This window comes from Alnus glutinosa, chromosome 13 (assembly GCF_958979055.1).
Source record: "Alnus glutinosa chromosome 13, dhAlnGlut1.1, whole genome shotgun sequence".
Taxonomy (NCBI): domain Eukaryota; kingdom Viridiplantae; phylum Streptophyta; class Magnoliopsida; order Fagales; family Betulaceae; genus Alnus; species Alnus glutinosa.
The window spans coordinates 435,701-504,377 of NC_084898.1; the positions used below are offsets into that span (position 1 = coordinate 435,701).

General features: G+C 37.1%; 9 protein-coding genes and 1 pseudogene across 16 annotated transcripts; 7 read left to right on the plus strand and 3 right to left on the minus strand.

Annotated features, from left to right (window-relative positions):
• Positions 1-231: 231 nt before the first annotated feature.
• On the plus strand, positions 232-857 carry LOC133854686 (uncharacterized). Its single transcript, XM_062290938.1, has 2 exons — positions 232-498; positions 628-857. The coding sequence occupies exons 1-2, from the start codon at positions 385-387 to the stop codon at positions 760-762; spliced, it is 249 nt and encodes an 82-aa protein (XP_062146922.1). The 5' UTR covers positions 232-384; the 3' UTR covers positions 763-857.
• A 4,443-nt stretch (positions 858-5,300) lies between these two features.
• LOC133854027 (granule-bound starch synthase 1, chloroplastic/amyloplastic) lies at positions 5,301-10,294 on the plus strand. Of its 3 annotated transcripts, none has more exons than XM_062290047.1 (14): positions 5,301-5,459; positions 6,235-6,642; positions 6,791-6,871; positions 6,988-7,086; positions 7,183-7,272; positions 7,808-7,871; positions 7,960-8,060; positions 8,157-8,266; positions 8,436-8,679; positions 8,761-8,937; positions 9,032-9,223; positions 9,337-9,423; positions 9,534-9,662; positions 9,846-10,294. In XM_062290047.1, exons 2-14 carry the CDS (start codon positions 6,286-6,288, stop codon positions 9,960-9,962), a joined length of 1,848 nt encoding a protein of 615 aa, XP_062146031.1. In that variant the 5' UTR covers positions 5,301-5,459; positions 6,235-6,285; the 3' UTR covers positions 9,963-10,294. The 3 variants fall into 3 exon arrangements, with proteins under 3 accessions (XP_062146031.1, XP_062146034.1, XP_062146032.1); XM_062290050.1 differs by having other exon boundaries at positions 6,270-6,642; XM_062290048.1 differs by lacking the exon at positions 5,301-5,459 and adding an exon at positions 5,551-5,679.
• A 1,106-nt stretch (positions 10,295-11,400) lies between these two features.
• LOC133854028 (glucan endo-1,3-beta-glucosidase 11) lies at positions 11,401-15,193 on the plus strand. The gene is made up of 4 exons (XM_062290051.1): positions 11,401-11,806; positions 12,018-12,613; positions 12,990-13,520; positions 14,468-15,193. The coding sequence occupies exons 1-4, from the start codon at positions 11,758-11,760 to the stop codon at positions 14,540-14,542; spliced, it is 1,251 nt and encodes a 416-aa protein (XP_062146035.1). The 5' UTR covers positions 11,401-11,757; the 3' UTR covers positions 14,543-15,193.
• Positions 15,194-15,389: 196 nt separating this feature from the next.
• On the minus strand, positions 15,390-24,432 carry LOC133854026 (ubiquitin carboxyl-terminal hydrolase 9-like). The gene is made up of 14 exons (XM_062290046.1): positions 24,218-24,432; positions 23,881-24,047; positions 22,283-22,537; positions 21,947-22,094; positions 20,863-20,922; positions 20,670-20,765; positions 19,526-19,924; positions 19,297-19,437; positions 18,832-19,002; positions 17,966-18,223; positions 17,712-17,860; positions 16,611-17,171; positions 16,224-16,494; positions 15,390-16,068 (listed from the first exon to the last, which is right to left on the minus strand). Exons 2-14 carry the CDS (start codon positions 24,030-24,032, stop codon positions 15,904-15,906), a joined length of 2,826 nt encoding a protein of 941 aa, XP_062146030.1. The 5' UTR covers positions 24,033-24,047; positions 24,218-24,432; the 3' UTR covers positions 15,390-15,903.
• Positions 24,433-27,045: 2,613 nt separating this feature from the next.
• On the minus strand, positions 27,046-35,123 carry LOC133853825 (uncharacterized). Its single transcript, XM_062289851.1, has 8 exons — positions 33,848-35,123; positions 33,265-33,626; positions 29,787-30,947; positions 29,537-29,695; positions 29,066-29,387; positions 28,842-28,912; positions 28,616-28,738; positions 27,046-27,904 (listed from the first exon to the last, which is right to left on the minus strand). The coding sequence occupies exons 1-8, from the start codon at positions 34,782-34,784 to the stop codon at positions 27,551-27,553; spliced, it is 3,489 nt and encodes a 1,162-aa protein (XP_062145835.1). The 5' UTR covers positions 34,785-35,123; the 3' UTR covers positions 27,046-27,550.
• Positions 35,124-41,990: 6,867 nt separating this feature from the next.
• Positions 41,991-48,562, plus strand: LOC133854992 (polyadenylate-binding protein-interacting protein 11). Of its 2 annotated transcripts, none has more exons than XM_062291286.1 (11): positions 41,991-42,289; positions 42,403-42,847; positions 43,065-43,172; positions 43,285-43,329; positions 43,415-43,487; positions 43,583-43,695; positions 43,786-43,845; positions 43,975-44,022; positions 44,113-44,181; positions 47,934-47,995; positions 48,111-48,562. In XM_062291286.1, the coding sequence occupies exons 2-11, from the start codon at positions 42,425-42,427 to the stop codon at positions 48,166-48,168; spliced, it is 1,059 nt and encodes a 352-aa protein (XP_062147270.1). In that variant the 5' UTR covers positions 41,991-42,289; positions 42,403-42,424; the 3' UTR covers positions 48,169-48,562. The 2 variants fall into 2 exon arrangements, with proteins under 2 accessions (XP_062147270.1, XP_062147269.1); XM_062291285.1 differs by having other exon boundaries at positions 41,995-42,289; positions 42,398-42,847.
• A 248-nt stretch (positions 48,563-48,810) lies between these two features.
• LOC133854991 (alcohol dehydrogenase-like 4) lies at positions 48,811-52,072 on the minus strand. Its single transcript, XM_062291284.1, has 9 exons — positions 51,817-52,072; positions 51,571-51,707; positions 50,762-51,140; positions 50,139-50,221; positions 49,952-50,027; positions 49,777-49,838; positions 49,506-49,601; positions 49,238-49,399; positions 48,811-49,103 (listed from the first exon to the last, which is right to left on the minus strand). The coding sequence occupies exons 1-9, from the start codon at positions 51,893-51,895 to the stop codon at positions 48,993-48,995; spliced, it is 1,185 nt and encodes a 394-aa protein (XP_062147268.1). The 5' UTR covers positions 51,896-52,072; the 3' UTR covers positions 48,811-48,992.
• A 6,488-nt stretch (positions 52,073-58,560) lies between these two features.
• LOC133854579 (uncharacterized) lies at positions 58,561-60,684 on the plus strand. 5 transcript variants are annotated; one of them, XM_062290814.1, is made up of 2 exons: positions 58,561-59,137; positions 60,555-60,684. In XM_062290814.1, exons 1-2 carry the CDS (start codon positions 58,681-58,683, stop codon positions 60,647-60,649), a joined length of 552 nt encoding a protein of 183 aa, XP_062146798.1. In that variant the 5' UTR covers positions 58,561-58,680; the 3' UTR covers positions 60,650-60,684. The 5 variants fall into 5 exon arrangements, with proteins under 5 accessions (XP_062146798.1, XP_062146799.1, XP_062146801.1 ...); XM_062290815.1 differs by having other exon boundaries at positions 60,539-60,667; XM_062290817.1 differs by having other exon boundaries at positions 58,565-59,137; positions 60,571-60,682.
• A 921-nt stretch (positions 60,685-61,605) lies between these two features.
• LOC133854410 (uncharacterized) lies at positions 61,606-62,558 on the plus strand. The gene has a single exon (XM_062290607.1). It carries the CDS (start codon positions 61,814-61,816, stop codon positions 62,435-62,437), a length of 624 nt encoding a protein of 207 aa, XP_062146591.1. The 5' UTR covers positions 61,606-61,813; the 3' UTR covers positions 62,438-62,558.
• Positions 62,559-65,738: 3,180 nt separating this feature from the next.
• LOC133854861 (acyl-CoA--sterol O-acyltransferase 1-like) lies at positions 65,739-67,347 on the plus strand (annotated as a pseudogene).
• Positions 67,348-68,677: the final 1,330 nt, after the last annotated feature.

Below are 68,677 nucleotides of genomic sequence, written 5' to 3' on the forward strand. Positions count from 1 at the left end.
AAAATATATAAATATTGAGAATTTGGGAAATTTTAGAAAATAGGAAGTAATGATTCTAAAATTAGGGTGGTTTGATTTTAAGAGAATTAAATTAATTATAATTAACATGATAATTCTAAGTGAGGTCCGGATGTAAAACTAAAATTAAACTCCGTTAAATGAGGGGCGAGGCGTCAGGCGTGGAAAGCAACTAAGCAAGCCCTGGTTTCTTGATATAAAAACGACCCCCACAGCCCGAAACGGCCAGAGCACCATAACGAAGCGTGGTCGAGATCCGGATTGGCACTTCGGGTTTCGCCCAGTAGAAAAGTTGGAGCCCCGAACCGTACTGTTGTTCTTCTGGTTCTCGTCGTCTCGAAGCTTGGCAAAGAAATAAGAGCAGGAATGAAGGGGTCATGTACTCTCGTGGCGTCGGTGCTAGCCGCGTCCACCGTCGCTCTCGGCTCCTCTTCCTCCGCGGGAGATCCTGACCCTTCGCCTCATCCCCGGTCCACCGAGGTATTTTGAACCTCAATACAAGCCACAATCTTTGAAATACCATGATTGATTTTTCCACAATGTTTTTTCTGAGGTCGTTTGTTGTCGAAAAGTGTTTAAATTTGATGATTTTTTCAAATTTTTTTCTAGGGATTTTCTTCCAGTTCTTCTTCTTCGGTGAAAAACTGCGCACCCCATTCGCATGGCTCGTCAAATAAGGAGAAATTCGCGCCGAGATTCGACGGCCTCAGGTTCATCGAGACCTTGGTCACGGCTCACAGATGACCGCATAAAACCGTGCTTTTTTGTCTGCGTCTTTACTCTTTAGATGCTAACTGAGGGTTCGCATGAGGATTTATTCCCATTGATCGCTTCGGCCATTTTTGTTTTTTTTGTGTTATTTTTTTTTTCTTTTTACTTTTTGGGGTTTTTTTTTTTTTTTTTTTTTTTTTTTTTTTTTTTTTAATTTTCACTTTCTCGTTTAATTGATGGTGTAATATCATTGAACCCAAAAGCGTGAAGGTCAGTTTTTTTTTTTTTTTTTTTTCTCTTTCTTTTTTTTTTGTGAAATTTATCTGGCCTTCTCGTATGTTGCTATGCTCATGGCATACTATATTATATTAACATTATATGACTAAATTGTTTACGTGTGAGTATCTATGGATCCAGCTTTTCTGGCAACGAGTTGTCAATGGGTAATTGATTGCCTGTCAATGGATGAATCTTGGTGCCATGAACCTGAAGTGAATTCTAAATGAGGTTAGCTGTTAGCTGTTAGCTGTTTGATTAAATGTTTAACTGGATGCAGCTGGTGTTAGTTGGCCGCCGGATGCATTGATTGACCTTTTGCCAGCTTCTGAATTGTTTGTGTTACGCCAACTACTCTTTTTGGACCAACTGGCATCTCTTTTTTCTTTTTTTTTTTTTTTTTTTTTTTTTTTTTTTTCGACAGAAGCCATATTAGCGGATTAAAATTAAGAAATTTGACATATTAAATTACATAGACCGTCTTAAGATTGATAGTCTTTTACCTCTTTTTCGATACGATTTGAACTCGACAAGCAACATTTAGAATTGACAATTTTTTACACGATCCATTATCGATAAACTCAATATGAAATTAGAGAGTTTTGATTGAAGGGTTGGGTTGAGATTAACTTGTACAGTTTTATATCAATTTTTTGACAAGTTTTTCACTTGACACAGTGAACAAGAATTGCCATTCTTATTCATGTTCTTTGTGTGTGTTGTTATGGGACATGTGTTTTAATCGTGTGATGAATCTAATTTTAAAATAAACAAGTGTCACAATCCCAAGAATCGAATTTCAACTTGAATTGAACTCGATCTTGATTGGCTTTTGGGTGCGGTCAGCACTTGCCTTAAAATATGATTGTCGATCCTGAAGTTCGTCCTCCAACCCAATAATTAAAGAAAGAAATTGTAATTACATGCAATAGAAGTCTGAAATGGAAATAGAGATATTTACATGCCTCCTGTGTATGCTTTTTTATTTGTATTATTAATTAATAATTAATGGTATCGCAATTCATAAAGCAAAAAAGATCCAATTAAGTGTGAAGCGAAAAAGACGGAGGAATATACGAGGACATGAAAAAGAATATACCGGTTGGTGCGGGGTGCAGGTGTAGCGTTAGATGATCGGTGTCACAGAGGAATTCATTTATACGGTCTAGATTTTGTTTTGTTGTAATTAGTAGTTTTCATGATACCATGTTATTTATAAATTTTAAATGACACAATAAGATATACATATGTAAGCTCATAGTTGTTCATGCAAAGAACATCTACAGTGATTTCAAGCCACTTTTAGAGAGGAGCTCGTGCAAAATAAGGAAGGGGTCCGTATAAGGTTACCGGTCTGGAGACCGGAGGCACTCAGTCGCCTAAATTAATAAAGTATTTGCTTAGAGATAGCAAAACTAGTAAAAAAATGAAAAAAAGAGTCTTTCTCGGTGTGTTAGCGCATGAGAAATATATAATGAAGTGCTTGAAACCTTACGCTAGCATGAGAGCCTAATTGGGCTTAGTCTTAGCATGGCCTTGAGTTTTCTTAGCCTTTGGGTTTTAGAGGCGTATTAGTATGTGATATGGTCTTCTAGTCAGGGTCAACTCAATATATTTTAGAGTCTAGGGCAAGAATTTTAAACAAGGCCTCTAAGGATTTTTTTTATTATTATTTTTTATATTTTTCTATTCTATGTGGGAGTTCCAGAGTCTCATAATAGGAGAGAAAATGCATTGTATTTTTGTTGGTATTAATTGTTTTGTTCTTGGGTCTAACTATTTATTTTCTATCAAAATTAAAGAGTCTCCAAATAAGAGAATAGATCATACTTCTTTTATTTTTTCAAAACCGTTCCAAATTATGATGGCCCTTTTTTTTTTCTTTTTCAAACAAACTTATCATTGTGGCCTTATTCCATTGAGAAAAAACCGTTTTAACTTATGATTAGGCTTTTTTTTTTTTTTTTTTTTATCAAACAAATTTGTCTTTAAGACCTTATTCCACTAGAAAAAAAACTATTTTATATTATGATTAGGCTTCTTTTTTTTTCTTTTTTTCAAATAAACCTGTTTTTGGGGGGGGCCTTAGGCAACCGTCTAACTTGCCTAGTAGTTAACCCGACAGTGCCTTTAGTAGTCCCTCCCATATATATATATATATATATATCACGCACTACCACCTCAATGAGACTCTTTTCTCAATTAAGTCACTTTTTACTAACTTTACTAACTTTTTACTAACTTTCAGTCTCCGAATTTACAACCTTCTGACAACCTCTTCCTTATTTTGTAGGTAAAACTCCTTCCTAATGACAACTTGAAGTCATTGTAAATGTTCATTGCATCAACAATAGTCATCAGAGAATTTTAATGAATTATTCACTCATTTTGGAGTAGCATATGAGATGGACACTGACTTAAAGTCTTAAATCGATCGACTCCTGGTAGCCTTCAAAGCTCACGGTGGCCTGTAACCCATGATGACTATGACATTTTAAAATCTTTTAGCTGCCATTTTCTTCAAATCACCTCACAGCCACACACTACATTTGTGGTGGACAGACGCAAATGTTATTGGCCACAAGACTGCTTTTTGGACACAATAACCAGGGTCCTAGCTCCCGTTAAAAAAAGTAAACGGAAGTATTTTCATTCAAAAGGTATGTAAAAGGGGAATACAATAAATATTTCTCTAAATTACAATGGAATTCAAAATCCTCTATTTGTTTAATTACGTTTTACACAAATAAAAATTAAATCAGAATACTTTTAAATTTTTCTATTATAGTTAGAAACAGACAGAGACTTGTAATTTTTCAAATACAGAAGATCTTTTTATTAATAACTAGATTTCAGTTACTTTTGTATTTTGTTGATAACTGGAACCGTCCACAACTGCTTTAGTAATAGTCATAAACTGTTATTTTAACATACACTTAATTCTGACCATTAGATCGTTATTAATTAATCTCAACCGTTAGATCAAATGTGATTTAACCTTACAGTTTATTTTGGTGATGGTCCAGTAAACCCAACCACTGGATCTACCTAATAAGCATTTTATGGTTTAGATCAAACCACTAAATCGATCGATCATGACCATCCAAAATTAAAAGGTCATGATTAGATCGCTCCGATGCTTCGTGCCAAGTGCGCCACTAGCGCCTTACAGCCCACTGCCACATGCGCGCGCATGTGTGTTTGGTGCTTCGCACCGTATTAGAGTATACACGTACAAATATGCATCCAAACATTACTTTAAATGCTTAAAATGTGTTAAGCCTTATAAATGTCAACTACATTTTCTCTTTCTTTTTTTTTTTTCATGTGAGACTATTTTTATTAAATACTCTTTAACACATTTCTCTTAAAATACTCTCAAAACACAAAATATATATATATATATATATATATATATATATATTAATTTTGAAAATGGTTCAACAACTTCTCGGTAGAATGGCAGCACAGCCACGACTCCTGTAGGCAAAAACACACGTGAGCCACGGGTGCACTAGTCTTACCAAGTAGCTCTGTGAATGACTCAATTTCGGCCACATCACATATAAAAAATTGATGCCTAATCTATTGGGGAAGTTAGAGCCACTCATGCATTCATATTTTAATGATTAACGTAGTATTACGTAGACTCTCGCATTATTTTATAAACGTAATAATAAGTGTTACGGGTATTATCAAACGACTGTTAATATTTAAGTGATTAATGTATGAGTGTTAAGTAGACTATTAATCAATTTTTAAAAGATTTATTAAAAATAAAAAAAAATAAAAAAATGGTACGGTGATGATTCAATGGAGGAAAAAAAAAATCAATAAGTTAGGTAATTGGCACTTTTGGTAATTCTCAATTACTAATAAGAAGAAAAAAATCAGTTAGACGACAGAGATGTCACTATCTTACTAGTTACTCCCCTCTCCACCGTCCGTTTTATGATTTTCAATTTAATAAACGGCATTATATTTGTATTTAAAAACTATGACAAAACAAAAAAAATCTGAGAGAAAGCTACTTTGATCGTGACTTGATGGAACGCAGGTAGTTTGTCTGTTTGCTTAAACTGAGACCCGCTCCAGCCCCCACCTGGCCCACCAGTCAATCAATCTGAACCGCAACGTAAGGGACTAGGATGTCGTTTACTACCGCCACTTGTACCACAGTACCTCTTCTGTGTTGCGAAAAGAAATATCTACCTCGAGGTGGGTTCCCACATGAATGACCTCGAGTTGTTCAGCATATTTCTATGATCTTGAGCTGCCTGGGAAATGGGACACCATTCAACCGCCTAATGGTTGCCACGTGGAATGGTACGAGGGTCGAGGGTGGCAATACATATTCACGATCTTTGGTGGAACACTGGAACACTTCCATTGAGAGCTGACCTGACAAATATCAGCAACTAAGACTGAGGGACTCACTCTTGCCTTTCAACCTTGTAAGTAGCTGATCCTTTTTTTAATGATTTTGTTAACTGATTGACTGAATATCTGGGGGATCAGTTCCTATGTTTGCTCTTTGTTGACGATCACAAATCAAGTTGAGAGATTTTTCTGGATTTTTTGTTAATTAGTTTATAAATATAGCAAGTTCTGTTTTGGCTACCAATACCATTAACTGATCTTTGGTCTTTTGTTGTGTTCTTCACTGGTTTGTAGGTTTGTTACTACTGACTTGTGCTAATGCTTCTTTCTTATCATGGGTTTTTGTTTAAACTTGATTTCTTTATCATAAGTGTTTAAATTAGTTGACACATACTGTAAGCTAACAAGTTTGTTTGAGTTGGACAATCAGTCTTGGAGCATCATTTAGATAGAATAGGAGGCTTCTTTCTTTAAGTCCAAATATTGATTGTTAGTCGATGATCAAAACCTGGTAGATACCTGTGAAACTCTTGCTTCGTGAGCACAATGAAGCTTAAAACTCCAACTGACCCTTTGCTGTTATCATAATTTATGTATTTGTTACAAGCAATCTGTGATTATGTGAAAAAATAAATAAATAAATAAACCCTGGTTATTTAAAGGAATCCTGTTAATTAACAATCAGGAGAACATTTGGCATAAATTACTCAGGGGAATGATTAATAACCGAGTCTGGATGAGATGTGAGAATATGGTGGCTATAATGATTTAAGTAGCTCTAATTGTCTTCGTTAGTAAAGTTCATTTTATGGATTAGCAATTGTTATTGAAACTTCTTTCATTTTGCAGAACATTTTGTGAACTACTTTGGCTATTCGTGGCAGATCGAAGACATTATTGATGGCGACTGGGACCACCTCACACTTTGTATCAAGAACTTCACCTGTCAACTGTCATGGAACTTCAGGATCAGAAACTAAAGCAAACATGGCACAGATAGGCCTAAGGAACCAAGCAATGACCCATAATGGGTTAAGATCTTTGAACAAGTTGGATATGCTACAGATGAGAACCCAGGCAAAAGCGATTGCCAGGCAAGCAAGACACAGAGTCAAAAGCACTGAGAACGATAGGCCTGCTGGGAAAGTTATATGTGGACAAGGAATGAACTTGGTCTTTGTGGCAGCCGAGGTTGGTCCATGGAGCAAAACTGGTGGACTTGGTGATGTTCTTGGAGGATTGCCACCAGCTATGGCCGTAAGTGGACTTCTCTCTTTCACTTTTTGATTATTCTCATTGCTTGATTTGCAATTGTAATTGTTTCGGCTTGTAGTTTTTCTGGTACTAGTTGGGCTTTTTTGTTGGATAAGATATTAACTGACTATTATGCCTAATTAATGTCTAGGCTAAGGGGCACCGTGTTATGACAGTGTGTCCACGCTATGACCAGTACAAAGATGCATGGGACACTAAAGTTCAAGTTGAGGTAAATAGTCACAGCTATCTTGTGTTTTGGGAGAATCTTCCTTTGTTCATGGGGATCATGTCTCAATCAACTGTCTATGCATAGGAATTTCCCTCTGACTGTCTTTGCATATGCAGATAAAAGTTGGGGATAGAATTGAAACTGTTCGCTTCTTCCACTGCTACAGACGAGGAGTTGATCGTGTATTTGTGGACCACCCAATGTTCCTTGCGAAGGTTTAAAATTTTATTTAGCACCAAAATCTTGGGTTTAAACCGCAGTATCAAAATGGGGGAATATTCATCTGATGTTTAACTTCCTGAATTCTTAAGGTATGGGGCAAAACTGCATCCAAAATCTATGGTCCTACGGCTGGCATAGATTACGAGGACAACCAACTTCGTTTCAGCTTGTTGTGCCAGGTAACTTATCCTTTGTTCCTCTTAATTTATCTACTACTTTCAATCTTCAGCTACTGCTTTGGGAGAAAATTCGAATAAATCATTAGAATCGACTTTTCAAACAGCAAATTCATCATTGTATTCCATAGTAGAGTTCGTATATGACAGGGTCAAGTTAGATGCCAAGAGAAGTGAACTCAACACTTCTCTTAGGTTATAGGTGGATGGAAAAATGTTTGTTGCAGAAATTTGAACTGAATAAATTTTGTGTTCTTGTAATAAACTAGCAAAGAGCTGGCATACGCAATGTGTTATTGCCTGGATGTTATTACTTGATGGGTCAATTAGGGCAAATTTCAATTTAGCATGCTTATTGTCTGAGCTCTTTATAATGCCATTTTTAAACCAAGAAATGACTCAGACTACTCATTTTGGTTCCCTTCTCACCATGGGTTCAATGTGTCCTTGTAGCCTGATAGCTGATCAACCTCATGCTTCTTAACTTTGACGTTGGTATAGCTCAAATTCACCCTTTTTTCCCTTCTTATCTTTTCAGGCTGCTCTGGAGGCACCAAGAGTTCTGAACTTAAACACAAATCAATATTTCTCAGGACCTTATGGTGTGGACCCCTTCTTTCTTTCTCGAAACCGATAAGTTTCTGTCAATAAATAGCTTCATTAATGATACTCTTTTTCTGCCTCTTACAGGGGAGGAAGTTGTCTTCATTGCCAATGATTGGCACACTGCTCTTCTTCCATGCTACCTAAAATCTATGTACAAACCAAGGGGGATGTACAAAACTGCCAAAGTAAGGTTCCCTTGCTTTGAAGTGCATCATATGGAATTGTGGTTAACTTGAATTTTCATTCCTTGGGGGCTGACACAGCTTGATAAATGATGGCAGGTTGCTTTCTGCATCCACAACATAGCCTACCAGGGCAGATTTATCTTTTCAGACTTCTCACTTCTCAATTTGCCTGATCAATTCAAGGGTTCTTTTGACTTTATTGATGGGTACGTCTGTTAGATTGATTCTTGTTTCCATTAGAACAAGGAAACCACCATCCATGGTGGCCTTTTTTTTTTTGGTCTTCATGCTAAGAAGTTTTATCTTGCCTTAACTGAGAAGGATCTGTTGAATTATTCCCCACTTGCTAAATGTTTTGGTATTTGTTTTGTGCAGGTATGAGAAGCCAGTGAAGGGAAGGAAAATCAATTGGATGAAGGCCGGAGTATTAGAATCAGATAGGGTTTTAACTGTGAGCCCATACTATGCCCAGGAACTTATTTCTGGAGTTGACAAAGGTGTGGAATTGGATAACATCATTCGTAGGACTGGCATCAGTGGTATTGTGAATGGAATGGATGTTCAAGAGTGGAATCCAGCCACGGACAAATACATAGATGCTAAATATGATGCCACAACTGTAAGCAACTTATAGAAAACTTGCAGCTCCGTAGGATAGTTGGCCGTGAAAATCTGTACTTATTGGTATTACAATTTTCAGGTTATGGATGCAAAGCCTCTATTGAAGGAAGCCCTTCAAGCAGAAGTTGGGTTGCCTGTTGACAGAAATATCCCTTTGATAGGATTCATTGGAAGACTAGAAGAGCAGAAAGGTTCGGATATTCTAGCAGCAGCTATTCCAAAATTCATTGGGGAGGATGTTCAGATCGTAGTCCTTGTAAGTATCCATTCAAAATTGTTCTCTTGCAAATCATAGCTGTTGTAACAGGCATAAAGTTGAGTTTGATAATGACATCTGTTGTTTCTGTCAGGGAACTGGCAAAAAGAATATGGAGAAGCAAATTGAACAGCTGGAGATACTACACCCTGAAAAGGCCAGGGGAGTGACAAAATTCAATGTCCCCTTAGCTCACATGATTATTGCCGGCGCTGATTTTATGCTTGTCCCTAGTAGATTTGAACCATGTGGTCTCATTCAGTTGCATGCTATGCGATATGGAACGGTAAAACGCTTAAGGCCTTTTCTTTCTTTCTATTCATCTACCACGATGATCTCACTTGTCAAATTTTGCATGGCTTAGACTGATTGTCACTTCATGGTGCGACTTTGCCACAGGTGCCTATTGTTGCCTCAACCGGTGGACTTCATGACACTGTCAAAGAAGGTTTTACAGGATTTCAGATGGGAGCTTTCAATGTTGAAGTAAGCAAATGACTTTCCCTTTCTTCTCTGTGGCAGCAAGTCCACACACTTCCTGTATCTTTCTTCTTGTATGGCAAATGATGAATCTGTGTCACTTGGATGCTTTTCAGTGTGAGGCAGTTGATCCAGCTGATGTGACTGCAATAGCAACATCTGTTAAGAGAGCTCTCGCAGCCTATGGCACCCCTGCCTTGAAAGAGATGATTCAGAATGGCATGGCCCAAGATCTTTCATGGAAGGTTAGTATGATATCAGCCTTAATTAGGAAGCTTGTCCCACTTGAAAAGTTTACTCGCATTCTGTCAAGAAAAATTCAATTGCATTTAGCTAAAGCACTACAAAGAATTGATTTAATGTAAATGTTTTTCTCTGGTTCATTGGTTTAACTGACAATGTGCATTGGTTTGAATCCTTTGATTCAGGGACCAGCCAGACTATGGGAAAAGATGCTGCTGAGCCTGAATGTTGACGGCAGTGAACCTGGAATTGAAGGGGAGGAAATCGCTCCTCTTGCCAAGGAAAATGTTGCCACTCCTTGAGCACACGGCCTAATATCTTGTTATTTACTAGCATCGACTTGAATAAGGACACCAACTGATCTGCTCAAGTATTGGCTTTTCACCTCATTCAAGCTTCAGTTCATGTGAACAAAAGCTGCATGCCTGGTGAAGAACTCAGTGCTGCTTGGGAGTGTTTTTTTTTTTTTTTGGTCGTTTTTTGGAGGGTTAATGGTATTTAAAGCTTAGCTGTGTAGAAAAATGATAAAAAGCTAACATGTGCTGTTATGAACCACTGAAGAACCGTTTTTTGCAGCTCTTGCTTAATAATTTTAAGCATTATGTAAGTAAAATAAAACTGGTCTATACCATAAGTAGGTGCCTCTTTTGTCCTACATATTCATTTAAGCCAACCAAATTTTTGCTCTACATTCATTCCTACGTTTTGAAAACTCAACAAGAACAGAAAGGATACCCAAGTATCCCCTCCTGCAGTTTGAAAACTCGACAAGAACAGAAAGCACCTTCAACGAGGCAAACAAGGTCAAGCAAAAATAAAAGATGATTAATGAGAGAAGTCCGGACACCCTAGAAGGATTTCACTTTAAATCTAACTCAAAACATGATTCCCTCCAAATAAACTATAAGTTGTTCGATCACCTATCCAAACATAAACCACCAATTCTGGATTTATGGGAATCTAAGGAATATTAAGTCTACCCTCTAAAGATTATATTCTAAATACTTTATGAGAAAGGACAACAAATAAATAAATCATCATTATTCTCCTCACCTAATTCACCAACTAGTTGCTGGGGAGAAACTGGCAGTCATTAAAGATGAAAGACTAATCCAAAGCCTTCTCTCAAGGCCCAAAGCCCAGCACTCATACTCTGTAGTTCTTTATTATGTGGAGGGTTTTTTATTAAGCAATCATAACTATGAAACAACCATTAGTCAAACGTTAAGGCCACATCATATCAAGCACATCTGTTAATGTGGCATGATATCAGCCGTTGAATAATGATTATTGATTCAAACGGCTGCTCTAAAGGCAATTAGGCAACACATGATCTTGAGCTTGTTAAAAATTGTGTTACTCCATAGAAATCAATCAACGGCTGGAATCATCAATCAGAACGATAAAGAGCCACCGAAAGGTTCTCACTCACATCCCTTTTTTGCTTTGCATGGATGCCACGTATCTTATGCTGTTCGTTTCTTCGTTTCTCTTCTTTCAGAAAGAAGAAAGCGTCGTTTACTCCTAAAAGCTTCATCGTTTGGGAATGGTGACCATGTGAAGGTTGTCGGAGAACAACTGTTGGGCCCCACAAACCTGCATCATAACCGTCCCTCACCAAAAAGATCAATCAGATTCAGATCACACAAACTACATGCCTCTTTGGTGCTCCTTTATGAAAAGACGACAAAACGACACCGTCACACAGTTACACTCCCGCCTAATATAAAATAATCACACTATAATCACGCATCTTCAACGAATACTTGCCCCAACTTTCCGCTATGCTGCGCCGGCTGTAAACTATTCCTTCCCGTGACCCCATCTCTCTCTCTCTCTCTCGGCCTGTAGCTTTCACGGTTGCGTATCCACACTGGGTTGTAGCTGTGAAGATTGAGAGGCTCTCTCGCACGCTCACACACTCACACTCTCACTGGTTACGAAGCATTCGTCATCCGCAGAAGCAGCTTTACTACTTTTTAATTGCCGCATTTGGTTACTTTTTCAGTGGATCTCTCTCTCTTGCGAAGGAGTACTTCATTCACTACCAATCAACTATCTTTCATTCATCTCCTGCTAGAGAAGGATCCCGATACCATGGATTTGAGTACATTCCACTACTGGTCTTCACTGATTTTCATCTCGGGTACTGTGCCTAAACAGAATCCTCCGTTTTTTTTTTTCAAAAACTATATATGTAGCTTTTGGTTTTGTTTGGGAAATTTGTTTTGTAAATTTACAAACTTTTTCATTCTTCTCTTGTGGGTGTCTCTTGTTTGTTAAGAATTTTGTATCTTTTGGCTTGGTTTCGTAAATTTGCTAACTTTTTCGTTTTTCTCATGCGGGTGTCTCTGTAGTAGTAGGCATTGTTGTGTTTCCTGCAATGGTGGCTTCAATTGGGGTAAACTACGGCCAAATAGCCAACAATCTGCCATTACCGCAGAACGTAGTGCCGCTTGTCAAATCAATCGGAGCCACCAAGTTGAAGCTGTACGATGCAGATCCGAGGGTGCTCAAAGCATTTGCCAACACCGGCGTGGAATTCATGGTGGGTCTGGGAAACGAGTACTTGGCGAAGATGAAAGATCCGGACAAAGCCCAAGCTTGGGTGAAGACCAACGTCCAGGCCTTCCTCCCCGCGACGAACATCACCGCCATCTTTGTCGGCAACGAAGTCCTCACCTTCAACGACAGTTCCCTCACCGGCAACCTCCTTCCGGCGATGCAGAACGTGCACACTGCGCTCGTGAACCTGGGTTTGGACAAGCAAGTGACCGTGACCACTGCACACTCGTTGGCCATTCTCGAGACCTCGTACCCACCTTCCTCCGGAGCTTTTCGCCGGGATCTGGTAAACTGTATTTCTGCCATCCTGAGCTTCCACTCCAAGACCTGCTCGCCATTCTTGATTAACGCCTACCCTTACTTCGCCTACAAAGCGAATCCCAAGCAGGTTCTGTTCGAATATTTTAAATTAAAAGATTAAATTTCTACTTTTATGGTCATGTTATTTGTCCGTTTAAGTTTTTGGACAATTGATTATTTAATAAAAGCCATATTAACATAATCTTTTAGATTAAATTTACATTTTTAAACTGTCCATAAAAAATATTTCTTAAAAAACACGCCATTTAAAATATTAAATTCTAATTTTACTAAATGCTTAATTTTATTTTCTAACGGTCATAAATAGTACATCCAAACAACCCTTTAAATAGATTAAAAAAAATATTAAATAATAAGTTATAAAAATAATAAATTTAGTAATTGAAATTAATAGCTTCCATTTTAGCTAAATATTCAGCTTGTTCTTCCTCGTGATTTAACAGGTCCCGCTGGAATTCGTGCTCTTCGAGCAAAACGCAGGTGTGCTGGACCCTTCGACGAGCCTCCACTACGACAACATGCTGTTCGCGCAGATTGACGCCGTGTACGCGGCGGTGGGAGCCTTAGGGTACAAGAAGCTACCGGTACACATCTCGGAGACAGGGTGGCCGTCGAGAGGGGACGAGAACGAGGCCGGCGCGACCCCCGATAACGCCAAGAAGTACAATGGGAATCTCATTAAGCTGATGACGGAACAGAAGAAGAAGGGCACGCCCATGAGGCCCAGCTCGGAGCTGAACATCTACGTCTTCGCTTTGTTCAACGAGAACATGAAGCCCGGTCCTACTTCGGAGAGGAACTATGGCTTGTTTAAGCCCGATGGGACGCCCGCCTACTCGCTTGGGATTGCCTTGAACGACGGTGTTAGCAACTCTACCAGTTTTAGTGGGTCTTCTCCCGGGACTTACGGGTCGACACCCTCGACTCCGGCGAGTTCTTCTACCGGTTATTTGTCCATTTCTTCTTCAGCTATGGTGAGTGACTTTTATTTTTTATTTTTTTACCGTTGCATTATAAAATTAAAAATAGGTATTAATCTTAAGAGTAATGTTTGTTACACAACTCTCACACAATTTTTGCACAACTCTAACTACTTTTTGTTATGATCAACCATTGGATTTGTTTTCCAACATGTGGGTCCTAAATATTCAATGGCTGATTTTAAAAGAAAGTTGTTAGAGTTGTGTAAAAATTGTACAAAAATTGTGTAAGAAACATTACTCTAATCTTAAACGGACCCTTAATATAAGCAATGTTTAAAGGAGATACGATGAAACATGTTATATTAAGGCTTAAACCTCCTCACTCACGTACGTAGAGACCGACTCCACCAATCACCATGTTCATTTCTCTGACAACACATGGGACAAGTCTCATGTGCACAGTTTTTTAGTGGTCCAGATCCAATTCTTGATAGACACTAAAATCTTGATAAGATAACACCACTTATGAACGAAATTTTAGGAACATGGACACCCTGGTCCCGAGTTTGTGATTGACGGGGACAAGATGGCGCACAGAAAGATCTTCAACTCTCTTTTTTATTGGTTTTTCTTTGTTTCTTTTTTTTTCTTTTTCTTTTCTTTTTACGAGGAATGCTAGACATCTAAACACTTTTATTCAGAATTTGATTCTAACTTGATGTATTATAATCTCATGAGATCTATTATTTTAAGAAGTGTGCCACAATTCGACACATTAAGTTGGAACCAAATTCTGAAAAAAAATATTGAGATGTCTAGCATTTCTCTTTTTCTCTTAGAACATGGGATTCTCCCGGAGTCATGTACATTTACACCGGAGAATCACATGTTCTAGGACAAATCTCGGTTTAATAGATTTGGGTTTTTAGATTAGTCTTTAGATTTTTGTTGTGTTTTTGAAACTAACAGCAATGGAGGTGGCTTTTGATTGATTTCAGGAAAGACGCCAGACGGGTATTGGCCCGCTATTCTTTTTCTTCATGTTTATGATGATGCAATTAGTGGTGTGTTAAAGTTGGACGAGCTGAGAGCGTTGGATATTTGCTTTCAACCGCCTAGTCTACTGGTAGAAAAGGAGGAGAGCCGTTAAAAGCAACGAAGAGGAGAGGGAGAGAGAGAGAGAGAGAATAAGCAGAGGCAACTTCGGACTTGGGAAAAGGCCTAAAAAATCCTACCCTGTTTCTTTGTTTGTACGCGACTGTGTTCTGGGAATCATCATCATCTTCATCAAAGTTCAAACCAAAGTGCTTACATGAAAATTCCCAATGGGGTGGGGGGCTACACAGAAAAGCCTGATGCAATTAATTGGGCCCTTTTACCCACTTTCACATTTTCTTTGATTTGATCAATAATGGTGTGTAGCGTAGTGTAGGGTTCATCGAGGGATTGTAGGAGGTGGTATCGGTACTTTTTCCTCTTTTTAGTTGGCACTCAGCTGTAGCTTTATCCGCTTTCTTTTTTTTTTGGTGGGGCAGGCGGATCTGTCTCAGCATCACTATTATTTTAAGGCGTTAGGCGTGTTGTTGATGAAGAGTCTGGTAGATTAAAGAGAAGGACCGCATTCTATAGAATAGCCTCCTTGAGGTTATATTATTGACATGACGTTTGTACGTTGTCCTCCTTTTTCATCGCTGTTAACAGAAGATAATATATCTTAGCATCCATCATTCATTGCGATAATTATTAAGTAGTTAGGAATTAGGAATTAGATGCTATCCAATGCACTTTTCTTCCCCTTTTGGGCCCCCCATTCGCGTGTCGAATGAATTTTACCTGTTCGAGCTGTCCGAACACCTGCCCGGGCAACCTCGAACATAGGATCTAAATCCGAGGAATAACGAATCATAACAAATCCCCCAATGAAGCACAACAAAAAATGCTATCCGTTTATTTCTTTCCAATTTTGTCTTGATACTTGCTCATACAAGGGGGCATCCGTACAAAATCTTTCTCCGGACATACCAGTCATGATCATATTCAATGCCTTACAAGAAGTGGAATAATCACAATGATTTTCAATAGAATAACACCAGAGTTGGCTACATCAGAAAATGGACATTTTGGAGAACAAGAGGTAAGGAGAAGAATTAACTACAGCCACCCTACATAAACCAGATAGAACAGAAAGATTTCTTTTTATGTAAATGCAACCATCCTTGCTCTCACTAAGCCAATTTTCTGAAACTGCTCCCTTAAACTTCGATGTCATGTCCACTTCAATCTCAGTGATCCGTATCTTTAAGCCGTGGCTTCTCAGGTTTGCCTGGCTAAGCAAAAGCATCATTCTATGGACAATGTCTCAACGAATTAGCTAAACCTTGTAAAATGGAAGCTCAAAGTCCATGAAACAGCAATATGAACCCAGTCATTGCCTTCAAAAATCCATGTGAGCCCGCGATGTCTCTCCTGCTTCTGACCTTGATTCAGTTTTAACTCTTTGATAGAATAATAGATAAGCGGCCGAAGTTCTGATCTCAGCTTCATTGACCGGAGAAACATGACTGTCATCGAAATGGTACCATCTATTCTCATCAATCAACTGCACAAGAGGTAAAAGTCAAGGCATAAGAACCAGTATCTCATCATATCATATATCATAAGCAAAATCTGAGACCGCATCTCACTCGGTATCTCCGACTTCAGATTCAATATGTAGAAGAAGAAAAATTGGATTGTTAATACTAGATCCTTTACCTTGGCATAGGCAGTGTAGTGCCCACCTCCAAGACCACCATAATGGTTGCTGATGGCATATAACTCGTACATGTGAGATCGCCCATCCTTGCTTTTCACATATTTGCTCAAATCAAGATTGCGAATGGGGAAATTCACAAAAGTGTCAAGTTTGTTCTTTAGATATCTGCTATATGAGAATCGCTTCAAGTGAACAACAAGGATGTCTGGCAACATCCACAAATCAAGTTTTTTTGTCGCTTGTCTATGTTCCTTGCATCTTGGGCAGTACCTGCAGTTTCAAATTAAAAGACAGGATGAGGCATGAAAAGTGACAAACATAAAATGCATTGGTGGATATTTCCTAATAATCTCATCTAAAGGCCATTATAAGGAAAAGTACTATACCACATGTCATCAGGCCCTAGAGGTTCTTCTGTCAAGAACGCTTCCAAGCATGAAAACAAAGAGACAGCTTCCTGCCTGGTTTTTTTCACACTGAACCCAGTCTTGTGAACCTCAGGGAGATCCTTGAGGTAGCTAGAATCATATAATTGATTTTCCTTATCACTCCAGTCCAGAAAAACCTTAACAAGTGGATTGGATTTTAAAAGAGAATCCTTTTCAATCGGCTTGCAGCTTAAACCACTTGCATTAGTTAAAAAGAGCTGGAAGGAGAAGTCCGTGCTGGATGTTCCCTCTAGTTCTGTGTTGTCCATTGATTCGTCTCCTGGTCCAGAATGAGCATTGCAGCTGTCCAATGGTTCATCGATAGCTTCTGAAACAAAGCCATTTTCCTTACTGCTATGAGCCTTAGTTGAAGAAGAATATATTCTTCTCAAAGGTGATAGCATTCTAGAAACAGCTATACTAATTTCAGCTTCATTTGGAGGATCTTCATCCAAATAAGTCACCAGAGGCGTTCCAAAAAGCTTCCTAGAAACACTCTTTAGATTGTCTGATATAGATCTGCAAAGCACAATCAGAGAGCTTTGGTTAAGAAAAATTGATCCTCAAAACGGGGGGAAATGGGAAATGAAGAGCTTCATCAACATATGAGGAAATAACCTACCTCCCTCCCTCCCTCCCTCACACACACACACACACACACACACCCAATGCACCAGGGTGTTTTGAAAACATCTGATAAGAAAAATATGCATAAATGTAGTACAATAGTTGAAGTCTTTATATACCTGATCAGAAAGGCAATAGATAAATGACCGTGGAGAAAATAACAGATATCACAGATCAATATTAAATCATCGATATCACACCCATGTATAATCCTTCTCAACATTCGATTTTAAATCAATTGTCTTTTTTCTAATGGGGCCTCACACTGTAAGTGGAATAAAAAATATCTTGTGCGTTGTCAAACATAACTCAATTCAGCTCAGCCCATGCAGACCATGTGCCATCGAAGCTGGGACTCACAAAAATACCTAAATAATGTACAATTACCAAATGGAAAACCAAATTGCCAGAAATTGATGGAAGCAAGCTTACTTTTCCTGCACTCGATGGATAATTTCTAGTTTTGTTCTTCCTGTCCCCTTTTTGGATAGTCGGTAGGCCACAATAAGTTCATCATCCTTTATTGAAGCCAATGGTTCCAAAGAGTTCTCAAAATACCGATGAATTCGGTATTCGTAAACCTAGAAAATCAAAATCACGTCCCTTAGCCACGAAATTAAATCATAAGAGAAACAGTTAATTCTAGAAAAAACAAAAGGGTAAAAACCAGCGAAAGATATCTTTACCTCCGCAAGCAAAAGGCTTTCATCATTCTTCAAGCAGCATGCAGTACCCAATGCCTGGATAAGATCTTTGCAGCAACCATGTTTAAGCAGAGTCACTGTGTAAGGCATTGGAAGAACGCTTCCATCACCATAAAACATGGTAACTGTCATTGTCCGGGTGACAGTTGAAGGTAGTGGCAATGATAAGTACATAAAGGGATCAAAAGTAATTGAGATTTTGCTACAAACTGGGCAAACCAGTGTGGATTTGTATTGACCCTGAGAAAAATTTTGCAATATTTAGATTCAAAGAAAACAATGTCAAAAAAACAAACTTCATCCTAAAATTGTGCTATAAAAACTTATAACTGTTTTCTGTTGAAGTCAATAAAAAGAATGAAGGTAAACAAGAGCTGGAGAGAACATGTACGCTCAATATAACTAATGCCTGGTAAAAAGAAAAGCTGAAGCAAATACTTAAAACCAAGTTGTTTCCAATAGAGAATTCCTTTATTGATAACTCAAACCTAGAGGTTATTAGTTCATAAAAATAACAACGAAATGGAGACCTAATATGCTTAAAAAATATGTTCTGAAATGGCTTTTTTTTAGTAAGTAGAATTTTTTTTTTTTTTTCATAAGAGTAAGAAAAAGATTTGAGTACAGAAGAATAGAAGATCATAGAGGATCTATATTAAGGACATAGATATGCTGATGATCAGCACAATTTTTAGATGTGGTACATCATATTGCCTATGCAGCAAGGTTCAAATGAATATATCAATATGATTTAGTAATTTAAATTTTATAGGGAAAATCATATAGCAACTATAACATATACACAAATTCCCATGAAACAGGAATCACAAATTAAAAGATTTGCTTACTTGGCAAACATCTACAATAACTGAATCATTACGGGCCTTGTGATATTTCCAACACTCATCTGCAACTTCCTCATCTGGTTGACCGTCTGAATCCTTCGTTTCAATGTAGGGCTTTTGTTTGACACGATTCAAATCTTCATGCAGCCCATCTAGTAAGAAGGCAAGAAGTTCCTATAGAAAAGCAATCTCATAATTAAGAGCAAATATAAAGGTCATGTAAAATATAAACCACACCCAAAAAATAAACAGGAACTCCAAATGGCTTCTCAACATTCAATGGGCAGCCAACACTTCATAGACAAGTAACAACAGCTAAGCACCAAGATACAGTTGGCCAGGTCCAAACATCTTAGATGTTGTATAAAGTGCAGCATAAAATTATTTCTCTTGAAAATATAACATGGATGATATCAACTGACAAACACAGCAGAAAAGTAAAGTATTTTGACATTTTGCAGTACTAACCTGAGAATCATGCTGATTATAACCACTAAATTGTGGAGCAAATCGAGCAAGTTTCCCTTTAAACGCACGCGGAGCAATTGTAGTCCGCCCTGAAGACCACAATTTTCTCAGTAATTCACCAAATGCAAGTGCAAGCTCACCCTGCAAAGCAACAACAAATTTTATAAGTTTTAGGTAAATAGATAGGAACAACCAGAAGGGCAAGCATAGATAGGAACAAATGACCTACATGCATTCCTAGTGGATTTTCTGTGTTGATCTCCTCAGAGTAATCTTGCAAGAAGTACTCAACAAGAGGGGGTGTGTGGACTAAACATTGAATCGCACTATTCATAAAGCAAGTATTTCCCAGATTCTGTAGTCCAGCCAATCCACCCCGCTCTCCTTTTCTCAGAGAGTTATAACTATCATATCTGTCATCTATATCACTGAATGCTGTGCTCAAAGCACTTCCCCGATACATATTAGAGCTACAACTGGTTGAATGCCCATTTGACATGGTCGGCCCCCCTGCAATTGTCACGGATGACCTTGAAGGTTCGAGGGGTACCAAAGCTAACTCATTTCCAGTTGAATCCATGCCCAATTGAGAAGAACAATGTCCATCAACTTGCACCTCCAGAAGGATCTGTAGAGAAAAGGATGCATCAACAATGCAGCTATGGTTTAGTAAAAACAAAAACCACTAAAAACACAAATTTAGAGATCTTGACATGAAAAAAAAAAAAAAAAAATAGTGAAATGTCCAGCCTAGTGCTAATACAAACCTACAACTTACATGCCATCAAGTAATATGCGTGCAGTTAACAGAATGACAAAAACTTTCTAAGAAATTAAAAAACATATTATTAGTAAAAAGTGGATTGCCATTTCCTAGATTTTCATTGCACTTCTTGTACAGAATCACATTCATCACTTTTTCTCGCCCTTTTACAATATACACATTTATTTATCTAGTCAACCTAATAGTGTCGCAAATGAGCTCTAATTCCAATTCAACCTACTGCCCCGGTAAGAATCAGGTGGAAGGTAAAGTTGTGGCTTCAAGACTCATTAGATGCGTTTGTAAATCAATAAAAAATGTTCCTTTACCTCATGCGATGTCTCCATTACCAACACAACTAAAGTTCAGAACAAAACACAACACTAAACAACTAGTCAACACAATTTGCACAATGTTGCCACTTAAGCAATTGAAGTTTAGACAAAAACAAGATGCTAAAAAAATAGCATAAACAGTCAAAGCAATTAATCATTAGCAGCCAAGCTGTAGAAAATAGTAATATTATCAGTTGATAAAAATAATAATATCATTACAGAAAAATCTACTGAAATTTCAATCCAAAAGATGAATACATTGCCAGAGTACTCACATGTTGATCCATCTGCAAGTTTGATTCCTCCAGCGTTCGGCTCGTAATATTTAATGGTACTTGTTTCTGTTTATTGAAGTAGTCCCAAATACGAGCCTGTTATATAAGCAATAACCAAGAAAGAACTTAACTTTATCTTAACTCAAAGAAAAAGAAATCTGACACCAAATGACAAAAACTAAAATATAAGCACCTTTTCCTGTTCTACTCCTTTAAGTGAACACACCTTCTCATAAAGCTGCCGTACAAAAGCCTGAAACGCAAATAAAATAATGAGTAAACAATGTATGGTGTGTGACTAGACATTATGCAAGGCTTTATATTGATCATAACAGCCACAAAAGGGCATAATTCAAAGGATAGAAAACCCCTTAAGGACCCTCTAAACCAAATGTTTGTCTATTCACCATTAAACGCCTCTTCATTTAAAATTCCTGGCAGGCAATCAAGTCCTAGTCAATTAGCATCTCAAATTTACCAAATAATCAAATGAAGAAGCTTATGTTAATAGAATAGCTAAAGACTACACTGACCCAAGAGCAGGAAAGTACATTTACTACCACTTTCTAATCATAAAGAAAAAGGCAAACAAAGAACAGCTCATTAGGAGAAACTGTTCAAGGCCTATGGAAATACATCCTCCAGGCTCACTAGATTGCAGAAAACCTCTTACAGACCTTAACAAACAAGTCAAGTTTAACTTATATATTCCGTGATTTAAGGAAAGGGAGAAAAGCAAGAAATAAAATGATGTCACAGACCAAGTCCTATTCAATCACTACTCATGACTAAGTCTTGACCTCAGAATTTAAACCCATCTTGAGCTCATTTGAGTTACATGATCAATCAACTTCACATAAATGGTCATCATATGATTAGGTGAACAGCAACCTTTATCACTTTTGCACTAGAGAGAAGAGTCACAAATGCGAAAACACTAATTTATAAGAAACAAACCAAAAAAAAAAAAAAAAAAAGAAGCCAAAATCTATGCAGTTCTTAAGCTTGCACAAATTAACAGTCCAATTACTTGTCAAAATAAAAATATAAAAAAGGGAAGACCATCAAAGCCTTACATTCATGCAGACACCCACACCATTTTTCATTCCAAACACATCAAAAGCATTGTAAAAGTGACTTAGAAATAACAACCTATACTGCAAATTATAGCAGCCAACATACATCATTAGCATCAAAAGTGATGAAGTAAAACCATGTATAATCTAGGGAAAATTCATGCAGGTCTTTCTCAAGTATAAAAAAGAAAAGGCTAGTACCTTTTTGCTTAACCTTATAACTGATTGGCTGTCATCTCTTGAATCAACCAAATTAAGACTAAGTGGGTAAACCTCCACATTAAATTGGCGATGTTTGACACCCTCCTGTAAAATCAACTTCCTCGGTAATGCTGGTCCTCCTTTGTACCTGATCATAACAAAGACAAGTATGTTAGTGACTCCTTTCCTAGAACTACTACCATTACATTATTCCTCCAACTAAATCTATCTTATTTTCGCTTCAAATCAACAAATAACCTTCAAAATAAAAATAAAAAAGATAGGCAAGACAGCAACAGAATTTAGATCAGAGAAAAACATAAATATAAATATTACCAATCAAAAAGCTTTTCCCAAACTTCTTGAGGAACTAAAACATAGTCCACCTCTTCTCGCAAGCTTCTAAGGAGCTCTAAATCACTGCACTCACTATCATTTCTGTTTAGAACTATATCAGAATTATCAATCGGTCTGGGTCTAACAGCCATTTTTGAAGGAACCACATTCGAATGTTGAGAATCAGATAACTGCTCATCAGTTGAATATTCAGCAGTGCCTTGCCCAACATACCTCTGCCAGCTTGTAAACCACCTAAAGAAAACGCCAGAGCAATTGCATTTACAAACATGAGCCTTTTATGATTTAGAGGAAAAAAAAAACAAGAAGAAGAGAGAAATCCAAAAGCGACTTAGCAAGCGTTATTACTAACACCAACCAATTGCTCAGGCAGTATTACAGGTACTTGGACAATAACCGAATGCATGTCCCGCGTTTAATATGTCATAAAAGTTAACCTCAAGGGGTTGGCACGAGTGGTAAATCACTTGGCCCCAGTGCCTTATGAAACATCAAGTCTAAGGTTCGACCCTCCTTAGTGCAAACAATTCCTTGGAACCACGCCCGCGGGCGAAACCTCGAGCCTCACCTGACCCGTGTGGAGGTGGAGCTTTGCACGGTGTCTTGGGGATCTAGTCGGGGAGGAGCCCCCTGATACCCCGGTTATCAAAAAATATGTCATAAAAGTTATGTATTGTAACTTATCAAAGAAAAAAAAAAAAATTTAAAAAAAGAAAGAAAAAAAGAAAAAAAAGTTATGTATTGTGTAATTTACTCTATTGCAGCTGAACTGGCTACTAATTATTCCTAGCAATTTGCAACATCTAGTCAATGTATTTAATCAAAGAAAATAGAATTATAGAAGAATTCATCCAAGAAAAAAGTACCCCACATGAATGAGAAGAAGGCCATTGCGTACAAAATCAAGCATGACCAAAAGAATGTTTAAATTTCTTCTTTTTTTTCGAAGGAAAATTCTACAAAAGCACCAACTCGTCATTTTCACCATGTAAAACCTTCAATGCCCGCACTTAATTCCTAGAAGAACAATCTGCCCCAACAAGCTAAAGCCCCAAGACCAGATAAAACTTAAAAGGACCACCTTACACCATCCACTAAAGCATTTTATAAACCATCCCAAACATAGAAATCTTATACTGCTTCATAAAATTCCCATCCTTTCTTAACGCACACCCAAACTCAACATAGGAAACCGAAATTCACAATTTTCTTGGCAAGTAGCTCATGCCCATGAAAATGATAAGCTTAGGCCAGCACATGCATACTTTTCCTCACGCAAACATCAAAACATGCACTGCCATACAACTAATACAAGTTTTCCAATTGGGCATTATACGAAAACAGAAATAATAAGAAAAGAAAAAAACACTCAAAAAGAAAGCTATTGGAAATGACGTAGTAGAGGTAATTTTCATCATGCCCAAAAACATCAAAAGAATTTTCATAATTAAAGCCCATGAAAATAATAAGCTTAGGGCAGCACATGCATATTTTTCCTCACACAAACATCAAAACATGCACTGCCACACAAAAATTTCAACTGGGTACAATTGAAAAACCAAAAAAGAAAAATTTACCTATTGGAAATGACGTAGTAAAGGTTGCCTTCTTTCAAATTAGCCTCTGATTTGTTCATCAAATCCGTCACGATCCGCTTCTCTTCCTCGGGCGGGTGCGGCAAGCAACTGGCCCCGTTTTCCATCATAAAACCAGAATCAGGAATCGTCATGATCAATCACAAAACCTGTAAATTGAAAATTTGGATGAAGATCTCAAATCCAAAACCAAATCAACGATCAAATCCGCGCCCCATTGACCCAAAACCTTTCAATAAAAATCCCAAATTTGCGAATATACACAAAAGCGCAGGTCTTGATCCAAAAAGGTGCTTGAAATTTGAAGAATCGGACAAACCTTAGCGTAGAAGAATTGGTGGGTGAGAGAGATCGGAGACCCAACAAAAAAAAAATTAGCCAATAAAGATTGAATCTTTTAAAGGATTTTGGGGATTACTGGATTTTGGGAAAACCCTAGATTGCAGGATTGAGAGAAAGGATCAAAAGCAAAGGGAAATCTCAGTCTTTTCAACGACCGTGTCCTTACTTTTGAGTCACGTACGCTTTTAAAGCCTCCAAGAAAGGAACGTTCTTTTATTTTAGGGGAGGCCCAAACGCCAAATATTACTATTATCTCCATAATACTTTTTATTTTTGAACCAGCATAATACTTTTTATTATTATCGAATTATTGACTCTCTCTTTTTTTCCTGAATTTTCTTGAAAGGACACATTGATGATACTTAACATCGCGTAATGTTAGATTATAATTATAAGATAATTTTAAGATAGAGTTCTCAAAATTTTAATTATTATTTTTTATTGAAAAATCTAGATTTTTTTTATATTTTTTTTTTTGAAAAGGAAAGATCTAGATTTTATCACCTTAATATGTACTTTAATGAAATATATATAATAATTTTTAAAATATGGTAACTAACGAAATAATATCATTTGAAGCATTTGATAGAAGAAGAAAAAAAAAAAAAAGATTAGAGTTTTAAATTTTTAAAAATCTACTGTATAATTATTATATAAAATCAAAGGATTCTAATCTTATCATTATGATAATATTAAGTAGTAGTAATTTAATGCATATTTAGAACTTTAAAGTGACCGTTAATTCCTTTCCTTTTTTTTTTTTTTATAACTGTCTTCATTTACTAGAGATTCAGAAATTTAATACCTTTCCGTGAAATATTATATGGGGTTTTCAACATATAAAATGGATTAAAATTAATTGGACCGGGATGTTGCGGTTGACCGGAGAAATAAGATCATTGGATGGGACTTATTGCCCGGGATCAGACAGGAAAGGTGGGGGCTTTCCATGTGTACAACTCAACCTTGTGTTTCTGATCTGGTCACGACTGAAGCTTTTGCTGCTCGACTGGTAGTGGAATTGTGTAATGAATTGGATTTCGATTGATCGTAATGGCAGGTGACGCATAGGAGATCGTTTCGGCACTGGGGAAAGATGACGGGTTGCCAAGCAAGTACAGAAGTCTCATTGTTGATGCCCGACTCCTGCTATCGCATTTTCAGTCTTGGACGGTTAATTTCATGAGAAGAGAAGGTAACGAAGCTACTGACAAGCTGGCGCAATTGGCTGTAACTCAGCATATTTACCAAGTTTGGGTTGACACGTGTCCTAGTTGCTTATTCAGAATTGTAAGTGAAGAACAAAGTGATTTTATAAATTTATAAAATTTATGATTACCTTAAAAAAAAAAAAATAATAATAAATAAATAAATAAATAAAAACCTATAAAATGGGTAGGGCCATCAATATATCAAGATGTGAATGCAAGTAAAAAAATTAATCATCAAAATAACATACGTAATTGATCAATCAAGTAGCATCCATGATATAATATGGTAGATCTCGATGTTCTATACGTGGCAAAGATCTAGCGGTACAAAATTAGTGGTGCGGGTGTGGTGGCATATGCATACCTCCTCATTCACAATATAAGGCTCATTTTTGTTAAAATTTTTAGATGATGTTTTTATTTTTTTTGTTAGAAAATATGTTCTTGCATGATATAAATGTAAAAATAGTTATGAGTGTTTCATATTTTGGATTGTCTTGTAACAAAAATAATAACAAATGAGCATGTATTATGAATAATCAATTGATCGCACGTTAAATCCTTAATCAATAGTACCTACAAAAGGAAACGAAGGTCATGCATGAATATCTCGCCGAGTCGAATGGGAGGAGGGGGAGGTCACTCCGATGGTTAAATTAGAATTCGTCTTAAAGAAGAAAAATAGCTTAAAAAAAGTAGAAGAATGAGACTGTTTGGTTAGAATAAAAAATACCTCCCAACTCCCAAGTGATCAAGTTTCCTTTTTAGACAGGCTAACAAACTGAAAAATGCCGACTTCTTAGAGGCTTATTATATGGTAGATCATATTCCTAATACAAATAAATAAATAAATAAATAAATAAATAAAAAAAGGGATAAGAAAAGCAATGAATATTGTTATTATTATTATTCTTTCTAGGCAGAAAGCAATGGATCTACTCATCTAGTTTGCTTTTCTCTTCAATTACACATCCGATGTCGTACTATTAAGAAGAACCTTTTTGTTGGGGAAAGTATATTCTTTCCTTGGTTCTTATGAATAACTTAAGATTGGCCCAAAAGGTGAGAATCAAGATGGTCTGGCACGTATGTATCTTCCTTAATGGCAACACCAAAATCACAAATAGTTCCTAGTTGTCACTATTGACAGCATCATTACTATTATCATGATCAATGAATAAAATAAAATCATGGCAAAAATACCTAAAAAGCTTATTGATTAACTTGTTTACATTAGAGCACCTTTTTGTATCCCATTACGAGACCCAGATGACACCACTTTCCCCACCCCCATCCCCCAAAAAATAAAATAAATAAATAAATAAATATTTCAATTTGAAAAAATATTTCAATTTGAAAAAATATTTCAATTTGAAAAAATATTTCATGCACATGCGAAGTTACAAAGCGGGTGAAAACAACCGTATAGTAGTAACCGAGTGCTCAGCGAGGGGGAGAAATGGCAAAGAAAGCCCAAAACAGCTGTGCAAACCCACGAGGGGCGTAATGCAAGATTTTACGTAACTACCAAGAAAAGAAAATCCAGGCTACTCACACCACAAACAAAAGAAGGGAGTTGATCACTTTCCGTAACTGACAAGAAAAGAAATTTCATGACCTGCCCGTCACAGTCATGCTAAAGCTATATCCGATATGATACTTCTTTTCTAAATTTCAGCGAATCTACTACTGAAAACAAAAATGCTTACAAAGTACCAAGTCATATGTACATAAATATATACATTAGTCACATCAAATTTGGCACTAAGTATCTACCCACCACTCGTCCAGCAACACTAACACTGGTCACAAAATTCATCAACTACAATAGGGTGGAAGAGCGCTCTGATTCTGAATCTCTCATCTGAGATATCATCGTAGGTGTAGATGGACCTCCATCATCCTTTTGAGGCCATAAGACAATGGGCTCTGTAACTAGAAATTTACATTGAAGATGCTGGACTGCTCGGCAACATGTTCCGGTCATTGAACACGGTCGTAGCCACTTCCAGAACCACCATTGAAATCAGCAGAAAGACCAAAAGTTCAACAATCTAGATTTTTTTTTTTTTTTTTTTTTGTTAAGTAACAATCTAGAATTACAAGGTCCCTGTCTCATCTAAACTAGCAGAGGCCTCACTCCCTGCAGGACATGCTCCACCTCCCTGAATCTCATCCTCGCTGAACATACTCTCCTCGCTAGAATCAGTAAATGGTCCAACATCATCATCAGAGAGCGAATCAGCCTTCCTTGACTTTCTCACATCCTTTATTCCCCTCCCTTGGAGAGACAACCGCCTGCGTTTTCGTGCTTTCCGCTTGCCCTTGGGAAACTCTTCTCTTTGTGAGTCAAGGCTCTTACCTTCTACCTCCTTTGTAGATCTGCTTTTGCCATATTCATTATCCTCTGATTCATCAGCATCTGACTTACGCCTTTTCCTGCTTGAATTTGTCTGGTACAAAATAGTGTATATTCAAATTTAGTGAAAGGATACTGATTTCAGATAAATTCAGGCAATAAAATCATCAAGAAGCAAAGCTGGAAAGCAGAAGAGTTTCGAGAGAGTGTAAGCCTACTGAATTCTACTTTCAAATATAAGGTACAGGAATCAAAACTACTGAACTATAGTGCAGACAAACTTTTAAACAACTTGAAACCTGATTATGTCAAAATTCACTCTTGACTCCTTGATTTTACACACTCCAATGTTTTTCCCAACACTTCTTGACTCTAACATCATCATCATCATTATTACCAAGCTAAGCCATGTCAGCCTTAGAAGAGTGTTAATCCTGACCAAACCACCAAGGCCACATGGGAAGCTGGGTTATTACCACCTACGCTACAAGGTCCATGGTCACTAAAATAGTTGTAATTTTCAGGGGAATAAAATTTCTTGCAAATAGATGACATGCAAAGCTAACAACTAATGTATATTCAGGGTCCAAAATTGCTCATTAATTTCAGTTGCTACTATTAAAGCACTGGTGAAAGCCAGTTAGGCCATTTTACAACAAGTTTCATCATTTACTAACAGTTTGGTTTACAATTCCCATTGAACTAGTGGTCTCAACAATGGCGTTGACGACAGATTTTAATTAAACACTTCACATGGCACATGCACAGGAAATTAAATACCGTTGCAAGAATTCTCCATGCATACCTTGGGACCACGATCAACCAACTGAGCCCATTCATGACGGTTCCTCAGGCAATCAAGAACAGCCTGAGAATGACTTGAATATGCATAACGCTCTCCATTATGCTTCCTCAAGTTATGCCAGTGCTGTGAAGCAAAAGACAGAAGAAAGAGAATTAATTTTCTTTTAAATTCGCAAAGGCAAACTAACAAATATGTAGAAAATTAGCCAGCAATAGAACCAACATACTGGCAGGACAGCATTACAGAGTTCCTCATAAGTCATGCGCCTGCCTTTGCTCATAATCTCATTGATCAGGCCTACATATAGATAAAAAAGGATGAGAGAACAATGAAAATAAAACTGTGAAAATAAAATAATTTTTTTGAGATGCTTTTCTTTTTAAATTGATCCTATTGAAATAGAGAATTCAAAAACACTATTGAGATATAATGCCCCCAACAGGCAGCTACCTGGTAAAGTGCGATGAACAGGACCCCCAACTGCCCCTGCATCATCAGACGACAAATTACGTTCATTAGCCTCAGTGGAGGAAGACGGGCCACTGTTTGTAGTTGTGGAGGCAGGAGGGATATTCTTCTTAACAGAAAGCAACCCTGTTGGGGACCCATTCTCCTCCCTCTTGGTAGTAGAAGCATCTGCCTTGTGCACTACATCTTGTTTCCTTCGATCAGGAGAAGATGGCACTCTGTCCATCTTTTTCGCTTCATCATCAATCTCACGAGAACTGCGGAATCCATCTTTGGATGTATCCTTGTATTTTCTCCTAGAAACCTATAAAAAGTTATCAATAATGAGATCAATTACCAGAGCCACCCTCACGTTAACTATTCATGTTGACAAAGACTTCAACTCCGTAGAAAGGGGACAGTGCTTTATATTTTTCATTAAATTTCAAATTTCAAAAACACCACACATCTTACCAAACTGTGGTCCTTTCCTCCGGAGCTAGATGAACGCTTTACTAGCATGCTTGTCGCACCTGGAGAAGCCAACTGAGGTAAGCTACCTGCGTTGCGCATGCGTGGCACACGAGGTACTCTAGGAGAACTGTTGAGTTCTTGATGCAAAAGTAAAGCAAGCTGCCAAAAACCAAAAGGAAAATAAGATAAATACAGATGGATCAAACACAAAGCCCATGAAATCTCTAATTAGAGAAACTTCTGCTCACACCTCTTCGTCGCTGAGTATCGCAGGAGAATTTGAAGCTGGAGGATGCCCGGAAGGTCCATGGCTCTGGTTCATCTTAGATGATGGCAGGAAATTTGTCTGGTTAAACTTTTCACCTCTTTGTGGTAGACCTGAAGCTGGAATCTTATTTTGTGCATGTAAAGACTTCTGATGGTGCAGTGATCCAGCAGACTCACCAGAGCCAGTACTAGGAACAATATTCTGTAATGACGACGATTTAGAAGATGAGTGGAGGACAGAATCTTTAGAATCTGATACAGTTCGCTTTGGAACACAATCATGTGAAATCTTGCTCGAGTGTGACGCTTTCAAAGCAGAATTTTCAGAAGATTTCAGACGCTCTTTTATGGTATTCCTAGGCAAGTCATCATTTTCTTCATCCTTGACCACATCACTTGAAGTACGATCTTTCTTATTTCTAACATTGCAGTCAGACGTTGCTCGTTGCATAGTGATAGGGTTTGGATTCTGAGTATCAGCAGATTTAAAGTCATCAGTAGTGGATGATTTTGAAGGCACGATGGTGGATGAAGTGGAAGAAGATTTTCCAACAGATACTACCAGTTTATGTTGGCTGGGTTGTGCTGAAGAGTTTGAACCAGACCTTGAACGCTCTTCAGCAAACCCCGACACATGTTTGGCTTCAGAGGGAATCTTTTTAACTGCCACAGAACATTCAGAGTCCTCTAATCGTTTAACCTGACAAGGACCACCAGATAATGCATCACATTTATCTATATGGTAATCACTGACTGCTTCTGAACTTCTTTCAGCATCTTGTTTATGGTCACTAGACTGTGCATCTTGTATATGGTCACTGGATTGCGAACAGCTTAAAGGTGCATCATTCACTTTAGAATTTTCAGACATTCGATCAGAAGATATCCCTGTATCTTTTGCATCACCTAGAGGAGAAGACTGAATATTCAAGATCCCCCTAGAATTTGCTTCATCTTCTTCAGTTTTGACTTTAATGTTTGGTTGTACAGAGGTCAGTGACATGTCCCCATTAAAATCTTGGAGAATCTGATTGTCCTTAACTTCCGGAGCAGTGCTAGCCAGATCTGCATTAGGAGGCTTCACAACAGGTCTAGCAGAACCTTCTGCACTATTTTCTAAGTTATCATTTTCCCTGCTAGCTCCCTATTTTAAGAAACAAAAGTGTCACTCAAACACAATAGTTGAAGTCTAGAAGAAGCATATAATACGAGCATGAACATGCGCATGCGCACACGCAGGCAACACATGCATACACATGCACATGTACCCACACAAACACACTCACAAACACTAACTAACTAACTATATCCTTATCTGGAATACATGACCCAGCAACTTGTCTCCAGGTACCTGGGTCAACACAACAGTGGTTGTTGCTTCCAACACAAAAATAATATTTTTCAGGAAAGAAAAGAATAACAAAAATCACAAAATCACAAAATTACTTCTTCCACATCATGACACGCTACGCAACCAGCTATGGACACCTTTGATGGAAAGTTAGCAAAGAAAAGAAAGCTTTCAGTGCTAAACTGGCTATACATAACTGCCATGTCTACTGCTATGGGAAAACTTTTCTATTTTATCTATTTTTCAAAGTACAAGAAAGAGGGCTTCATTAAATGATTCCCGTAAAAGCATCAGGAACTGAAGCTAAAAGCTACAACTCTAGACTTCTCACTTAAAAAATAATAATAATAATTTAAAAGTTGTTTCTGCACTAGAGTTGCTACATACACTAAATCACGTGATAGATAATAAAATTTAGTAGGTTAAGCAAAATCTTGTAAAGCAAACATGGAACAGGTGTAATTAGAAGCATACTACCAATTACTTAAAACATGATATGGCAGGTCCACATACCGGTATTCAATATTTGGATCCTTTTTAGGTAAATCCCATATCCTAAGATTTGAATAGTGGAAAAATCAGACACCTAGAAAATACAGCACTCAACACCAAACATGAGTGCATGACATAGATCTCTATTCTAAGAGGTACCATCCCAAAAGAACAGGTGATGTCTCAAAGCATATAAAGCATACCTAGAAAAATACAGCACTCAACACCAAACATGAGTCCATGTGACATAGATATCTATTCTAAGAGAGACCATCCCAAAAGAATAGGTTATGTCTAAAAGCATATAAAGCATACTCACAAAGACATGCATGCACACATAGATAACATGCGTGTGTATTGTATTCAAAACCCATTTCTAAGAACAAAAACAAAAAAACAATCACCAGAATCAATTAATTGCTTATGAGGCTTCCACTATACACCTTTCACTACAATAACAAAACTACAACTTTTAAGAATGAGAACTAATGAAGATGCGATCAGGCCTGTCAGCCAGCTTGAATAATGCCAAAACCTCGTCTCGAAGTGCACAGCCTTGTATTAGTTATAATTAGCTTAGAGAGTTAAAAATTTTGGTTTTGACATTTACAGGGTTGGGCTTCATTCGACTTTCAGTACAGTTTTGAGCCTACATTGTGGTCGAACATTTGTCACTTATGAATGGGGTCTTATTCTTTTCTTTTTTTTCTTTTTTCTTATTTGGGTTAGTATTTAATGAGAGTCTCATAGATATGGTCTTTACTTGTTTATCTTACAAATCCACTTGGTTGCCTTGCTCAGGCAGCAACCTTATATAAGCGACATATTAATACATTCAAAGTCATAAAGTAATGACTAAAACTAAGTACTACCAATAGCATACGCATGCATTCCCTCTTGCCTGTGACTAACCTCCCCTCATCAATAAATCGCAGAAACACCCTAGATTTGATCTCCCATGTCTTCCTCACTCCACCTCTAATTTATTCATCTTTTTTTTAATGACAGGGAACCTCCCAAGGCATGGCCACTTCGTGTACCCACTCCTAAAGGGCAAACCCCGGACCCGTGCAAGGCGCCCCCCCCCCCCCCCCCCCCACAACACAGATCAGGTAACCTCTAATTTATTCATCTTCTTTAACTTTCTTTAACTTCAAAAGCATATGCTTAGACCACATAAACTTTCAGAAACTAGTCATCAACCCAACTTTGAAAACTCTTCCAGACCATTATCATCTTGCTCTCTTTAAATTCCAAACCCTTGATATTAAAGGATGTTGGTTGTTAAACCTAATTTAAATCCAGTATCAGGAAACCTTCAACGCAATAGTTCTATTTTGCAGAGTTTTACAGCCTTGCTTCTAATACATTCTGGACAGTCAGATTCTGGATGATTACCTCATGTAGGTAACAGGGAAATGGCAGAGGTACCTGCACCACTGGCGATAGGCCAATAATGGTTTAGCACTAGGGGCAGTGGAGTATAGCAATATAAAGCTAATTCAAGACTACCTTGCTTTGCAATATTACAGGCAAAGGACTCGAAATTACCCCTAAGTACAAGATGGAAAATTAATTTTTACTACAATTTATACACGTGAGAAGCATTGAACCATACCTCTTCTTTTACAGGAACACCACCAGCATCAATATTTTCTAACGATGATGCAACACCAACAACAGTTTCCGGAGAACTCCCAACCGCTGTAGGTACTTGATGACCATCTTTTTCTTCCTTGAGACCAGATCCAGAAGAAAGCGCACACCTAGGCAAGTCAGAAGGTAAGGCTTCTGAAGAGTGCTTAGTAGCAGGTAAGTTGTTCTGAAGCTCTTCAACATTATTGTCTACTGCAAGAAAACCATCTGGTACGTGCTCTGGAACCACAGCATCCTTCAAATTCTTGTTCTTAACACTTTTAATGTCATCTTTGATAAACTTCGGACCTCTGTCTTCATAAAATTCACTGGTGGGTGTAAACGCTAGTAATAGAAATGAAAACAAAAAATTGGAGTCAACAAGCGCATGTCAACCACTGCAAGATGTGGTGCACCATCAAACGTTTGCCATTGATGTAAAACTAGAAAAGAATTGATAACACTGGTTTGTACTATAAAATATACATTATGTGTGTGTATATATATATATATATATATATATATACACACACACTTCTAAAGAATTGCAGGGTACAACAAATCACCTGTTTTAGAAGAATGTGAACCTCTCTTCCTTGCATCTGCCTCTTTCTCAGCAGTTCTAGCCTTCTTCTTCCCACTCCGATCTTTGGATGTCCCCCAATCTTCTTTCTTGCGCTTGCTCGATTGTACTACAACAGGTCGAAGTAAGCTCCTCTCCTTTTTCACACCACCATTCTGCACACGTCTAGCATCTAATTCCTCACTCTCCCACGTCTTCATCTCCTTCAAAGGCGCCACCTTCCTATCACACCCACCTTCCTCACTCCTCCCTCTCATTCCCACCAAAGCTGCCATGGGGGCAGCAAAAACCCTCTCCTTTGACAAGGAGAACAAAACTCCGGCACCCTTATCAACCGGATTCTCATTCTCATCTTCAATCCTAGAATCTCCCTCTCTCTTCTCATCCCAGCAAGGGAACTCCCTATACTGAAAATTAAACTTCTTGGGCACATACCCAGTGCACTTCCACAGCTCTGGCGTAAACACTGACGACAAGCCACCAAACAAACCCGGATCACCACCCGGAATGCCCTGCACATGCACCCTCTCCTCCATCGGGATATCAGTCCAAAGCCTGAACGGCCGCCTCGGCGCTGGCGCTGGAGCTGACGCTGGAGCCGGCAGCCCATTGGACCCATACCCACCACTCTCCATTCTCACCGTCTTGGTGGGAAGCTCCACCAACAACTGCGCAACCTCAGTCTCCTCACTATCATTCCTATTACTACCATTCTTTCCCTTACACTTATCACACACAAAAATATCGTCTCCCTTAACGTAACGCGAGCACCGCGTGTGCACCCACACGCCACACTCGTCGCAATTGACCATCTCCTCGCCGTCGTCGAAGTTCACGCCGCACACGCAGTCCACGGTCCACGATTCATCAACCCAGTCGTCCGGTGGGTCGGTGCTCTGGTACCGGTGCGACCGCCCCATAATTATTAAAACCCCTCTAACCCTAATGCCCCTCCAATTTGTACAACACTACAAATCCCTAAACGGCTAAAACTATCCCAAAATCGAATTCCTCGATTCTCGCCCAAAATTAAGTAAAATGAGTTATATTAGAAAGAGAGTACCTGGTGGAACCCCTAGATTTCTCGTTGACGTGTTGTTGGTTGCTAACTTGATATGAACACTGATTGAGAAAGGGAGGGAGACTTCGGCCAGTTGCGGTTTCAATCCACACGGGACGAAAATGGCTTTCTCGCGTACAGATCGGCGGAACCGAAATAGTGTCTGGGAAAACTCGGATTTTGGGCTTCATTTGGCGTCCGTCTCGGTTTGACTCGCTGTGTATCTCGGCTCGGCTTGGAACAGCCGGCCCCCACCTTGCGTTAAAGTCCCTTACGCTAGATAAATGAGACTCAGGCGATACGCATAGAGTGACACGTTTTGCAAAGCCTTTTTCCAAATTTTTTTTTTTTAAATAGTAATGTGAATTGATTGGTGGGATCAAAATGTGAAGAAAAAAAAAAAATATATATATATATATATATATATATATTGAATTTTTTGCCAGAAGGATTGACCGAAGGGAGTGGTCTTCCAAGCCGTGAGATGGCTCCTAATAATGTGTTGCAATGTTTTCCAAGGTGTTGTGTATATCATGAGTAATATTATACACTTTATTTTATGGTCCAGTTCAGTTTATAATTGTCTTGATGCCAATGGTTTATAGTGTGGGACTGTCATATTCATGTTTGATTGATGGTTATTACGGACAGATGTTGGGAAAACTATCATTCTCCAGAGCTTATTAGGCCCATATCCAAATTGGAAGCCCAATTGGTTTGACCGAGCCGGCCCAACCCGCTCAATAACAAACGTCTCGAGATTTGATCATCTCGAATTACGAACATCTTGGAAATTCCTCTCGATATCATCTTGAAGCAATTTAAATATCACTTGAAGACTATAATCTAGATTTAAGGGATATCACTTGACCGCGCAACTAGTGAGCTGCAGAAGAGCTCGATCCTGAATCTCCTGAGATAGGGCCTTATCCCACAAAATATGAGTACAGGCGGTGGTGTCTACTTGAAATATAGCTGAAGGAAGTGTCCTATTCAAATTGGACTTCCAGGAAAATAAGTCTGATTCCATGCAATTTATGAATTAGACTCCTAATGAAACTACATCGAAACACTCTAGTAATCTAAGAACTGTATAACTATAAAGAGGCTGCTACCCCAAGTATAAACTTACACTCTAATCTCTTAATTTACTCTGCTACAAATACTCTCAAAACAGTTTAATCAATAACTAACTTAGCCATCAGTGTGGGTTGTTATTTTTACAAATATTGAGGTGGAAGGTGAATTAATGAATGGCACATCATCATGCCGAAAACTGTACCAACAAATATCATTTGTAGCGTGGGTTATTCGAAGTAGGATAAAGTCATGCCACTTTTGGTGGACAGTATGCAACAACAACAGGGCACCGATGTTATACTATGAATCACTCGGGACAATACCAACCCTAATGAGAATGTGTTAGAAATTGAGATATGACATATGAAGAAAGTTACAACTATATATTAAATATCCAATTAACATTATTTGTGCATAAAAATATGAATTGTTCGAAATTGCACTTATTTATCTTTTAACATTGAATCCATTTTTTTCGTATTAACCTAATAACATAGACAACACTTATGAATTTTGATGAAACTTGTGCCATCTTTTATTTTTTGTTTTCCAAAAGCTTATGAAACATGATTTTCGATACTTAAGGTACATTGCATAACAAATTCCGTAATAATTTTTTTATTAAGTCGTAGACTAACGCAATTACTTTTCACTGTGAAAGACTTTGGTATTTTGTAGGCTAGCAGATTTGATGGACTTTTAGAATGGGCATTTCGCTATGTGAATACACCAAGCGAATAATTCATTTAGTTAAGTTTGGTAGAACATATAGTAGTTGTCTTGCTCTTTAGTTTTAACTTATTGAAAGCTATGTGTGGGTGTTGATGTTAGTAATTGTTGTACTTAAAAATATTATTTATCGTCTCGTATAATTCTTTTTCTATTTTTCACTATAATTTACACCGATAGTTAGTATTTATGTAGTAACTTCAGATAATTACATGTTTAGTGTGGCGGTGCTACGAGTAACACTCCAAATTATTTATTTTAATTAATTAATTTTGAGAGCGTTACAAATAACTCAACCTCACACCTAAAAAATGAAGCTTGTATTTTGTTAAAATAACCATTTTTAACATTTATTACTTGGAAAACACAAAAAAAACGTTTGAGAAAGTTTACCAAACAAATTTTTACGGGGGATCTCTCACTAAAAACAACCATCAAAAACTTTTTTTAAATCAAAATACAAAAACACTTTTCAAAACATTAGTCTTAATATTTTCCCAAGCCTTTTGAGAATTAGCAATTATATTTGTCACCCAACTGACCCCAAATCCCCCTCCCATCCCCCAAACAAAATTGTATATGGTGTGAGGGACTCACGACCAAAGGCAGAGCTACACATACCTTCCCAAGCCACAATGTTTTTTCTATTTTTAAAAAATATTATAATATTTTTAAAAAAATTAAAATTTTACCCCCTAATTTTTTTCATTTTTTAGTTTTGCCCCCAAACTTATTTTTCAATTTTGCCCTACTAAATTTCAAATACTAACTTCGCCCCTGCTCGTGACATATAAGCTTTGGAGGGATTGCACGGTGATGTATAACATTATTCTTTTAAAATACTTTTATTTTTGGAAAGACTATATTTACTCCCTCTATTTGTCACCCTAATTGCAATGTCCCTACTATTTGAGCATCTCCGACAATATTGGCTATTTTAGTTACTCAAAATACACGATTTTTTCATTTTAGCTACCAATTTTTTAATACAGACTCCAATTTTTCAAACTTCCTATTTTTTTAAATATGACTTTTTTAATAATTTTTATTTATTTTTTAAACAAAAGGAGGAGAGAGAGGGAGAGATAAATGATTAAATAAAAGGAGAAGAGAGAGAGAACAAAATACTAAACAAAAAGGTTCAATTTGCTACTATGAGCCATTTAGAGCATTTGTTGGAGATGATTTGTTTCATTTTTTGCAATATCCTCCCCAATATATCATTGAGGTTGTAACGTCCCGTTTATACGACAAAAAATGAAAAAAATTATACTACATAACATAATTTATTTTTTATTTTTTTAAAAAAAAAACCATAGTTTTTTTTAAAAAAATTAGGGATAAATACCACATTGGTACCTGAGTTTTACGAGTTTTTAAATTTAATACCTCAGTTTTGTTTTGTATCATAGGTGGTACCTGAATTAAGGGTAAAAACCCATTTGGTACCTCTGTTAGATTTTCCGTCCAAATTTTAACGCCTCGCCACGTGTCAACCGCTGAGGTTGACACGTGGCACTACATAAAAAAAAAATTAAAAATTAAAATCTTTAGAAAATGATTAAAAATAATAAAATTTTAAAAAAGAAAATTAAAAAAAGAAAAAAGAAGAGGGGTGGCTGAGCCACCCCCCTTGGCCACCATGGGGGTGGCCGGCCACCCCATTTTGGCCAAGGAGGTGGCCCAGCCACCCCCTTGGCCGGTCTGACCGGTCTGGGGTGGCCGAACCACCCCATAAGGGGTGGTTCGGCCACCCCACAGTTGAAAAAAAAAAAAATAAAATAAAATTTGAAGGGTTTTGGCCCTAGGGGGTGGCCGAACCACCCCCTAGGGCCAAAACCCTTAAAAAAAAAATTGAGGGTTGGCCCTTGGGGGTGGCCGAACCACCCCCTAGGGCCAAAACCCTTCAAAATTTTATTTTATTTTATTTTTTTTTTCAACTGTGGGTATGGGGTGGTTCGGCCACCCCAGACCGGCCAGACCGGCCAAGGGGGTGGCTCAGCCACCCCTCTTCTTTTTTCTTTTTTTAATTTTTTTTTAATTTTATTATTTTTAATCATTTTTTAAATATTTTAATTTTTAATTTTTAATTTTTTTTATGTAGTGCCACGTGTCAACCTCAGCGGTTGACACGTGGCGAGGCGTTAAAATTTGTACGGAAAATCTAACAGATGTACCAAATGGGTTTTTACCCTTAATTCAGGTACCACCTATGATACAAAACAAAACTGAGGTACTAAATTTAAAAACACGTAAAACTCAGGTACCAATGGGGTATTTATCCCAAAAAATTAATATTTTTGAAAAAACGAAAAACAAAATTTATAAAAATACAAAAAGCTAAAAAGGGTGGTGACATTGTACCCCAATGGTAAATTAATGAACATTACAAAAATTGAAACAATAAAAAGACCATTACAAATAAAAATAGTGGTTAAAAGAGCCTAAATGTCGTTTGGGCTTTATTTTTTCAAACTCCTATTCCCTGAGCATATACATGATTCTTGTGCATACTTTTTCCACCTAAAATAAGATCATTGTAGTGAACAAATAATAATAATAAAAAACTCAGCCTAAACTAAATAAAAAAAACTAACTAAATTAACATAGTATTTCCGATTGACATATCAAATGAAGCATACTTAGACAATTATCAAATTACAGTATAGCCTTATTTACATTAATTATTATTATTGAATAACAATTTTTTTTTTTTTTTTTTTTATATAAATCTTTGAACTTTATTTATCCTGACCAGGAAAGCTAGAGCAAAAACTCTAGAAATGAACAAGAGCCTAACACTATATGAAGTACGAGCAGATTGTTTGAAAATTACAATATTACGGCTGTCCTCAAGAATTTATTCAATTCATACACTATTCATGATTTGTTTAACCACTGTCTTAACAATACCATGTGCCGCAAAATTTGCCACTCTACAAATATGGCTAATTTGCCAACTCCGACAAGTGGACAAAACCATTTATATAGCCGCCACCAATTGTCCTTGTCCGTACCTGCACCAGTTTAGACCATTTGCTCTGACCGCATTAACCACATGTAAGGAGCCCCATTCTAGAATAATATTATGGATTCTGGAGTCTTAAATCGCAACAAAATTTTCCAACACACAAAGCTGCTTAAGCTTCAGCTACAACAGGTTCTTACCTTGTACAATATAGTCTGACATTTTGCCGCAATTATTTGCCGTTCACAATCCCTTGCAATAATGCCAATACCCATTGGAGATGTTCACTGTGCAAAATGCATAATCTATTATAAATGTAAATAATATTAATAGATATTAATATATCAATTCCACACCATGAGATGCATGGTTAATGAAAATAATTCTCTCTGTGCAAAATGCACAATCTAATGAAAATATCATTTTAGAATATATATATATATATTTGGTGGGGTAATATTACTTGTATTATGTATTGTTTTTGTCAAAATCATGCTTTGCTTGATCTTGCAAGTAAACCCATGTTCAACGCTCTTATTCAATCTTCACTTGTATTATTTAATTTGGTATTTGCTCTCTTAATATTCCATTGGCAACTCATACGCAGCAAAATGGGAAATAAAGCCATTATTGGTTGAGGAATCGTAAGCAAAGAAAATGAAAACATTTGAACAATTTTTTATCCAATATCATCTTCCTAATTGTAGGGTTGATCAACCATATTTAAATCATAAATTGCTGAGTTGCCTTTCACCCCAAACTAAAGACTAAAGAAAATTTCCTTGTACTATTTAGGTCCATCCTTGAACGCTACAAAATAATAATAAAAAAAACAGTAACGTTACTCTTCACAACAATTTCAAATCGATTAACATGACATATTTTAATTGACTTTTCATATCAATCACTTTTTTTAAAAATAACCTTGATTAGCGCCACCCTCACTCATCACGTGAGTATAGTTAGACCACCAATCGTCATATCACACATTGAGAATGGTCGTTATCATCTCAGGACTCTAAGAATAGTGTGGCCATCTCCAAAAGTTTAATTAGGGTAGCAAACCACCCACTTATGGGAGAAATGAACATTTTTTCAAGCTAAGTAACATTTTTGGGCATAATAATCTTACTTAGACAAACCAAGCAATCATTTGAGAAGAGAAATGCATAAAACTACACCATATCTAACTTTTATTTTATTTGACTGATTTGACCTTGCTTTAGGTTTTAATTTAAAATTTTATGCGGTAAGAACTAATATAAGGATTTGTTGACATTATCATATCACTAACTCAGAAAAATAATAACGTAATTTTAACTTAAGTAATGTTCTATACTATATTTTTATAAAATTTGACTCCATTTTACGGATATAATATTGCCGTCGGCCTTCATTTTTAATTTTTTAAAAAAGACGAATCTAAGAACAGATTAAAAGTGTTATATCATTATGGTGCGTTTGAGATTGCGATTTCGTAAACAATAAGTACAATTTTAAACAAAATCGTAAAATATAAATAGTTTGGAAAACTGCGTTTTTAATAATTGAGATTTGAAAATGCAGAAAATTTACTTTTTTAAATCGCAGGTAAGATGATGCTTTTTTAAAAATACAGAATTTTAAAGGCTAAACTGTAATTTTACCAAACACTTAACTGCGTTTTTAAAAATTACTTTTTCAAATTGCATATTTTAAATCTTATTTTTTTGAAATGGTGAACCAAACATATTCTTATAACAAAATAAAAATAAAAAATAAAAAATAAAAGAGGAAAGGAAAAGAGAAGCCAAAAAGGCAGTCGCTCGCTGCCAAAAAAGTTGACGGAGTGATCTCTGCGACGGCTCTTTTTGTTCCAGTCCACGTACCGACGTACGTGCCCGAGTCACGAAACGCAAAGGCTTCACGAATCACGCTCGTGTCTATCCAAAACAGGTATGGGCTACGGAGATTCGGAGAAGCTGTAGAATTCTTCAAATTTAATTAAATAGTTTTACATCCCATTACTTTTTCATGTATTTATTAAAATATAATCAATCAGATTTTGGTTTCTAAGTAAACAGTACAAAAACTAATTAATTGAATCCCTAATCTATTAGATGGTTTGAATTAAAATCATCAGAGATAAATCTTTTTGCTAAAATATGGGTAATTGAATTGAGACTTCTACAAGAATACTTTGGCAATTTATATATAGTTTGATGAAATTGAAAAAAATTAAAACTATTTTTATACGACGAGATGAATTTCAAGATTAAAGAGTAATTTGCAATAAACATTTGATAATTAGAGAATCTTTACGAGTTATAAATATTAAAAATACTTTGATTTTGGGAATTCTACCATCACCTAGAGCTTCCTCATCTACACATACCATCCTCCGAGCATAGTCTGACTCTCTCTCTCTCTCTCTCTCTCTCAAAGCAAAGCAGTATCTGAGTCGAACAATCCTCGCCATTCTTAGGACGATGTGAAGCAGATCCACACCTCGATCCGAGGAACCTCTTCGGTCTCTCTCTCCTTCACACAATTACTCCGAAACCCAAAACAAAACCTCAACAAAATATTCAAAAAACAAAAACCCCAAAGTAAGATTCGAGCTTTTGAAGGATTTAAGCTTTGAATTTTTTTTCCGAACACATTACTGAGTTGTTTTTGTAATTTTGTATTTTGGGTTTTCTTCTTTTTGATCAAAGATCAGAGAACTGTGTGTGAGTGAATCAATGGCTGTTGTTGAGAATGCTGGGCTGAGCGTGGGCTCGTCGAGCCGGAGCTTCGAGGCTGCTTCGCAGGAATCGGGTGGTGGGCCGTCATCCAACGGTCACGATCAGGCCAGGCACGGCCTCGTGCGACACCGTATTGACCCCCATCACGATCAGGGGCTGTACATTAAGACCCAGCAGAGCTTCGATGCGAAGATCGGGGCCCACCGATCCAACGGCGGTGATTCGTCGAGAAATGGGGACGCTGGCGAGAGCTTCCAGCGGGATATGAGGGACTTGCAGGACCTGTTCTCGAAGCTCAACCCCATGGCCGAGGAGTTTGTGCCTCCATCACTGGCTAACAATGGTGGGTTTTATGGTAACAGCTTGTTAATGCCCGGCAACGACAGGAATGGCTTTGCTAACGGAAACAATGCCCGACGGGTACGTATGAGATTGACCCTTTGATTGTTGCCTCAGAAAATGAAGGACAAAGAGGCCTAAAAATGATAGCTTTCTTGGAGTATTTGGTTTTTTGAAGCAGGATAAGTTTGTGTTTGGTTTTAGTTGAGTAGAGGGTGTTGTTTTCTCAGGTTTTAATGTTAAGATTCTGGGTTTTAGCATTTATCTGTAGAGGTTTCTTGGTGGGTGTTTGTCTCAGAGGAAGAATTATAATCAAGGGAGACGGAGGTTGAACACAAGGACAAGTTTGGCTCAGAGAGAGGAGTCAATTCGGAGGACTGTGTATGTGTCTGACATTGATCAACAGGTATAGAATCGATTCTTGCCATTGTAATCTGTCTTTGGAGGGTTTATGTTTGTGTGAGTGTGTCTGTGTGGGTCAGTGTGTTCGATTGATGTGTTGGTTGTTTGGGACACAGGTCACTGAAGAACAGCTTGCAGCTCTGTTTGTCAATTGTGGACAGGTAATGGAATTTTTTTCTTCTACTAATGGTTTTCTAATAGGGTGGTTGAAATGTTGGTCTTGAAGTGGTTCTTTTATGTGTGAAGGTTGTTGATTGCCGAATATGTGGTGACCCCAGTTCTGTGCTTCGTTTTGCTTTTGTTGAGTTTACTGACGAAGGTAATGTGAAGTTCTGTGGTGCATAGTTAAAGAGTTTCCAGTCTGGTAATGAAATTGTTATGGTCACTCTATTAATTACTCTGTTTGTTATGCAGAAGGTGCAAGGGCTGCTTTACATCTGGCGGGGACAGTGCTTGGATTCTACCCCGTGAGAGTGCTGCCCTCTAAAACAGCTATTGCACCAGTTAATCCAACTTTTTTGCCAAGGGTGAGAGGCTTAGCTATTTTAACCATTGCATTTTTTGTTATCCATGGTTACATGAGTATGTGTTGATTTGATTGGTTCTTCTGATTTCAGACTGAAGATGAACGTGAGATGTGCGCAAGAACTATCTATTGTACAAATATTGACAAGAAGGTGATTTTTCAGTAGTTTACCATTGAATGTGCCCCATGGTGTGGTCTGCAAAAACCCTTAAATTCAATATTTTTTTATTTATTTAATTTTTAAATTTTATTTATTTAATTTTTTAATTTGTGTGTGCAGGTTTCTCAAACTGATGTCAAACTCTTTTTTGAATCGGTCTGCGGAGAGGTTTGTGATTATCGCTGTCATGATTCTGAAACTTTTGTATATTCTCAATGTTTTGACTATCAGTTGTAAGGAATGCACTTTTTGATGCAGGTTTATCGCCTGAGGCTACTAGGGGACTATCACCATTCCACTCGTATTGCTTTTGTTGAGTTTGTGATGGTAATTGCTTCTTTTTCTTTGTTAGTGCGTGCTGATTTTTTTGTTTTCCCATATGTATTTTTCCCCCTATAATCATTAAAACATGTAAATCTATGGGAGGCTTAAACAAAGTGTTCGTAAAGAAATAGGGGGTTTTCAAATGACCAGATCTCCATTAGTCCATAAACCGATTGTATACCACCACCAATAAACACCGGAATAAGCGATATTTACTGGTCCAAGAGCACCCCCTCGAGTAAAAGCTTCCATAGCCGGTTGACCAAAATGAGAATCCCAAATTGCATGAGCAATGGGTCTTACATGCAATGGTTCCTGTACCTGTGTCTAGTTCTAGATTCTCTTAATGTAGGGCAATTCCTCTCAATGGTTGAGGAAAATAGTAGGGGGTGAAAACCCAATTATGGTTACCGGTTATTGACTAAAACCGGTAACTGGGGTAGCTAGTCGCCAAAATCTCAAACCGGCTTTAGTAACCGGGTAGCCAGTTATTTAATAATCGGCGGTTATTGGTTGGTACCTGGTTATCCGCATTGGTAACTGATTTTTTTTAGAAATTGGGTCTTTTAGGCCTATTTTGGGTATTGGGCCTACTTTTTGGGCTTAATTTAGACGTCTTTAACCCTTTTTAAAAAAAATTCAGCCTTTTTTGGCCCAATATGCAGGGCTTTGTTGTGGCTGTTCAAAAAGACGCAGAAAGACCAAACTCACCAAAGTCCAAAGACGTAGAAAGTAAAGAAGTAAAGAGTAAAGCTGTAAAGAGAGAAAGAGGCGGAAACCGGAAAGTAGAAACCCTAGAATTTTATTATTTTAATTTTTTAAATAAATAAATACATTTATTTAAATATTTTCTAAAACTGGTAACTACTCCAGTAGTGCCGGTTACCGGTTACCGGTTATTTCCAACCGGTAACAAAAGCAGTTGGCCGGCTACCGGCTGATTATAACCGGCCGGCTTTACATCCCTAGAAAGTAGCTCTGGTGGACAGTGGGGGCTATGACATAGTTTCTTTAGGATTACATTGAGGTATACTTATCTCTCCAAAAGAGATTTTCTGAGCTATGTGGATGAGAAAACCATCAGGATCGCTCTTGATAACATTGGTTGCTACTCCCTCTTAAATTGGGTACCTTGGATTAATCTTGATTATATTAGGATTGGAGTGAGAGTCAAAACTATTTTTGTTTGTCATTTTTATGGTTTATTCTGCAGGACTTGTGGTGGTTATGAGGTTGGTTTATAATTTAGTGATTTACATTGAGGTATACTTATCTCCAATATGAAAGAGATTTTCTGAGCTATGTGGATGAGAAAACCATCAGGATCGCTCTTGATAACATTGGTTGCTACTCCCTCTTAAATTGGGTACCTTGGATTAATCTTGATTATATTAGGATTGGAGTGAGAGTCAAAACTATTTCTGTAGGACTTGTTGTGGTTATGAGGTTGGTTTATAATTTAGTGATAATAAGCTTTTAGTCGTGCTGGGAATGAATTGATAAATTTTTTCATATAGATCAATATTCTTTCTTTTTATTATAGCAACCAAGAATAACATTTATCAACAGTAGTATTTGTGGATTCCACATCTTATTTAGTAAAATCAAGGTATAATAGAAATTGGTGATCAACTCTTTTTTTGTGTGTGTGTTGTTTGTCCAAAAAATGTATGAGTCTGTAGTCCATACTGGCAGTTTCTGTTTTAGGAAGGTTCATGGTGTAGGACGGGTAGATTGTTCTAGTTGGTGCGAAGATTCTAAAGGATAGCGTGGGAATGCATTCATAGTACTGTTAGCATCAATATATTTTCTTCCCAAAAAATTATTAGCTGTAAGTTTGTCGGGTGATAAATAATTTTTGCGATTAGTATCAGGGAAAAGTAAAATGGTGGTTTCCACACCTAATTAAGGTAAAACTATGGGCTTGATTAGGCTGACAAGTCATGCTTTGTGCGTCATGAAAATTATATTTGCTTTAGGGCAATTATAATGGTGAATAAATTCTTTTCAAGATAAGAGAATTCAGATTTGATTAATTAGGTGGACTGACACTAAAAATTAATTGGTGCTGTGAGTCCAGAATTGAGGTAAGCTGAAGATAAAATAAAATGGTGTGCGCAATATTGAAGTATCTTAATCATTTCTTGGTGCACAAACAACATACTTTGGCCCCACTTATTCACTTAGTTTTCATCCACGAGTTGTTAGGATAAGATCCAATTTGGCTACAATAGACTCAATGGCTTGCATATTCTCTGCCTTGCTTTTATTAGCTTACTTTGTTTTCCTCAAAACATTACCGCCCTCATGATATGCAATTTGGATGGTGGTCCCAAACACCACTAGTGGCACAATGCTTTAAATAGGCATATATTATTTCTTAACTTGAACATGAGCATGCTCATTGACTGTACTATTTTGTAACTGTTCTTAACCTGGATTATCAAACGTCTTTCTGATATTTACAAGGCAAATGTGACCTGTTGTACTGAGTTAATTAGTGGTGCCCTATTTGAGAAGACCAAATGCCTTGAGAGGGTTGTCATGGGAGAGGAGATTAAATGGGTTTCAAGATGAGGTTACTGTATAATTTCTATAGAGATTTTCAGCTTTATTATGGTGGAATCGGGCCCAATGTTGCTTTATAATACCTTGTTGGTTATAGTATCTCCACCAATGATGCCATCCACAATTTGCTCAAAGCTCGCGTGTGTGTAATTTTTTTTAAGAATAAATTCATATCTTAAATGTTTAATTCTTATAATAAGTAAAAAAGTTTATTTAGAACCTTTACAAAGACTGTTTGTAAGCTTGTCTCCATTTCCTTTTTGTTTCAGCATTTGATGTTCATGACAATACTTCAGTTCTTTGTTAGAGGGATCTGATATTTATGGATTTTTAGTTTTGTAGAGACTAATTGAATCAAATTAAAATTTGGATGAATGGCAGTGCAAGGGTTGGTTATACAGAGCTCTACCTTATTTATAGTCTCGCTCAATCAAAATCCCAGAAAATGGAATTGCATTCTGCCCATTAATTGCTTATTATTGGTTCTTTTGATTCATTAGTTCTGTCACTAGTTGAATTGCATTTTGCTCATGAATTGATGATCGATGTTTTTGTTTTGTGCTTATTTTATACCTTTTAATCTCAGATGATACTTTTTCCCATAGCTTTTGGACCAAATAAATGACTTATCCCCTACCCATAAATATGGGGTAGTGAAGGATAAGGTCAGAGGCTGAATCCCATTTAGGAGTTTGAGTTATATTTAAAAGGGTCATTACCCAATCTGGTTCCACTTAGAGCGGCAGGTTCCTGGGAGTTATATATGCCTATAAGAGAAAAAGATTTAAAAATTACAATATAAAAACAGAGTCACATGTTTGCATTGCTATGTGCATATCTTTTGCGTACTATTGGTATAATGATTTTCTATTGACTAGAACCAAAGGATTTGTAAAGTGGTAAGGATCACATGCACAAGTCATGTTGTTCAGTGTTTTTGTGGTTGCCTGTCTTCTGTCACTAGTGACCATAAAATTGATTATTTAAGTGGGGTTTAGGTCACGTGATATTAAGTCCCAATTTGTCTTGACCTCTATATTGATTGTTGCAATGTAATCAACTGAGCTCCAAACGATATTTAAACAATTCAATGACTTTCTCGAGGAAGGCCTCCCAATTTGCTTTTACCTCTATATTGATTGTTGCAATGTATGGAAATACAAATGTAATTTTTATTATTCCTGCAGGCTGAAAGTGCAATTGCTGCTCTTAACTGTAGCGGTGTGGTTCTGGGTTCTTCGCCAATAAGGTATGATTGCTTGCTCTTTCATTCCCGGCCCTGAATTTTTTGTTTTAAAACTTCTGCAGTATAATGAATTATGGCTTTCTTTATCTAATTGATTTTTGGTGTTGTGTATAATCAGGGTAAGCCCATCAAAGACACCTGTCCGCCCTCGTGCTCCTCGTCTTCCCATGCATTGAACATCTTTGGCACCCCAGACTGATTCAACATTTCAGTTTATATATATTTAACCCCACACATACACAAACCATGTAAAGATGCTTTCCATCTCTGGTTGGTCTACTTAAATATGTATACTCGTCCTCTGCTTCAATGCCGGCACGTTCTTTTGTTATCATCGGGATTATGTTTTGTTTATCCTAGCATCCTAGCATATAGAGTTGGACAGAACCTCCTAGGCTTTGGAAGATTTAATGTATACTGCTCATTGATATGGATTGGGATTTTCCCTAGATTAAACCCTATACAGAAGTTTCTGACTTATGACAATCCTATCAATAGTCGCTTTGTGACACTGACAAAGTGGTATTTCAAAATTTTCTTGCCAGTTATATGGCTAGCTTCTTGTGCACACATGCAGAGTTGTGTTTTCTCTCTTATTCCTAGTTCTGATTGTGTTTTTGAGGATCTTTGTCACCCTGCTTTATGTTGCTTTAAACTGCTTGCTTGAATGTCTGTGGACTATCGCTACTTTACTGATCTGAATGGCATGCATGCTGTGGGGGACTTGCTGCTAATTCTGTCTTCAAGACATATTGACTTTCCAGATTTTGAGTACTTGGGATTAGGGGCAACAATTCGTGTTAGATTCGGGTCATGTCTAGATATTAATCTTTGTGCTATTAATCCAAAATACGGTAATGAAGTACTGCAAAAGAATACATTCATATGAGATTTATAATAAGGTCTAGGCACGCCTGTAAATTCCCCCCGGCATGCATGTAGCCTGCTCGTTGATAGAGCTTATTGCCCCTTCATGTATGTCAGCCTGTAAGAAAAAGGCTTAAAGGTGTAGTAGGCATCTCAATGACTTCCCTTCCACGAGCAGCTGAAATGCTTCGTTTATCTTCTCAAATGGAAGCTCGTGGGTAATAAACTCATCTAAATTCACCACCTGCAAAAGTGAAAATAACCCCAACGGCACAAACGTGAGGGTGATGGTTTTTCGAATTGCGTGTTTTAAAATCGCTCAACCAAACCGACACTAAAATGTTTAAACAGAGAGACTATTTAGGTTAAGTAACCGACCCCCTTGATGCATTCTTTGGCAAAATGAGGCAGTTGGGACTTCCCTTTGAAGCCTCCGAAGACTGAAGCGATTATCATGCGACCATTGAACAACTCCATTGGATGGAGAGGAAGAAGTCTTGGGGTTTGATGAATCCCCAATATTACACACAATCCCCATCCCTGCTCATCATCAACATAGGCGGCCAATGTTTTGCTCAGAAAAATACAGCTTTTGGTCAAACATTAATAAGAGTCTAATAAAACAGCTAGAATTCAATGTACGTACCTCATGTGTCGACAAGAAGGCCTCCCGTAGAACTTCCAAGTTGCCTGCGCACTCAAAGCTATAGTCCACGCCGCCTCCTGTCATTTCTCTAATCCTCTGCCACCCCACAACCCAACCAATGTCATCATCTTTCAAGTTTTTTTTTTTTTTTTTTTTGGGAGAAATTCTTTCAATTCGGTCTATCAAACTGATATAAGTTCTTAAAACAAGCGATTAATAGATTGAATTAGAAGATTTGTAGTTAATTTGTGATTGTAGTAAATTCACTAACCTCATGCACCGGCTTCTTGATATCACTTGGATTTATAGTGTCTGTGATTCCCATTGCTTGGCCTGTCACGTCCACACACACAATGTTAGCAAAACATCATTTTATGAATCACGAAGTAAGCATAGAGCTCGTGAAAAAGAAAAAGAAAAAGAAAAAGCAACAAGGTATTAAATACCTTTTATGAATTTGTTCGGGTTGATATCAACGCCAATTATTCTTGATGCTCCTCGGGCCCGTGCCCCCTCAGCAACCTGAGAAATTATTAACAATTCGAACAGTAAATGTTAAAGAGTTATGATGAGATCCGATTCTTTAAACAAGTGGACATGACAAACGTAATAAAATAAATAAGTTTAACTTACGGCGAGTCCCACGGCACCCAAACCAAAAATTGCGACAGTTGACCCTGCTTTGACATCGGCACTATTCCATGCAGCTCCAACTCCTTGATCAGGTGGCCAAGATTTATTTTCACACGTCCAATCACATCGAGAGGGAGAGATATCAGATATCAAAGCACAGGGGACCAAACTTCAGGTTTTATTGTTTTTTTTTTTAAAAAAAAAAAAAAATCAATTTAGAAAAAATATTTTATAGAAATTCAAGAACATCTATAAAACCTAAAAGTGATCGTGTGAAAGTGAAAGAATGCAACAGGACAAAACTTTAGAGCACGGGGTTATTATATTCATGCCCCCGACATAGAGGCAATACACGATTACACTCCTGACAGAAGAAAGCTGTCAAAGTTGAACTGCCAATTGCATTTGAGTGGCTCTTACAACTAGACCCACGATGTTTTACATGAAAAGTGAAAAGCCGACACAATTCAATATGGAATTAAGCGTATTAAGATTAAAAAAAAAATATTTGATTCCTTCAATTAAATAAGTCAAATTAAAATGAATGTATATAATTTTAATAAGACTTAAATCCGACATATATTATAAAGATTAATAATTAAAATATTTTACTCGTTTCTCACCGGTAGAAACGCCGCAGCTCAGCAATGTCATCTTCTTGAGGGGAACGTGAGAGTCGATCTTGACGACGCAGGCGGATTCAAGGACTGTGTACTCGCTGAAAGTGGAGGTGTTGAGAAAGTGGAATATGGGCTTCCCTTCTTTACTCGAGAACCTACTCTTACCGTCGTTGACCATCACCGTCTTGAACGGGTTCACCCCAGATCTCTCGCACATATTAGTTTTCTCACACTTGCAGTATATGCAGTCTCCACACTCTCCGTTGAAGATTGGAACAACGTGGTCCCCTTCTTTCATGTCCGTCACACCTTCACCCACGCTCTCAACAATCCCGGAAGCTTCGTGGCCGAAAATTCGAGGGTATGCTCGCTGAGCTTCATTCTTCAACCAACAAAAAAAAAACAAAAACAAAAACAAAAACAAAATTGTGGGATCATATATAGAGTGATGGCGAATAAATTTTTGAATGAATATCTGGCGCGCTAGAAACGAAATAGAACACAATGGCCAACCCAAAACAGAGGAGCAAATCCTGAAGATCATAGTCTGGGAAGTGCGTTACAGACTTTTGGGAAGGGGCAGATTTAAGAAGACTCGGGCAAATCTTATTCTTTGTCAAAACTGGAATATTCCTGTGGAATTGCTGGCTTGATTCTAGCTTTTGTGTTTTTAAGTTTTTGTGCTCTGTTTCGGGGGGTCCGAAACAGAGCCTGTTTTTTTTTTTTTTATTTGTTTGTATTGGTTCAGTTGCTGAATGAAAAAGTTAAGTTTTTGAATGCTTTGATATACATATATATATATATATATATACCTCGCCTTGCCAAGCGCTGAGATCAGTGTGACAGATGGAAGTGAAGAGGATCTTGATCCGGACCTCCATCTTTTGAGGGGGATCTACTCGTACATCTTCCACCACAAAAGGCTCTCCCGGACCATGTACAACAGCAGCTTCACCACCACCATGGAGAAGTAAACATTAGTAGATCGACTATATCATAAACACGATGGAATGCATATACATATATATATATGTTTACAGTATAGCTGAACCTCTTACCCCTGCAGGAGATGACCTTCCCGGCTGTGTCACTTGGATTGAACGAAGAGTTGGCAGATCTTCCGTGCCCGTTTTCCATCTTTTCCTATGTGCCTTGGCAATCGATCCTTTTCTTTGATATGTAGATTACCAAATTATTCAGTAGCTAGCTAGCTGAGGTTTTATAGCTGCTGAAGTTTCCTATGCGATGATTATATATTCTGACATTTTCTTTTACTAAATTTGCTCCTTTCTTGTCTTGGTACGCAACAAGCCATGAGAAAGCCAGTTGGGCAGTTGGCCAGTTGGGTGGTTTGTAGGCTTTTAGCTATAGCATTGGGCCTGGACCGTGTCGCCTTTTTTTAATGTGTTTTACTTGGAAAAATAAGTTCAGTATGAATGTCATTGTGGAAATAAATTAAGAGAGAAATTACGAAAGAACCACATGTTACTAATGGAAGGAGGAAATAAATAAATAAACATTACAAAAGTTGTCAACAATTCAAAAGATCATATGAGTGTACTGTCTATAGCATGTAATTTTTTTTTTTACATGATTCACAAGTTTGATACGTATTTTATAAAAATAGAGGATTAAAGTTGAGAGATTTGACTCGTTTAATTAAATGAGTCGGATTAGAATTTGACCTAGATAGACTTAGAAAAATGCTACACTTCCCAAAATTTCTCCTCTAAATTTACTCCTCAAATGATGTGTCATAATCGTATGAAATGGTGATACATTTTTCAAAATAAGAAATTACATAGGATTATGACATATCATTTGGGGAGCAAATTTGTGAGAGAATTTTTTTAGGAAATATAGCATTTCTCATAGACTTATATTCATGTCTTGACACCATCCAAATTCGACACGTGAACACAAATTGTCATTCATAATGTAACTGCTTTAGTCGCTTTTTAGTTAATGTTAGGATTCAGAGATTTTTCTTTAAAAAAAAAAAAAATAGAGATTCTTATTTCTTGAATAGATTTCTCTCTAAAAACTTCCAGCATCTCGGTAGCTCCAGTTTTCTAGAGAGAGAAGCTCCTGTTTTCTAGAGAGAGAGAGAGTCCTCCACGCCTCCCTCCTCCCGGTGGTGATACCTCCTAGCTCTCTTAGGGCTATGAAATGTTTTTTGTCCCTCTATGGTGTGTACTAGTAGAGGTTAGGTTTTCTCCCAGCCTTTAAGATTGTGGAGCTTTTGTTCCCCCTGGTAGATTTGGTGGTGGTTGCTCTTCCTATAATCATTTTAGGGCTTTAGAGATTTGTGTTTTGTTTTGTTTTGTTCTTTTCTTATTGTTTTTGACAAGAAGGTTCTCTTTGAGACGTCTAGCGAGGTGACGTTGCTCTGGTTCGTGTTGCTGGAAGAGGGCTGGCCGGATTTTCATATTCATTTATATTTTTTGAAGCCAGATTTACGCTCTTTCGTCGGCTTCTGTGAGACACGCACCCCTCAATCGCATTCATCGTCGTCTTTAGATCTTGTCGTCGCTTGCATCAACCGTGCGGGTCATCGGTGACCGGTGCGTGACCATCACGCGCCAAGGTACCTTTTCTTATTGGGATGTGTGTGATGGCCACGCTCTGTCTTTTCTTGTTGTGCAGGGGTGGCGTCGGGGGCTGTAGTGACCGGTCTGCTGCAGGGTGACTTATGGGAGTTTTCCGGCAAAGATAGTGTCCTCTGACGTCGCCGGCTTGGGTTGAATTTTTTTGTTTGTTGTGTTGTGTATTCCATTTGTTTTTCCGGTCACATTCTACCTTTGTATTGCTCAATTTTTACTGAAATATCTGTTGGCTTGTAACTGGATCAGTCCTCTTTTATTTTTAGAGTGTGCTTTATTGTAAAGAGAGGCTCAAATGTTATTCTTATAAGATTTGTGTTTTGCCTAGGCATCTGTTTTTTAAGTTATATCTTTCTGGTTTAGAGTGTAGGGGGTCTTATCCCTCTAATCTCAAGTTGTAAGCCTTCGAGCCATTTCAGTATCAATGATAGCATATGTTATTTGTTTTTTTTTTTTTTTTTTTTTTTTTTAATAAAAAGGATTTCTGTCCCTTTTCTGCATAATATATCGACATGAGAAGAGGGAACACCGAACACACCCACCGAAACCCACGCGAATCAAGCGCCAAGATATGCGAGAATTTTGATTCTCGCATGTCACGGTGAGATTCAGTACTGCACAGTGACTCCAGATTTTCCGGATTGTGTATTTTCTAAACAGTTCAGCCTTGGAATTTTTGTATTATAATCTGGTAGTTTTACTTGACGTTACTTAATTATCCAAAAAAATATTAAAAAAAATCGATCAATGAATAATTATGAAGAAAAACTAAAAGAAATCTTATTATAAGTGTTGTGATTCTTCTATAATCCCATTTGATGCGTTTCTCCAACTGTTTGGGAGTATGCAGTGCTTGAGGGTAGGTCTGAGGTTAGCAGGGATGGGCAAGGGTAAATGAAATCGCCATATCCGCACTTACTGCACGAATTAATGCAAATAATAAAAAAATGAGAAATGATAAGGACGTGTTGGTTGACTCATTTATTTATTTGTTATTTTTTACTTTTCCCTTATCTGACTCCGGCACTTTCCCGGGAAATTCATATATTTCAGAAGAAAAATGATATTTTATCATTCATAGGCATAATTATTGATTTTTTTATTTTTATTTTTTAAAAAAAGAAAACACAAAATCAGACCCAAATTCATTTGAGGAATGATAGAGATTTTTTTAGTGTTTTGTTAATGTCTATTTAAAATGACATAAATGTAATAAAATAATTTAAAAATTACATCTATGTCATCTAGAAGGATATAGATATAATTTTTTTTTATTACATTTTTATTTTTTTTTAGATTTATACCAGAAGAAAACTAGAAGAAACTCTAGCAATTTTCAATTCATTTACATAATTTTTTGATTAATAAAAATAAATAAATATGAAATCAAATGGCAAGATATCATCTTTAAGAGAGAACTCATTCGACTGGAAACCACTTTTCATGAAGTGGAGGTCACTAGTTCAAATCTTCCCTCCCTACTTATGTGAACATCGGATAAAAAGAGATGGTGCGGATAAATGATAAACGTCCCGGTCCGTCATTTTATATTTAAAAAATATATTTTTATTAAAAAAATACATAAAAAATAAATAAATATACTAGATTAGTCCATTCTAGACGAGTAAAATAGTCAATTTTTATTTTTTATTTTTTATTTTTAAAAAATATACTAGATTGAAATGGTGAGGAACCTTCTCGAGCAAGTTGCGACTCAATCAAACCATGTAATGGAGACAAAATATATTGACCCCAAACTCACGCCGAACAAAATTCAACCCCTTGTCTCCGGTCAATATTGCCGTGTACTAGCGGACAATTTGATCTATTTAAGCAAATACACTTGTCCGGTATTAGCAGTCAATTGACAAGACCTGCCTGCCAAACACTTACATCAAACCTTAATAAAATAATTTGATGCTATCCTTATATTATATTGGAAAATAATTTTTCAAAACCTAATTGTACGATTATTACTCGGCACAAGGAACATTGGTAAGATCCACACATGATGTTATATATTCATGAAAACTTTCATAATAAGGATTTGGCTTTAGATGCACTAAACTAAACTAAACTAAAATAAAATAAAATAAAAAAGCGAGATTTTTTATAACCTTTTCAACTATTTTAAATTTTTAATGAAAAAAAGAGATATAATAGAATTAAGCATGCCCTATTTCAGAGGTTTGTGACATTGGATTTGGTTATAAGTTACCGTCCAGGTGGTCAGGAGCGGAGCTAGCATTTACGATTTTGGAGGGGGCAAAATTAAAAAATGTATATATATTTGGAGGGCAAAAATAAAATAAAATTAAGAGGTAAAATTTTAATTTTTTTCTTTTAGGAAAAACGTTGGAGCTTGGCCAAGTGATGCGACAATGATATGTGAGTGAATTTCATGCTTCATGTATTGGGTAAACCCGGATAAATTGGTCAGTTTTGGATCAAATAAGTTTGGTATTTTGGTTACATGGGTTTGTCCGCCCATAAACCCTAACACTATATACGATAAATTTTGGAAGATAACATTTATCCCTCAAATTACTCTTTAATTTGCAATATTTTCCAAACTTCAAAAAGTTATAAAATGCCCGATGCTTTTCGATCACCCCCTTATAATTATCTCTTTCGTTAATTTAATTTATTTTTTGTTAAATTCTAATGGAAAAAACAGAAATAAGAAAAATACCCATTTGTAAAATAAATGCCAATCACTATTAATTATCAAATAGAGCAGGGAATATCTTAATTCAGATGAATTGGGCTGATCTTGGACTCAATTTGGCGCCCCAACATGGACTCTGCTAAGACCAGTTCCAAAACCAAGCCCATCTTAAGCATGACCCTCGCCCTTCTTGCTTATTGATCCCTTCAATCCTTCGGCAAGGTTAATATGGGTTAGAACCATTTTTTTTTTTTTTTTTTTTTTTGATATTCCACACAAGAGGGGGGATTCGAACTAGTGACCTTCGCTTTAGCCTTTATGAGACGTGATCCTCAGTCGATTGAGCTATCCCTTAGGGACAGGCTAGAACCATATGTGCCGGAGTTCTGGTTGCAATTATTATCATGTACTATCTATAAAACCTTATTAATGTGGGCCTAATTCTATTCACAGTTAAAAGTGCTACCAAACACAAGGTGGGTAGCAGCCTATTTAATTAAATGTATATGCATGAAAATTGGTACATGTAGAAACTTTCAAAGCATTCCAACTTTGAAAGAAAAGAGAGTTTTAATCCATACAACTTGATGATATGGCAGTGAAACTCAGCCATCGGATTATTACTTTTTAAAAAAAAATAAAAAATTAAGGACTAATTTTCACTGACACGTAATTCTAATTGTATGGTAGTCGTATAGCAGTATGCTATATAGCGTTACTTCACAAATAATTATCAAGATAGAAAATGTTTGAAGTACTATACCTTTAATTACAACCCCTTACAAACTCATGTGACAATTCACAATTTTTAATTTTTTTCTTAATTTTCTTTCCAGTGAAAAAATTAAAAAAAAAAATGATTAGTTGCTAATGTGATAAATGTCACATATTAAACTTATTAGAGTGGACACAATATTAAGCTTACATTTTTTAACCTAATATAGCTAGCCCCTTGATATTGGATCTATAACAAGGTCCAGTCTACATATATATTAGAGGAGTAATGTTACATAGTACATACTATATTTTATTTTACTCTTATCCTATTTGGCTGATATGTGACAATATCAATAAGTCTTTCGCTGCCTTTTTTTTTTTTTTTTTTTTTTTTTTTTTTTTTTTCTAAAAAAAAAAAAAAGGGTTAATGAGCAGTGCCGGTCAACACAGTGAAATAAAAGAGTAGTATGTAACATTACTCATCTTAGAGTGTAGTACGTAACACTACACATCTTAGAGTAATGTTAGAAATCACATTTTTATCTTACTACTATCCCATTTTGCTATTGTGATAGTGCTAAATAGTCTTCGATTTTTTTTTTTTTTTCCCAAAAAAAAAGACTAATTAACATTACCATATCAAGAAGTTCACGAGATAGTAATGAAATAAGAATGTGACATTACTCTGTATCTTACCATGACAATATACAATCTTAGACTTTAGGCTGTTAATTTCTTTGAATTATATATACGCTGTGATTATGTAAGCATGATGCCATTACACTTAAAAATATATAAATTTTGTGATAATTAATGACATTATTGCTAAAGCACAACGTGGATGTCTCCCATAGCTGCCGGTCCATTCAAGAAGGCATATATATATATATATATGAAACCAGTGCACTTGCCCTGCTGCTTATGCTTTCTGGCGTCACTCGCGGCATTGACCACCGCAAATTAATGTTTGTAAAATTAGAGTCACCTTTAACAAGCGGGAAGGGACCATACATAATCATCCCTCAATTTCTTATTTGCAATTTGCTAAGTAGACATTTTGCAAGGCTATCTCTTAGACTTCACGAGGGGTCTAAATGATGCTCATTGGCTCTCAATTCTATTTCTAATACAAGTCAAATTGGAGATTTGACGTAGCTAGCTAGAATGCATAGATTGGGATCTCTCGATAACACAAAAATTTGGACAATTTAAAAAGAGTTTAGAACCTGTTAGAACAAGCGACTTATATTCTCTCAGACATAAAGAGTAATATAAAATGCTAGAATAGAAGCCGATACGGTACAAGATATTTTGCAGTTTTTCAAAATACATCTGTACAATTAGGGTTTTCTTATAAGTACGTTATGCTGTAATCCTAAATCAGTTAGTGAAATATAACCGTATTCCTGTGAACGTAGGCACATTATCGAACCATGTAAATCTGTATCTCAATTTTTTATTTTTTATTTTTTATTTTTTATTTTTTTATTCTGTATTATATTCATCATTGTTGTGCACGGTAACAACAAAGTTACAAAACCCCACAACCCCATTTTCTTAGATTGGCTCAATATCCGTGTTATTCGGACCGACAGCCTAATATCATAGATCCTTATCCCAGATGCAAATATGTAGGGATGAGGAAATGAGTCTCAATTGCATGTTGCCAATGTTATGTTTCTAAGATGTTCTTTTCTTGCTTGCTCTACTGTTTTTAAACTTTTGTTGTAACAGAAAGGCACTTGTGACTTGTCCACTCACAAATCATAACAAACAAAGCTTTATTATAATAAACATGCATCAAAATATGGTTCACTTGTCCCTTTAAAACTTCTCACTGCATGCAGACCTTCCCCCGAAATATAAAGCCTCTGCTTTCTTTATTGGTATAATTTCCAAAAATAATATCATTGGCACTTGGCAGCTAGCCATCCATGGGCAGTTGCTTAAGAAAATCTTGTGCTCAAGCAGCTGTCTGCAACCACCTAGAAGTTATATTACGGGTTGTGAGAACTGATGGAGAGAGTTTAGAGTACACGAGGCCTATGCTTGTTAAGGATGTCTTGATGAGCTTCTCTGGTTATGGTATTGGCCTGTCGGAAAGACCATTGAAGCACCTTCCTATGAATTATGAGTTGAAGGTGGGGCATGTTTATTATCTTCTCCCGCTGTCTAGTACTCCGGCTGCTTGTCCAGTAGACATGGATGGCAGAGGCACAAGCTATACAAAGAGAATGAAAGTGGTTATAACAAAGAAGCAGCTTCAGGAATTGCTGTCCAAGAAGATATCACCGGAGGAGATGCTGTTTGGAGTTCAGAAAGGGGCATGGTGTGGTGCTGTTGGTTCTATGTCAAGGTGGAGACCAGTGCTGCAGACCATCCATGAAGGAAGTGAGTAGGCGTAGCAGTAGGCACTCTGTTTTTTAGGATGTAAATGCCTGCCATGTTAAAAACTCAATTTCTGTAATCCACTCCAAAAGACTGGAAGAAATTACTCCTACATTTTTCCATAGAAAGCAAAGAAATATACTTAATTCATTCAATTGGAATCAAATCTACCAACACCCACACCCACACCCACACCCACACACATATATATGCATGTTAAGCTTTATGTTAACAAAATTTCTCTTCCAGGACATAAAAAGTTAAAAAAAAAAAAAAACAATTAATTATAAAAAGACCCAAATTCCAGAACCAAGCATGCTCCAAAAAGTTTGAGTTTTTTCTTGAAAGATCAGTGAATTAACTAAGAAGTCCTCTGGCATGGTAGTAAATATGTTTATTGGTTGTTCTGGGCTATCTGGGTCGACTCGGCTATTAATTTCAACTGCAAAATGCTGATTGAGATTTTCTATAATTGGTTGTCTATATTTCAGATAATTTGGACAAGCAATTGAGAAAATGCTTTAATAAAACCCATTTGTCCAAATAGGTGCCTAGACTACCCCAACACGTGCTTGGATTCCTCGAACATCTGTTCGAGTAGATGAGTCCATCAGAACAGAAGCAAGCATGCTCATCCACTTACAGGAAAATGTGAGTTCACATCTAATAATTCAGACAAAAAAAAAATTAGAGAGAATCCAAATCCCTCTTTTAGCGGGATGTGGAAGGCCAGGCAGCAATCCATTGATCCAGGAGGTCCACAAGATGGAAGGAAACACAAGCATTTAAGAAAAAGCTTGTGTACTTGTAATGCTGACAGCTACCTTACTGTAACAAAGCAGTTGTTGCAGATTGGAAGGAGCCATCACTCATCAGCCATGACATGTCCTAATGGTACACGAAAAAGCAACTTCAAGGAAGGAAGTGCGACCAACGGCCCTCCCAGGATTGCCGTGGTGTCCCACTCATTTTTGGTTGTTTCTAGAACTGCTACTTTATGGAGATGTTAATTTCCTTTTTTATTTCTTTTGAAGATGCTAATTAACCTAACCAAAGATAAAATAAAAGAATTGATAGCCACTTGTCTGCAAAAGTGGCAAATTGTCCATGCCCCACTTTGACAAAGATTCACAAACTATGAGTTAAATACTAGTCATCAAAATGCCGTCCACACAATTACATGTGTCCGTTGCACCAAGCCAGCAACAAGCGTCCACTTTGTCATCTAGTATTTAATTTGAGAGACTCGTTGATATTATTGGATTACAAACGGATACAAACACAATGAGAAATATGTATGGAGTATTTATTTATAAATGCTATTATTTTCATTCATTTATTGCATTTATATTATACTGGTTGATGTAACGTCTTTTAAGTGTGTTATATTTTTATTTTTTGAAGTACCGGTTAATGTTAGGAATAATTCCATTCAGACCGATTCATCTGAAGAGTTCCAGGCCTCGAGGCCAAAGCCAACCTACAAAGAAGTGTGAGCCCCAAGTAAAGACATAAATTGATGCCCGACTCCACCTCGTAACATATAAATACATGCATCTTATACAAGGTACAAACCTTAGATTGATTCATTGTGCTTTGGGCATACTTTTATTTCAAAGACTAACTTAAGCATCAGAGTGAGATCTCGCCGGCATCTCGACGAGTTCTCTTTAATTTATTTTGTTGTAAGTAATTAAATAAATTAATTAATTGCCGGCACCTCGACGAATCCGGCCATTTTGACTGGATCCGGCCGGATCTCGGCCAAATCCTGCCGGATTCTGACCATGGCCGGATTCCTGCTAGTTTCGGCTGGAATCTGGTTCGCCGGCAGTATTCCGGTGGCTGGATGTTGCCGGATTCTGGCGCCGCCTGGATTCCGACGACCGACCAATACCAGATTCCGACAATCGAATATCAAATGTGCGTATAAGGACGAAGTGTTTAATTTCGAAAAATGATTTATGATTTTTAAAACCGTAAATATTTTTCCAAAAATTAAAGAAACTTTTACAATCAAATCGAAAATGATTTTTCCATTATTTTTGCCCTTACCAAACACCATAAAATGCCGAAATTATTGTACGCCGAAAGAAACGGAGCATAAGGCTTACTTATATGTGAACAAAACCCAAGTTGAGAGTGACATAATTGATCGTGGGTGTGCACAGAATCATTGGACAGACACAAAACCCTTCTTTTCCACATTCTTATCTACCTCTTTATAGGTGTTCAACCCAAAACCAACAGAATTGTCTAGTTTCACTTTGGTAGCTGGACAAATGCGGGACCAAAGGATTGATTTTGATAAAGAGAAAGTGGAAAGGAGAAATGTGAAATGTTCAGTCGCTTGTTCATTGACCAGTTGATTACAAATGTTGACTGGCCAACAATCTTAGATATCTATATGGGTCCCCCAAGGATCGCTTAGTCCCAACCATTTGCCCATATATGCATGTTCACCGCTTTACAATTTGCCACATTTCTTTAATTTCTCTCTTTTGTTGCTTTGTTTTCTTTGGTGGGTGGAATAAGAAAGCTCCAAAGAAGAATCCCACCGACGATTGCTTTCCCTCTCTTTCATACCCTCCAAAACCCACCCCCAAGACAAATAAATAGGCAGCAGAGAGATTGGCGCTCTAGCCAGCTCTAGAAACTTTCACTGTGTTTAGTTTATACATGGGAAACTGTATCTTTGGAGGCTTGGGAGATCAGGTTGATGGAGGAGTAATCAAAGTCGTCACATCCAACGGTGGGGTCATGGAGTTCTTCGCGCCAGTAACCGTTGGCTGCATCGCCAATGAGTTTCCAGGCCACGGCATTTTCCGAAGCCACGACCTCTTTTGGAAGCCACTCTCTCAGCACGAAGAGCTTGTGGCAGGCGAGTCATACTATCTACTCCCCCTCCACGCCCAAGCCACGACAGACAACGTTAACGTTAACACACACGGCCAAATTGTCCGACAAGGCCACATCCGGTCCAACAGCATACCGGCGACGTCGTTGGTTGCCCCGTACAGGATGTCGTTTGATTACCAGGGGATGCTGAAGAGGTCTTACACGGAGGTTTTCTCTCGGTACAACAGTGGAAGGTTTTGGAAAGTGAAGCTGGTGATTAGCCCGGAGCAGTTGCTGGAGATACTGTCGCAAGAGGGTCGCACCCAAGAGTTGATAGAGAGCGTGAGGACCGTCGCTAAGTGCGGTAGTGGTGGGGTCTCGTCTCTGGAGTTTTCAGACCGATGGAGCCTCTCTAGCAGTCGGAACGCTTCCTCTAAGAAAGATGGATTAGTACTAGACATTTAGGGTTAATTAAATTCCATGATATGAGAAATTAACCTTTGTTCTTCATTGTTTTGTATTATATCTATGAAATGGTGATGTAGACTGTTTCAGACTTTCAATGTGAGATAGATCTTTGTGGTCAGAGCATGAAAGACTGGTAAGTAGTTAATATCAGAATTCTTTCAAATTATTTGTCTTAATTTGAGAGAATTTAAATAAATAATTATAAGAGATTATTTATGGGACACGATCATCTGACTTAATAAGTGGTTGGATAACACAACTTTTATTAATTTGGTCATGAGATGTGTTTTATAAATGGTCTCTCACAATCACCTGTCCGAATTCTCTAAAATTCAGACAAATAATTTAAGAGAATGTTAATCTAGTTTGAACTGTGAAGTGAAACTACAACTTTCACCCCATTTTTGTTTAACTTCTATAGCATATATGAAAATTATTTTGCTATGTCTTAGAGCATTAACATCAGTTACTCTATATTGGTTTCCTTCCCTATATTTAGAGAAAATTTCGTGAAAAATATCAAAAAAACTCCCACAGCAGATGCTTTATATTTAGATGAGGGGGTTGAAAATGAATAGTAGTTCCCTATATATATATGTCTGCTATTCATTCCCTATGTATTATGTTAATATAAAATGGTATACTTAATTGATATAGGGAAGAGAGAAAAAGTAAGAAAGAGAGAAAAAGAATAAAATAAGTGTAAAAAAATAATATTTAATTGATATAGAGAAATGTAAGAGAATCTATTATAGGATGTTTTTTTTATAAGGAAACAAAAAATAGTTTAGTTTCTTAAATATAAAAAAAACGATTGGAAATCTGCTACTAGTACTCTTAGAATATATATGCATGTTGTACTAGATTGTTTTAGGAACAATTTAGTTGAGAGTAATGTGCTGACATGATAATGTCAATAATTATTTTTTCCCACAAAATCACCAGTTCTCATGTTTGGTGCCACGATGCCACCCCCCGACCACCACGCATGGTTTGCACCGTCAACCACACAAATTTGGCCTATCAATTGTTATGGGCCGCCCCTCAATCCGATGGCTTAAGGAGTTTTGTGACGACTCCCAAAGATTTGGTGGAGGTAACTGATTGGTCGGCCATCCATGAGAGTGGCTATTTGACCGACCCTTTGTAACTCATTTGTAAATTTCTTTTAAGCTGATGTGACAGTACCAAATCAGCCTGTAAGAGTACTAGTAGCAGATGCCCTATAAGTAGTTATATTCTCTAAAATAGGGAAAATTTGAAAAAAAGTTGCAAAATAACAGGCCATAACAGTTACCCTATTTTAGGGTTTCATGCTTGGGAAGCTACAGTGCTTCCCAATACATTGAGTAGCACTGTAGCTACCCAATAACTTATTTTAATAATAATAAAAAAAAATATCTCTCTTTCCTCTCTCCTCTCTGGCTCTCTCTTCACGTGTCTAGAAAACACGCTGCTCTTCTCGTTGGCGAACTCACGGCTCCTCCAGAGTAGGAAGCAGAGGAAGATGGCGATCCAGAGGAGGAGGGCGGAGGAGGTACCTGAAAATCGGCTTCAGACTCGGACACGGAACCGTTTCTGGTCTGGAGGACAGCAAGGAGGTACCTTTCATTGAAGTGGATGGAAGCAAAACGGCGACGTATTGTGGAGTGGAGATCGTCGATGTGGAAGGCAGAGCGATGGGGGGAGAGGAGTTGGTGCTTGATGTCGTTGTTCTGTGGGATCAGGTTGTGGCGGTCGTCAAACGATGAATCTCTCCATTCAGCATCGGAGATTTGGATCGAGTTTTCTGCATCTTGGATTCAGAAGGAGAAATGGAAGTGATGGAGATTCGGAGAAGACGACAGAGCAAGAAAGAGAATAAAAGAAATGAATAAAAAAAATAAAAGTAGGAAAGAGAAAAAAGAATAAAATAAGAGTAAAAAATAGTATTTAATTGATACAGAGAAAATTAAGGAAATCTATTATAGGGTGTTTTTTTATAGGGAAAAAAAACAGTGGTTTGGTTCTCTAAATTTTTCCTAAAGTAGAGAAAATAGTTAGAAATCTGCTACTAGTGCTCTAAGCTAATGACGTGTACACGATTAGCAAAAATTTTCTTTATTTGAAGACAGTGTTATGGGGACTGCATGATATTCGTAGTGGTAACCTGAGCCCTACTCGGCCAGACCTCGGGCCTGATCTTGTTTGAGAAGCCGTGGTTTCAAGAGGAAATGTGTAGGCCTGGGCCCATGCAGATCGGGCATAAGTGGCTAACATAAAGTACATGATTGTGGCTCTTGGTTCTTGGTTTTTCCTCTTTAGGTCCGGATTGAGGACATGGAGGGTTCCAAGGTTCCAAGGTTCCAATCTCCTTTGTTGTCGCTATCAGGGAAGTGTCATACTATGCATATACAAAACAAAATTCACAATACAACAATAATTTTCATCTTTACATTATATTGAGAAAAAACTTCAACTTTTAAGTCACAATATTTCATCAATTTTACAATTATATTTATAAATTTTAAAATTAAAGTATAAATTTAGAGTATCCATCTTTTAATTTTTATTTTTTAATTTTAGATTTTTTTCGTTAAATCTTGTCAAAATTTTCAAAATATCTATGTTTATTTTCTTTTAAAAAAAAAATATAATTTTTTAAAGATTCATGCATATGTATTTTTACAAATTCTGTTAAAAATCCTAACCAACGCTTAAAGCCTTTGCAATTCTATTTTATTTTTTTCCTAAAAAATAAGGGGTATTTTAAGAATTCAGACACCATTACGTTAGGATTTAACAGAAAATTATAAAAGGGGTAAAATTAAAAAAAATTAAAAGATTGATACATTAAATTAACACTTTTTTAAAGTTTATGGGAATGATTGTAAAAGTGATGAAAGATTAAGGTGATAAATAAAATTTTTTCTAATATTAAAGAGATGCATTATACATCCTCTTCTGCCATTATCTTAGCTTTCAACTTTTAAAAATTATCATTAAATTTATAAGGTTCATATGAGTCACTCATGTGCGCTTTGTGAGCTTTATAGATTTAACGATGATTTTTAAAAGTGGATTGGATGAGAAAAGAACAGAAAGAGAAAATGATACATTTCTCTAGGTGAAAATATTTTATTAAACAAAAAATATTCTCCAAATATATTAACAAGCACCGCTGAATTTTTTAAATTAAACAAAAAAAAAATTTGACTTATCAATTTGTTTAGTACATCTTGACGTGTTTGTCTTTTTTTTTTTTTTTTTGGAAAGCGTGTTTGTCCATTCTTAATCATTATGAAATCTCCCACCAATCTGTAAAAAAAAAATTACAATACTCTTATACTCCAATCCTTTTTGTAGCTAGTCTCAATAATTAATGGATCGCCATGGATGACTATCCTTACATTCAGATCTTCCCCCAGAAACATTGCAAAGATCAAGAACGAGCACAGAAAAAGATCCAAAAAAAGAAAGATGGAGGGCGAAGTGAACAAGTTCATAAAGGTATGGTTCTCAGTCTTCGTATGTCTTTCTTATTGCTATGCAATCTGTAAGATAGTCCCCAGAGGTCGTAGGAGAGTCCTTTGTGTGCTCCCAATTGTCTGCTTCTTCCTCTACCTTCCTCTCAATCTCCATTCTGTTCATCTAGGAGTGATAACTTCGTTTTTCAATGCCTGGCTTGCCAATTTCAAGCTCTTGGTAAAGGCCCTTTGTCTTCTGACCCATCAATCTCTCTTGGACGCTTCATGGCTGTTGCTTACTTTCCCATCAAGCTCCGACAAACCAGAAACAGTACCCCAAATGAAACAGACCATTCTCCCCCACCAAGATCTCCTTTAAAATATGCAATAATGGGTATCCTTCTGGCCATTTTGATACGTGTCTATGACTACAGTGACCATATCCATCCAAGTATCGTCATGCTTCTTTATTGCTCTCACATATATCTCTTCTTTGAAATCGTCCTGGCCATGATGGGAGCCCTGGCTCGAGCCCTTCTAGGAGTGGACCTCGAGCCACACTTCAACGAGCCATACCTCTCCACCTCACTAGAAGACTTCTGGGGCAGGAGGTGGAACCTCATGGTCGCCGACATCCTGCGCCTCACCGTATACGATGCCACCGCACGTGTCGTCGGCCCGAAGTGGGCCCCTCTGCCCGCAATGTTCGCCAACTTCGTGGTGTTGGGGCTCATGCATGAGCTCATTTTCTACTACTTGGGGCGCGCGAGGCCCACGTGGGAGGTCACGTGTTTCTTCCTCCTCCACGGCTTGTGCTTAACAGCCGAGGTTGTTCTGAAGAAGGCATTTCTCACCGGCAGGTGGCGGTTGCCACCGTTGATCTCGGGCCCCTTGACGGTCGGATTCTTCTTGGTTACCTACATTTGGCTGTTCCTTCCCCAGTTCCTCAGGTCAAAGGCTGATGAGAGGGCTCTCGAAGAGTACGCTGCGTTTGGCGAGTTCGTGATGAGTATTTCGATCACTCGCGCATTCGGGTTTTAAGGTTGGATTATATTCGGTTTTGGATATTCATTGATCCGATCCATTATTGCAGCTTTCTAACTCTTATTTGGAAGAGGATCAGTTTGGATAAGATCCAGTAATATTATGTGTTGGGAAGTGGGCCAACAGGCCCATACAGCCTGCACGGCTGCACCCAAAGGTCTAAGATTGGCCCATCAATCCGGTTTCTTGTTGCTTGCGCAGTAGGGGATTAGCTTCCATACCGGCCACTTCAGCCACGATTTGAAATACGCTTTGGGTTTAGGGAGCACACGAAACTCAAATTAAGGCCCACGTAGAACTAAACTAAGCCTAAGAGCACTAGGCAATTTTTCTTACATTTTTTATTTTTATTTTTATTTATTTATAAATTTAGGAAATTAATTTGTTTTTTATTTTTTTTTATTTTTCTATTTAAATAAATTTTACAATATCTTTCCTTATGCTTTCTCTATAATATTTAAATATCTTTTCAAATAAATGCATTTAAATATTGTTTCAAATAAATTCTAAAGAAAAGAAAGAGAAAAGATAAAGTTTTTTTTTTTTTTTTTTTTTTTTTTTTTTTTTCTAATCTATTATAAAATAATAGATGGGAAAGCAAAAGTGCTACCCTATATTTAGGGTAACATTAAACTCCAACTCTAAGCAGTTTACTATTTTAGTCTCTCAAATACTCATTGACTTATGTATCAAAGCAGATGGGCGGACAACCCATAATTTGCTTGAATAAATAGGCCCAATATTAACTCTTTTATATTTATTGTCCGAATTTGTAGAAAATTATATCCTAACCTCTCACCCACCATCACATAGGGTATGAAAGTTCTATTAGCTACTTAATTTCTTCCTTTTAAAGTTTGGATGGCTGAACTTTGCCAATTATCATTTTGCTTGAATTCAATATCGATTTTCATTCGGACTAATTTTACAAGTTACTCTTGTGTCCCTCCAATAGTGAAGTAGCTAGCTTTTAAAATCACTATTTGATCAAAATTCAATAACGATCAATCACAAGTTCAATAGTTATTTTAAAAGCCACATCATTATAATAAAAACTTATAAAATTACTCTTTAATTTGCCATGCAGTAAAACAAAGGTTTCGTCGTCTAGACTGGGCTGAGTTGGGCTATCAATATTACATGATAGTCATTAGTGTTGCCTTGAGCCCACTGGGGTAGAGCTCTAGACTGATAATGCTAGCAAATGCATGGTTTTAACTTTTAAGAGGAAATGGTATAGGCTTGGGCCCAAGCTGAGCAAAGCCCAGGCCTTTATCATCAAATCAAATTGTCCATAATTGGTCATAGAAAAGTATATATTCCAGTCTTTCTTTGATCATTTTTAATCATCACCCTAGCTAGGAGCAGCAGCTCTAATCTATATGAGCATCTCCAGTGGGAGAGTTATTTTAATCAAAATAGTTAATTTTTATTTTTATTTTTTTTTTCAGCAAAGTAGTTATTGTATCTTTTTTCTTAACTTCATGAATAGTGAATAGCTATTTACTTTTTTTTTTTTTTTAATTAATATTTTCTCTCCCTATCTCCCTCTCTACCCCCTCACTGCTCTGCACTTGTCCTCCATCTCCTTCAGCTTCCCACTCCCAATCTTTGCCATGAACTCCCTCACAAACCTCGTCCTCATCCCCAATCCCGACAAACCTAGAAACCCCATCTCTAACGTCGTCTCCAACGCCTCCCTCAAACATGGATAACGCTTTCCAAATCTTCTTGGAGAGCTTGAAGG

Coding starts and splice junctions, on each gene's coding strand:
- LOC133854991 (XM_062291284.1), bottom strand. CDS start 51,895: ATGGAAAACGGGCACGGAAGATCTGCCAACTCTTCGTTCAATCCAAGT. Junction 51,141..51,570: donor TCAGCGCTTGGCAAGGCGAG/GTATATATATAT, acceptor TGTTGGTTGAAG/AATGAAGCTCAGCGAGCATA. Junction 49,839..49,951: donor CCCGAACAAATTCATAAAAG/GTATTTAATACC, acceptor TGGACGTGACAG/GCCAAGCAATGGGAATCACA.
- LOC133853825 (XM_062289851.1), bottom strand. CDS start 34,784: ATGGGGCGGTCGCACCGGTACCAGAGCACCGACCCACCGGACGACTGG. Junction 29,696..29,786: donor CGATACTCAGCGACGAAGAG/GTGTGAGCAGAA, acceptor GGTTTTTGGCAG/CTTGCTTTACTTTTGCATCA. Junction 28,739..28,841: donor TCTGTAATGCTGTCCTGCCA/GTATGTTGGTTC, acceptor TTTGCTTCACAG/CACTGGCATAACTTGAGGAA.
- LOC133854028 (XM_062290051.1), top strand. CDS start 11,758: ATGGATTTGAGTACATTCCACTACTGGTCTTCACTGATTTTCATCTCG. Junction 11,807..12,017: donor TTCACTGATTTTCATCTCGG/GTACTGTGCCTA, acceptor GTGTCTCTGTAG/TAGTAGGCATTGTTGTGTTT. Junction 12,614..12,989: donor ACAAAGCGAATCCCAAGCAG/GTTCTGTTCGAA, acceptor GTGATTTAACAG/GTCCCGCTGGAATTCGTGCT.
- LOC133854027 (XM_062290047.1), top strand. CDS start 6,286: ATGGCGACTGGGACCACCTCACACTTTGTATCAAGAACTTCACCTGTC. Junction 8,061..8,156: donor GGATGTACAAAACTGCCAAA/GTAAGGTTCCCT, acceptor AAATGATGGCAG/GTTGCTTTCTGCATCCACAA. Junction 9,663..9,845: donor CCCAAGATCTTTCATGGAAG/GTTAGTATGATA, acceptor CCTTTGATTCAG/GGACCAGCCAGACTATGGGA.
- LOC133854686 (XM_062290938.1), top strand. CDS start 385: ATGAAGGGGTCATGTACTCTCGTGGCGTCGGTGCTAGCCGCGTCCACC. Junction 499..627: donor CTCATCCCCGGTCCACCGAG/GTATTTTGAACC, acceptor ATTTTTTTCTAG/GGATTTTCTTCCAGTTCTTC.
- LOC133854579 (XM_062290814.1), top strand. CDS start 58,681: ATGGGCAGTTGCTTAAGAAAATCTTGTGCTCAAGCAGCTGTCTGCAAC. Junction 59,138..60,554: donor GCAGACCATCCATGAAGGAA/GTGAGTAGGCGT, acceptor GGTTAATGTTAG/GAATAATTCCATTCAGACCG.
- LOC133854992 (XM_062291286.1), top strand. CDS start 42,425: ATGGCTGTTGTTGAGAATGCTGGGCTGAGCGTGGGCTCGTCGAGCCGG. Junction 44,182..47,933: donor CTTTTGTTGAGTTTGTGATG/GTAATTGCTTCT, acceptor TTATTCCTGCAG/GCTGAAAGTGCAATTGCTGC. Junction 47,996..48,110: donor CTGGGTTCTTCGCCAATAAG/GTATGATTGCTT, acceptor GTGTATAATCAG/GGTAAGCCCATCAAAGACAC.
- LOC133854026 (XM_062290046.1), bottom strand. CDS start 24,032: ATGACGATTCCTGATTCTGGTTTTATGATGGAAAACGGGGCCAGTTGC. Junction 20,766..20,862: donor AAGGAGTAGAACAGGAAAAG/GTGCTTATATTT, acceptor CTTATATAACAG/GCTCGTATTTGGGACTACTT. Junction 16,495..16,610: donor CTAGGGCCTGATGACATGTG/GTATAGTACTTT, acceptor TTGAAACTGCAG/GTACTGCCCAAGATGCAAGG.
- LOC133854410 (XM_062290607.1), top strand. CDS start 61,814: ATGGGAAACTGTATCTTTGGAGGCTTGGGAGATCAGGTTGATGGAGGA.